Source organism: Mixophyes fleayi, chromosome 1 (genome assembly GCF_038048845.1).
Source record: "Mixophyes fleayi isolate aMixFle1 chromosome 1, aMixFle1.hap1, whole genome shotgun sequence".
In the NCBI taxonomy this organism is placed as follows: Eukaryota; Metazoa; Chordata; class Amphibia; order Anura; family Limnodynastidae; genus Mixophyes; species Mixophyes fleayi.
The window spans coordinates 354784285-354843406 of NC_134402.1; the positions used below are offsets into that span (position 1 = coordinate 354784285).

The 59122-nt window shown below is 40.4% G+C and overlaps 3 protein-coding genes across 6 annotated transcripts; 2 read left to right on the forward strand and 1 right to left on the reverse strand.

Annotated features, from left to right (window-relative positions):
* Window positions 1–1155: 1155 nt before the first annotated feature.
* RILPL1 (Rab interacting lysosomal protein like 1) lies at window positions 1156–40043 on the forward strand. Of its 4 annotated transcripts, XM_075177325.1 has the most exons (9): window positions 1156–1665; window positions 3096–3246; window positions 19699–19817; window positions 23314–23538; window positions 23788–23960; window positions 25317–25409; window positions 26571–26654; window positions 32815–32902; window positions 35910–36001. In XM_075177325.1, the coding sequence occupies exons 1-9, from the start codon at window positions 1381–1383 to the stop codon at window positions 35913–35915; spliced, it is 1224 nt and encodes a 407-aa protein (XP_075033426.1). In that variant the 5' UTR covers window positions 1156–1380; the 3' UTR covers window positions 35916–36001. The 4 variants fall into 4 exon arrangements, with proteins under 4 accessions (XP_075033426.1, XP_075033443.1, XP_075033452.1 ...); XM_075177342.1 differs by lacking the exon at window positions 26571–26654 and having other exon boundaries at window positions 1157–1665; XM_075177351.1 differs by lacking the exons at window positions 26571–26654; window positions 35910–36001 and having other exon boundaries at window positions 1157–1665; window positions 32815–32908.
* SNRNP35 (small nuclear ribonucleoprotein U11/U12 subunit 35) lies at window positions 38270–43825 on the reverse strand. Its single transcript, XM_075177364.1, has 2 exons — window positions 43722–43825; window positions 38270–41094 (listed from the first exon to the last, which is right to left on the reverse strand). The coding sequence occupies exon 2, from the start codon at window positions 41089–41091 to the stop codon at window positions 40309–40311; it is 783 nt and encodes a 260-aa protein (XP_075033465.1). The 5' UTR covers window positions 41092–41094; window positions 43722–43825; the 3' UTR covers window positions 38270–40308.
* Window positions 43826–43914: 89 nt separating this feature from the next.
* On the forward strand, window positions 43915–56092 carry RILPL2 (Rab interacting lysosomal protein like 2). The gene is made up of 5 exons (XM_075177378.1): window positions 43915–44067; window positions 45701–46029; window positions 52733–52884; window positions 53044–53157; window positions 55261–56092. The coding sequence occupies exons 2-5, from the start codon at window positions 45724–45726 to the stop codon at window positions 55292–55294; spliced, it is 606 nt and encodes a 201-aa protein (XP_075033479.1). The 5' UTR covers window positions 43915–44067; window positions 45701–45723; the 3' UTR covers window positions 55295–56092.
* Window positions 56093–59122: the final 3030 nt, after the last annotated feature.

Here is a 59122-nt window from a genome sequence, read left to right on the forward strand (position 1 = left end):
ACCGTAGTCCCCATAGAACTATATGGGGACTGCAATGTTAGGGATTTATCAAGCAGCGAAATACATTGCTTTATGCAGCCATCTCAGAATGTCGTTCCCTTACCTGTTCCTATGGGGTCCAGTGAAGCCAGAGACGATTCACTTGGTGCTCACCAGGTCAGGGGCCTGATTCATTAAGGATCTTAACTTAAGAAACTTCTTATTTCAGTCTCCTGGACAAAACCATGTTACAATGCAAGGGGTGCAAACTAGTATTCTGTTTTGCACATAAGTTAAATACTGACTGTTTTTTTCATGTAGCACACAAATTTCAACTTCACATTTCAGTGTACAAATAAGCTATCAAGTATTTGTGTGCTGCATGAAAAAACAGTTAGTATTTAACTTATGTGCAAAACAAAATACTAATTTGCACCCCTTGCATTGTAACATGGTTTTGTCCAGGAGACTGAAATAAGAAGTCTCTTAAGTTAAGATCCTTAATGAATCAGACCCCAGATCACTAACATCTGCTCATGCGCATTTCCCTTCCAGCATTCGCCAACCGCGTTAGGCTTCATAGCTAAGGGGCTTCTGATGAAGATTAAAATGACCTCGTTGAATAATAGGGGAGTATTCGCTGAGGCTACAAGATCAGTCCTGGCATAGTAAATAGCAGCAGTACTGCAACTTGCAGTGATAAATAAAGATGGTTACTTACTGCTGTAGAATAGTAAATAGACCCCTTTGTGTCCTATTCAGCTTGAAGAACAGTGATAACAAAGAACAACGTGTTGCATATAAATGCATGTCAAATGTAAACAGAATGTGAAACGTTTCAAGTTTGTTCACGGTATGGAAATGTTTACATACATATCTGTCAAAGTTACAAACTATTTTATTTTTCTTATTGGGTCTACTTCTATTTTGCGTTTTAGTGTTCATTAAAGTGCATACCCGCATTTTGCATTTGTAGTGAAATGAAAACATATTCCAATTCAGTATATATGTAAAGCGTCAACAATTGGCAGTGTAGACCATAATATATATGAATGAATAACAGTTACAGTATAATAAACGTATTTGTAACGCTACATTGTATGTATGCATTGATCAGTGAATGGGTTAATCTAGATGCCAGCCTGGACATGCGCAGTAGCGCCCTCTGGTGTCATATAACTAGATCGCGTGTTGGTAGCACAGAGTTGCTGGCAGCTTTCCTGCACTGATTAGAAGGCCAGGACAATCTTAGCCTCAGAGACTATGTAGTCCGTGTATGTTATATGAGATATCATACATGATCTGAGAGCTCTCTGCTGGAGGAGACCGCCCTTCACCCGGGATCCATCGGGAACAGGCTGCGTTGAGGGCAGGAAGGAGGTTGAGAGGAAGGGAGAAGCCATGGAGGGGACCCCAGCCCTGGAGAAGAATGTGGCCGAGCTGACGGTCATGGATGTGTATGACATCGCCTCTGCGGTGGGGCAGGAGTTTGAGAGGGTCATAGACCATTACGGTTGCGAGGCCATAAGCCGGCTCATGCCCAAAGTGGTCCGGGTACTGGAAATCCTGGAGGTCCTGGTCAGTAGAAACAACATTAACCCAGAGATGGAAGAGCTGAGGCTGGAGCTGGACAGGCTGAGACTTGAGCGGATGGACAGGATAGAGAAGGAGAAGAAACACCAGAAGGTGAGGAAAGGGGAAGAATACACAACTCTTATTTATCACATAGAGCTTCCAGCTTTCCTGTTATAGAATGCTGGCAATGTGTGGGCTAAATCAGACCTGCATGTCATATCTACCCTTGGTAACTTCTGAATCTCAGCTCTTGTCCTCCACCTCGGTGGTGAGATAAAGTGCAGGCTGTCCCAGAGACTGTAAAGTGCTGCATAAAGACGTCATCACTTTATATTAATTCACCGGCACCGTCTGCTCATCACTGGTGTAACAGATGTACATTTCATTCCTCTCAATCAGCACTTTTTATATGTTTGGGCCAGACACAAGGCTCAGTGACTAATCCAGTACGGATTTGTATCATGCAGTTCTTGCATCCAATTGTCTCCTCATTGTCCCTGGGAAGAGCTAAGCCCGGTGATTTTCAGTGCAACTTGTTACATGTGTTCAGTTATACCGGGTCACGAGTTTACTATTGGTGTGGGCTTTATTAAAGTGGAAAACATTACAGATTTTTTTTCCACCAGTATCATAAATGTATCATGTATCATATGCACTATGTATCATAAATACTTTGAACAGTGTATCAATATTTGCAACATAATCATACAAACATCAACAGTGTCAAGGCTTCTGGTACAATATATGCATAGTTTATGCTTCACTGCTGGGCGGCAATATCCATGCTATATTTAATGTCTGATAGAAATAAGTGATTTTGTATTATTATTGCCATCATATTCGTTTGCAACAACTTGAATGTGGCAGAGATCACTACTTTTATATTAATATCAAAAAAGCTCTGTGTAGGTCAAAAATGTTCACTTGATGGCCGTGGACCAGATGTGGTCCTCCCAAGTATTTCTTGTGCACCTCCCCCCATCCTTACCAACCTTTATTCACTCTATTGTATTACATAGAGTTTGTTTTTTGTTTATAATGGTATTCTGTCTGTTGGCACATGCCTGTAACATCATCATCATCATCATCATTTATTTATATAGCGCCAACATATTCCGTAGCGCTTTACATACATGCAACAATCTTCATGTATATTGGATAGCACTGATATCGGAGAAAACATGCTGCAAATAGGGAAGAATGATCATCATTTTACAGAAACTAAGGTATATAAAAGTAGGAGATCTTTGTCACATGAAATACAGGCATCCCTGATGTCATCTTACTGACAGGAGTCAAGCACAAGCAAACATAAATTACAATAAAGAAGATGAGGACAGGGCTCTGGTTATTACAGCATATATTTTTTCTGATTAAACCACCTACAGTATGGTAGTGACAAGAGGCTGTATCATTTTTTTTTTTTTAAATCATGTACAATTGTTGCTGAAAATTCAAGCAGCAGCGAATGGGTCTGTAGTACTGAGCTGTAGGGTATGTTGTGACAGGAATGTGTCAGTGATGAGGTGCTGATCTTTCAGGAGCTGGAGCTAGTGGAGGATGTTTGGAGAGGGGAAGCACAAGACCTTCTCGGTCAAATAGCTCAACTGCAGGAGGAAAACAAACAACTTCTATCAAATCTGTCTCTGAAGGATGTCAATTTAACTGAGGAAGAATTTCAGAAGCATGAAGGTAAAAACCATGTAATAAATACTTGTGATAAAGGCTTTTAGGCAGATGTTGCTTTTGTGCTTCAGTTTGTTACACAATGCTACACTTTTCATCCCCACTTAAAGCATTATGAATATATTTTACTAATGTATAACTACTCCCCTAGCTGGAGTCATGAGGTTCTGTCAGTTTTGTAATACAGAACTGGCAAATTTATAAAGTTCACCACTTTATATGGTGGAGGAGGGGCTGTGCAAGCAGGAGGATCAATAACAGTCCCCATGACTTCTACGTGGGAGAGCGTTACGGTAGTATAATATTTTCATTGGTGGTAGTAAAGCTTTAATACCAAACTGGTGTCTGTAAAATAACAAGTAATGATTTCTATATTTTTATGTGTGAAAAATAGGGACTTTTGTAAGTATACTTTTTATTTATCTCTGCAAAGCTACCTTTGTTGTCATTTTGGTCTATTTCCACTGCTAGAATGCCTACTGAATCTGTCTCCTCTTCGCATGTCTCTCAGCAAATGAGAGAGGACCGTAAGTAATCATGAAGTTTAAAGTCAAATTATATTAGAAATGTGTAAGTTATATAATCTTTGGTTTCCACACTGCTCACGGTGTTTGTTTATGACTTCAATACATGGAGAGTACCAGGAGGAGGAGGCAAGTAGCTAGAAATGGGGTTCTGCAGCTGCAAGTAACCACTCACCACTATTGTGACATCGTACGATAAGGATTCTATTCAGGACAGTGAAGTCAATTTGGAAAATGATATTGTGTGTTGACAGAAACCTTTATTAGGAAGTCACAGGTAATAATCTCCAACTGACTACTTAAGACACATGGCTAGATTTACTAAGCTGCGGGTTTGAAAAAGTGGGGATGTTGCCTATAGCAACCAATCAAATTCTAGCTGTCATTTATTTAGTACATTCTACATAATGAAAGCTAGAATCTGATTGGTTGCTATAGGCAACATCCCCACTTTTTCAAACCCGCAGCTTAGTAAATCTAGCCCACAACCTTTCTGTAGACACTTACATGGCAACCTTGACACCAACAGGCTTTAGAAATGTGCAAAAATAAATTGTTCACAAGAAAAGTGAAACCTCTTCCTTCAGTAATGGGTAAGTTAAGTTTAGCTGTTTACTATATGTGCTTGTAATTTATAATGATGCGCATAATGATTATGCATGATGAAAGGTTCGGTGAGACTATTAGAAGAACTGTGGCTTATTACAGCATAGTTGCTGTTGGGGAATGAATAGGGAGTATTGGCATACTCATCCACTTGTGACTCAGTGCTGCTCGGATTAAGAACTCCAGAGAGTGAGACAATTGTGACATAAAAAGGAATCAGATCTCTTCATAAGTGTTTAGCCATAAAAGCTCAATTTTGATGGTGTCTTTAGCATTTTCGTAACCTTGTGTTGGGGTGTCAACTCCTCATGATCACACCTGACTCCAGAGAATGATGTGCATGATATTTTACATACATTTTATTTATCATCTTGAAATTGTAGTCTTGGACAAGAGGAACACTGTCTGTACCAGGGTTGTAGTGTATCTGATTTTAATCCATTCAGTCCATATTTACTGTCTGAGTTCCAGACAAGCAGGGAACCGGACACAGGAAAAAGGAAGCATGTGCAGTTATTTTCAGGTGTTGCTAATTCTAACTCTGAACTCCAACACCATGAGACTCGGCAATGCCAATGAGTATTTGTATCCGGTGTTCTCACTGCCTAAATGACTGAAGCTCCCCAGTGCCAGTGTTATATGATATCCTGTTCTCCCAGTATGCAGTGGGAACAGGTTATTATGTTACACTGGGTTGTCTAGAGGTCTGAGATTTAATAGGCTGATGCCACTCTGTCCCTCTCCTACTGTGAACTCCAGCAGCCAGTCAGTGATCACAGAAGAAGAGGAGAATGAGCTTTGTCAGTCTGTAATGCAGTAGATGGAGCAATATCAAGTGCGGGGTTAGATGAGTACTATGCTCCAGGCAGAGTCCCCTAACTAGCAGAGACTGGGGCTTGTGTTGTCCAATAGCCATCAATGCATTTACTTGGTTCAATAAAATGAGTTCTTCATTTACTGACCTGACCTGACCAGAATGGACTTTACCTTTTACTGGGTGACCAGAATGGGCTTTGTATTGCAAAGGGGTCACCATAATAAGTTTTCCATTGTGGTAAAGAGAACATGCTCTGCATTGTTGGCTGTTCAATAGAGTGGGATCTCTATACTGCATAGCAATCGGAGAATATGTCTTGGCACCGCAGTGATAAAATCTGTTTGGGTTCCCTTTAGTAAAACGACCAAGGACCAAGCGGGTTTACTAAACTGACAGTTTGCATGGCTCTGATCGCTCCTTTGGCCTTGAGGTATCTTGGTTGTGGAGACCTGCAGTTGCATTCTTAAACTAGAATAAAGGCAACATGTTGTGTTTGTGTGTTTGGATATATTTGAACACTAGATTTTTGGTGAAATCTTTAATGGGTTCCATTGTCAGACCAGTTTACATGTTTTATACTAGCATTAAAACACTAGTGAAATAAGTGCGTCCCGTCGCAACCACTTCACAATGAATGTGGGCGGGATACAGAAGGTGGCACTGCTCTCTCGGCGGGATGCAGAAGGTGACTCTGCTCTCTCTGGAGTACGGGAGAATGCCTAGAAGTTAAGGCGTTTCCCTTACATTCTAGGACAATAGGCAACTATGCCTATGACTTTTGTTTTTCTCAAGTTAATGTTTTATTTTACTGAAGAGCTATGGTTTTTGATGGAAAAGTCCTTTATGTGTATACATTTTACATGCTTTAACAAACCAGTTTACATAACAAACAATTCCTGGGGGTAAATGTATCAAGTTCCGATTTCTGTCGACTTGCAGAAATCCGTACTTGATACATTTACCCCCTGCAGTTACTTACAAATTCCCTTGTTTTTTTGTTGTGTGTTTTATTAAGACTTTTCCCTTAATTTACACTTTGACAGTTTTTGGTACCTTAGAACATATAAAAGGAGGATTTGAGTGTATTTCTATTGCAAATTACATCAGCCTTGTTGTTACTGTTTCAGTAGGTCTGTAAAACAATACATTTTTGTTTCTGATGGCTGTAAACATTGTGAAATACCCCTGAATCATTACTTTGGATCACTCGTGTTCATGTCTGTGCTGTTATTTAAATATAGCTGTGCTATTTCAGATATTTATATGTTCCAGATAAAAATACCTCTTACGTCCATTTATTTGCTTAGAATAGACCAGCTTGGGCTGGAAATAGTGAAGCACTTTCAGCTGATTGTGAATACATATGAGTCAGTGGTCCTGGCTGAAGCATTGCTGCTATAGAGATCTGAGTGTATGGCAGGTGTGAGGTGATATATGTAAAAAATAGAACAACCTGAGGTTAGATAAATAAAGCACAGTGGCCTAGTGGTTAGCACCTCTGCCTCACAGCACTGGGGTCATGAGTTTGATTCCTGACCATGGCCTTATCTGTGTGGAGTTTATATGTTCTCCTCGTGTTTGCGTGGGTTTCCTCCAGGTGCTCCGGTTTCCTCCCACACTCCAAAAACATACTGGTAGGTTAATTGGCTGCTGTCTAAATTGACCCTAGTCTCTCTGTCTGTCTGTGTGTGAGTGTGTGTTTATATTAGGGAATTTAGACTGTAAGCTCCAATGGGGGAGGGACTGATGTGAATGAGTTCTCTGTACAGCGCTGCGGAATTAGTGGCACTATATAAACTGATGATGATGATTGTATTGTGATAATATGTTTATAATATACTTTGTACTTGTACTTTGTCATGGTGACTGCTGAATGCATAGGACTTCCGTCTTTAAAACTGAAAACCAATGCACCCATTTGACATAAGTTTTGCTTTGTTTGTAATTGCTTCTTTTCAAATATAAAGCAGACATAGAAACGTATTCTTGTCCTTTTAAAATATCTAAGTATATTAATAATTTATTGGTAATCCAGGTTTGCAAAACATTGATATTTTCTCATACAAATATTATAGCTTGAGGTTATTGTGTTGATGTTTGTTATTGTTTTATAGTATATGAGCGAAGTCCACTTATTCTTATTTAAAAAGGCATTTTCTTTGAAAGACCAGTAGTGCTGGGCAGCTCTCTTGTCACTGAAGTTTTGAGATAAAGTAATACGAATGTGGCATTGTTTGCGCCAAGGATGCTATAAATTGCTCAAGATTCAGTTGTGTGGACGATCCTGCACAGTACTGATCTAGGATATCCACATTCCGCATACTGAGGGTTACTTCAGGTGCATCAGACACCTTATTGTATCATTTTAGTAGGCAGATGCAGCAAATCTTGGGACGTTACTTTTGCTCCTCATCAAGCATTGTATCTACATGGATCTGCAAGTTGCTGAGTTTATCTATCATGACGTTTGGTAATATGATCCATCATGTTCTTTGATAGGCACATGCAGCCTATTTAATAGGTGCTCTCACACTTATACATTGCCCTTTTAAAGGTTTAATTTGCTGTTATGTTCGTGTCTGTGTATTGAACCGTCAAATTTGGTTGGTCTCCAACCATGACCTGTACTTCAACCTTGTCTTTACCTGCTGATTTAATACTTTGATATCTGATTCCTGACCTTCGATTGTTTGACCTTGACTTCCTCCTCTATTTCTCAGTACCTTACCCTGAGCTGTAAACACCAATAACTCATTGGAGAAGTTCTGTGGGCAACATAATACTGGTGAGAATGTCTAGCTCTCAGGGGTTGCAATAGGTGAAGAGCACATATGGTAACTGTTGTTCACAGACAGGGTTCTGAGTAAGCTTACATTACATTATAACATGCCTGAAAACTACTATGAAGCCAAGCTCAGCTCAAGTTCTGGCCATTTGACTCCAAGTTCTGACACAGGTGGTCCAAGAAGTTTCTGGTAGGAATACCGCACAGGATGATGCCACTGGACTCCATCCACCATCTCCAGCAGTGGTCTTGGAAGTTGGAACTCAAGATTCACAGGGGTCCGCAAGTCATTGAAGGATTTCCAAATCTACTGCGAACTTTACTTTAAATTAAGACCCAGAACATCTGGTACAATAGAACAAGGAGATCCTCAAACGTGAGCATTTAGCCTTGATCTATTTACATCTGCCTCTTTGGATTATGGTGCCGTTGACAATTTTCTTAATTTCCCTTGCTGAGAGTTTAACGTTACTTTTAGTTCATCTAGACATCTCTGCCAAAATATATGTTCTACATGGAAGACCTCTAACTAAAGGGGTTGTTTCTTTTAGAGTCCCAGAAATGACTCTGGCTTCTTAGTCACAACCTGGTTGTTGGTTGGTGCTTGGGGGATATTATTAAATGGAGTTCCAGTTGTCATAACACATTATTTTTTTTTTATTCAGAATACATTGTTTTCATTTCTTTAGAAGATTTTACCTGTACATTACCAAAACATTTCTTATATTTTAGGGAGAAATCTACAGATATATTATCACCTCATAGGTTGTATGATTGCTGTGTTGATATAAATCTTGCAAACATAATTCATAGAGGGACAGTTTATACAATTTCAGGTCCAGAAACCACAGACTATGAATGTGTATTGTTAGGAATTCACAGGCATATGAGGTGATGTAGTAAAAACACTGAAATAACATGTTTGATATCACCTTGACCAGCATGTCCCTCATTTCTTACAATATGGAGCATAACAGGTACTATTATAGCCCTGTCAATGTTTCCCAACTCAGCAGAGTGCAAGTGCAGTGTCTCATTACATGAGGAAAAGGGAACATTGTAGCCATGCTTATATAGGAGACATGTTCATTCTGTTACTTATTGTAAAAATGTGTTTGTTCATGTTGCAGTAATGCTATTAGGCATTGTTCTCAAAGTGAAGTCAGGTGGGTTATGGTTATGGGTAAGGAACGGTTGGGGTACAGCTACAGGATATAGGTAACAGGGCTATAGCTGCATTAATTCTCCCCCTCCATTCTCTACAAGAACTCCTGATCAGCTGGAAGCTAGTTCTGGCTGAAAAGCTTGTAAGGGGATAATACTGGGCGTGTCATTTTATCATCTTGGCCTTGCCCCTTTATTTACCTGAGTATGCCCCTCTTGTATCAGGTTGTATTCTGACAGACACCTTAGAGTCAGGGGGGCCAAGGGATGTATTGGGATGAGAAAGGATAACCCTGTAATAGCTCCATTTGACACAGCCACTCTCAGAGGATCCCACTATCTGAGACCAACCCTGACCCAGGCCTTTGGAGCGTGGGAAAACTACAGAGTATAGAGGATAGTCAGAGCCAGGGGAGGTTGTTGTTGTTTTCTATTTGCTTTGAGCCTGGGAAGAACTCCAACATTGAAGTCTAGGCTTCTGCTGGACTGAACACCCTGCTAGGACATCCAGGTGACTATATCTCCTTAAGCTAGTGGGGTAAGGGACAGATAATGTCGTAAACCTGCCTGGCATTTATTTAAAGTTTGTATATAGTATTCTAGTGATTGGTTTTTATTACAGTAAATGTACTGTTGTACTTTTCTAACTGCATTTGCTTGAGTGATTATAAGAACCCTAAAAGGTACTGGGTATGCTTAGTAAGGCATCCCTGGGTGACCTGCCAGTGTGGAGTAGGTATAATTGGGCCATATAAACCCAGTATCTTCACAAACCCAATGGCGTTAATAGAAGCCAGGTTAAAGCACAGACTCTGAGGAAGTGCAGGGATGAGTCATAGCCAAAAAATAAGGCATTAATATATCACAATCTTTGTGGTAATGCAGGTATATAACACTTTCTCTGTAGCAATGCTAGTATATAACAGTCTTTGTAGCAATGTAGAACTATACACAGTCTTTATGGAAATACAGGTATAATTACTACAGTCCATGCCTGAGGATACTGTGTGAATAGCATGAATATATATGAATAGAATGTAGATACAAAGCCAGATATCTGGAACCAGCATACTGTAAGTTATAGAGTCAGGAACTGCTTGATGCAAAGTCAGAATCGCACAGGATACAGATACAGGAACCAGGAAGCATCACTGGCAAGGAGTGCAAGACAGGTGAGAGCGTATAAAGTGAAGCCTATCAATCAGCAGTCAGAGGGAGATACACCTGTACTGCATAACAGATTTGAGTAGCAAGAGGATGCAAAGCAGATGAAAGCCTAACATGTATATTGAAGATAATCTAAGAAAAATAAAGGTTTTAAATCCACTGTATCCCTTGCTCGATCAGGACTTGTGTCCAAGAAACATTTTGTGTTTGTCAGGCACTGTACCCGCACACACATTAGGTGCCAGGGACGGCTGTCTACTTTGCCCCTCGCGCGTCCTGTTGCTTAGCTACTTTTGGTTCTTGACAACGAAAACACCAGCAGCTCTTACTGTTGTGGGTCAGCTGCTTTGACTGCCGATCCCACGTTGTCAGGCGCCGCTCGGCGGCCGCCCGCCCGTCCGCAACCAGAGGCATCACTTCCCCTTCCGGCCGGCCGGCCAGCTACAGACCTGAAAGCGTTCCCGTTGCTAGGCAACGGGACGCTGCATGAAGATAGCGCTACGGCGCTAAAGAATGACAAGCGCTACGGCGCTAGAGCAATGACAGCACTACTAGTGCTGAGGGCATTGGCTAGCAGCACTATTTAAGCCTCTCTGACCCCACCTCCTGTGCCAGAGTTTCAGGTCCTTTCCTGTCCTCCAGCGTTCCAGTGTTCCTGTGATTATCTGTTTCCTGACCTTTTTCCTTTCCTCCAGTTTATTGCTGTTTGCCTGTGACCATTGTGACCCGGATTGCCTTAACTACCCTTTTGGATCTCCCTTTTGTACCTCGCTGTCAGAACGTTATCGACCCGGCTTGACTCACTACCCCTTCGGATTCTCCTTGTGTACCTGCATTGCCCGCACCGTTGCCGAACCGGCCTGTCTGACATTCCTCTCGTGCTTTGCTATCTGACTCGTGGAAGGACCGCGACCTGCGTGTTTCCTGCAGCTAAGTCCATACCTCCTTGCGGGGGTCCCTGGTGAACCAGGGGCACGTTAGACTCCGCACCTTCCTCCGAGTAGTGCCAACGATAGCAGGTACGCTATACTAGTCGTGACAGTAAACTCTGGCGATGTCTACCGAAGGAACTGGTGAACCCTCAGCCCGGGACCTTCTCATTCATTTGGCTCAGCGAGTAGAACAGCAAGAAGCAGCCCAAGCACATCTCCTATAATGTGTTCAAGGTATCGCTACACGCTTCGATGCTTTACAAGGCTCTCTGCCTGCTACTCCAGCCATTACCACCTCCTCAGTGGCGTCCTCTAGTGTGGTTACTGTATCCACTGCAACTTCTGGCATGCGTATCCCCACGCCTGAAAAATATGATGGAGATCCCAAGAAATGCAGGGGTTTCTTGAACCAGTGCTCCATGCAGTTCGAGTGCAATGCAGGAGCATTTCCTTCAGAGCGTACGAAGGTGGCGTTCATGATCTCCCTCTTGAGTGGTCAAGCACTAGCCTGGGCTTCGCCTTTGTGGGAGAATGGAGACCCTCTTCTTAATAACACCGGCTCCTTTATTGAAGCTTTCAGGAGAGTCTTCGATGACCCTGGGAGAGTAGCCTCTGCTGCCACCAGCTTGCTGAACCTGCGTCAAAGCAACTTATCTGTCGGGCAATATGCCATCCAGTTCTGGACCTTAGCGTCAGAGCTGAAATGGAACAACGAGGCGCTGGTCGCAACTTTTTGGCAAGGTCTAATCGACCGTATTAAGGAAGAACTAATTTCTCGGGATCTTCCCTCTGATCTTGATACCCTAATTGCGCTATGTATTAAAGTAGACCTACATTATCAAGAACGCACCCAGGAACGTCCTGTCTCTAAGCGGGTGGTTCCTCGTCTGGCTCCTCAATTTCAAAACCCAGTTTTGCCTATGGATGAACCCATGCAAGTAGGACGTTTTCCGTTTATCCCCAGAAGAGAGAGAGAGGCGCTTCAGGCAGCGTCTCTGCCTTTACTGTGGCGATTCATGTTCTCAAGGTCTGTCCTAAGAGACCGGGAAACTCGTCCTCCTAAACGGTAGCAGGGAGGCCGGTTTAGGAGTATCCACAGTTGCTCCCTACTCAAAAAACACCCCTGAGCTTCTTATGGCAGTCACCCTGAGCACCCCTAGAGGTCCCTTCTCCACCACGGCCTTTGTGGATTCCGGCTCCTCCGGGAACTTCATTTCTGCCACTCTCGTTGCTGGGCTTCAAATTCCAACTCTCCCCTTGCCTCAATCATTATCATTAACGGCAGTGGATGGAAAGTGTCAGCAGTGGCTCCATCTCCTTCATCACCTCACCTATTCGGTTAATGGTAGGAGCCCTCCATAGCGAGATGATTCAGTTGTTGGTGTTGCCAAAATCCATCAATCCCATTATCTTGGGGCTCCCATGGCTACGAAAACACTCTCCGCAGATGGATTGGGATCGAGCTCAGGTTACCCGTTGGGGTACAGGATGTCATCATAGATGTCTACCTATTGTTCTGCCTCCCGGTTCCCAAGTTGTTGCTCAGTCCACGGTTACGGAATCAAGCCTTCCAGCTGCATACGCCGACTTTCAAGATGTATTCCATAAAACTGAGGCCGAGTTATTACCTCCCCATTGGCCCTGGGATTGCTCCATCACCTTGCTTCCTGATCAACCTATACCCAAGGGGCGAACTTATCCCCTTTCTCGCCCAGAGACCTTGGCAATGTCTCAATATATCAAGGAGAATCTGGAACGTGGTTTTATTCGCAAGTCTACCTCTCCTGCTGAAGCTGGATTCTTCTTTGTCAAGAAAAAAGATGGGTCTCTGCGCCCATGCATTGACTATAGACCCCTGAATCGTATTACCATCAAGAATTGGTACCCGTTACCTCTTATCTCCGATCTATTTGACAGGATCAGCGGGGCTCAAGTGTTTACTAAATTAGACCTACGAGGGGCCTACAACCTCATTCATATAAAGAAGGGTGACGAGTGGAAGACCGCCTTCAATACGAGGGATGGTCATTTCGAATACCTGGTAATGCCCTTCAGGCTTTGCAATGCCCCTGCCATCTTCCAGAGTTTCGTTAATGACATCTTTCAAGATCTGTTATATACCTCCGTAGTTGTTTATCTAGACGACATTCTAGTGTTTTCTAAAGACTTGAGTTCTCATCAAGAACAAGTGAGGGAGGTCTTACGAAGACTGCGCAAATATCATCTCTATTGCAAATTGGAAAAATGTGTTTTTGAAGTTCTCCAAGTGTCCATCCTTGGGTTTATTGTGTCCGGCTCTGGGTTACAGATGGATTCCACCAAAGTGTCATCCATCTTGAATTGGCCTCAACCGCAGGGTCTTAAAAGTATCCAAAGATTCATTGGATTCGCCAATTATTTTCGAAAGTTCATCCAAGATTTTTCTTCCATTATTGCTCCAATTACAGCATTAACTAGGAGATCTGCCAATCCAAAGATATGGTCTCCAGAAGCTGTTTCTGCCTTTACTACTCTGAAGAAAGCCTTTTCCTCTGCCTCTGTTCTCTCTCAGCCGGATCAAGAGCTACCTTTCTTTGTGGAAGTAGACGCCTCTTAAATAGGCATTGGAGCCGTGTTATTCCAAAAGACACCTTCAGGTACCCATTCTCCATGCGGGTTCTTCTCCAGACGATTTCTTCCCAACGAGATTAATTATGGAATCGGAGACAAGGAGCTTCTCGCTATTAAAGCAGCTTTGGAGGAATGGCGACACTTATTAGAGGGAGCCTTATTTCCGGTTACCATCTTTACAGATCACCGAAATTTGACATTCATTCGTGAAGCTCGCTGTTTGAATCCTCGGCAGGCCCGCTGGGTATTCTTTGCTCGCTTCAATATGATTCTTACCTTCTGTCCAGGTGCTAAAAATGGGCGGGCAGACGCTCTATCTCGTTCTTTTGATGATACAGACCGCCTGAATCCATCGATTCCTCATTGCATTATTGACCCTTCTAACATCGTTGCTATTACCAATACTGTGAAGGATGCTCCGCCCACAGGACGATCATTTGTGGAACCACAATTACGACTCAAGGTATTGCGTTGGGCCTATTCGTCCTGTATCGCGGGTCACACTGGCATAAAGAAGACCACATTCCTTCTCTGTCGTCATTTCTGGTGGCCTACCATACGTGCTGATATACGGGACTTTATTGCAGCATGTACCATTTGTGCCCAACACAAAACTTCCAGGAAGGTTCCTGCTGGTTTGCTCCAACCCCTGCCTATGCCTGATGCTCCCTGGGAGGGTATAGCCATGGATTTTATTACTGACCTTCCCTGCAGTTCTGGATTTAATACCATCTGGGTTGTCATTGACCGATTTTCTAAAATGGTGCACTTCATTCCTCTTTCAGGTCTACCTTCGGCCAGTCACTTAGCCGACACATTTATCAAGGAGATCTTCAGACTTCATGGTTGCCCTAAGGAAATTATCTCTGACAGGGGAGTGCAATTCATCTCCCGATTCTGGAGGGCCTTCTGTAAAAAACTGGGTACAGAGTTAAAATTCTCATCTGGATATCACCCACAGACCAATGGTCAGACCGAGCGGATCAACCAGGATTTAGAGACTTTTCTTCGTTGCTTTACCGCTGATAATCAAAGCAGATGGTCACAATTCCTTCCCTGGGCAGAATTCTCACACAATCACCATGTCCATGAATCTACCGGGTTTTCTCCATTCTTTATTGTGACCGGGATGCATCCTATTATCCCAGATCCATTTCCAAATTCTTCCTCCTCAGTTCCGGCGGTGGACTCACTCTATCGAGAATTCTCTCTCATTTGGGCCACAACCAAAGCAGCTCTGCAAAAAGCATCACAGCACCATAAGACCTTTGCAGATCGCCTCCGAAGAGCTACTCCTCTATTGAAGGTAGGGGATCAAGTATGGCTTTCCACTAAAGATTTAAAACTCAAATTACCATCTATGAAAATGGCTCCACGTTTTATTGGTCCTTACATCATCTCACAAGTTATTAATCCTGTGTGTATTAAGCTAAAGCTACCTTCTTATTTACGATGTCATAATACTTTTCATGTGTCCCTACTCCGGCCATTGGTGCTTAACAGGTTCTTTGTACCTCCATCTCGACCTCCTCCAGTTCAAACCTCCTCTGGAACAGAGTTTGAGATCAGCCGGATTCTGGATGTCCGCATTCGCTACGGGCGACAACAGTTCCTTGTGCACTGGAAGGGATTTGGTCCAGAAGAAAGATCTTTGGTGGATAAACCGGACCTTCATGCTTCTCAGTTACTCAAGAGATTCCTCCAAACAAGGGGAGAAGGAGGAGGGCATACTGTCAGGCGCCGCTCGGCGCCCGCCCGTCCGCATAGCATAACCAGAGTCATCACTACCCCTTCCGGCCGGCCGGCCAGTTACAGACCTGAAAGCGTTCCCGTTGCTAGGCAACGGAATGCTGCATGAAGATAGCGCTACGGCGCTAAAGGATGACAAGCGCTACGGCGCTGGAGCAATGACAGCACTACTAGTGCTGAGGGCATTGGCTAGCAGCACTATTTAAGCCTCTCTGACCCCACCTCCTGTGCCAGAGTTTCAGGTCCTTTCCTGTCCTCCAGCGTTCCAGTGTTCCTGTGATTATCTGTTTCCTGACCTTTTTCCTTCCTCCAGTTTATTGCCGTTTGCCTGTGACCATTGTGACCCGGATTGCCTTAACTACCCTTTTGGATCTCCCTTTTGTACCTCGCTGTCAGAACGTTATCGACCCGGCTTGACTCACTACCCCTTCGGATTCTCCTTGTGTACCTGCATTGCCCGCACCGTTGCCGAACCGGTCTGGCTGACATTCCTCTCGTGCTTCGCTATCTGACTCGTGGAAGGACCGCGACCTGCGTGTTTCCTGCAGCTAAGTCCATACCTCCTTGCGTGGGTCCCTGGTGAACCAGGGGCACGTTAGACTCCGCACCTTCCTCCGAGTAGTGCCTACGATAGCAGGTACGCTATACTAGTCGTGACACACGTCCACCAATGACAGACCACTTTCATCTATTTAAAATTAGCTCTGGCGCCATTAGTTTGCCAGAGTATCTAGGTCTCTAGTCTCCAGCACCTCATTTGTCTCCTGTATACACCAGTCTTCTTGGATTCTGATCCAGTTCTGCCTGACTACTGTTTTTGTTCCCTCTGAACTTATACTGATTTCCTGGTATTGACCTTTGGCGTTCTGACTCCGCTCCTGCCTGCAACTTCGGTGCCTGTATTGCCCACACAGTTTTGACCTTGAGATTCACGGCTTCTCTTGTTCACCTACACTTCACTGGTAGCTATTTGGGAGGGCCGTGACCTGCACGTCTATGCAGCGAACCCCAAACTCCCTTGCGGGGGTCCATGGCAAAGACCAGAGGTGTGTTTAGAGTCTGCACCTCCTAGCTTAGCAGCGCCAATACCGGCAGATAAGACCTTCGGAGCAAGCCTGTTCGTTACAGTATTTTTGCACCTGCATTATCGTGATCTCCATAATATCACTGTTACACCTATATCGACCTCATCTTCAGCGTCATAATCACTATGTGGCTGGGCACATACTCATATCAGCCAGAGCCGCAATAGCTCAAAGCTGGAAATCCACCTTGGTTCCATCTCTCACCAAAATCATCAGTAAAGTTCAACACAACTATGAGATGGAAACCATAGGCTTTAACTATACCTCAAGGGCTTCCTCGTCCCTGGTTAAATGGTTCACATGGTACGAATTCTTCTCAAAGTATAGACCTGTGTCTGCCACCTAAATCTCCCATGCTGTATACCCCTCTGGAGGGTAGATGTCCCGTTCTCAAAATGTGCCTTTATGGTTGATTGGGGTCAATACGGCCAGTCTATGACTCCTGCCCCCCTGTCTGTCTCCCTCCTCCTCCCCCTTGAAGTCTTTGTCTTATGTGTACTTTAATGTCTCCTGTGTTATTGTTTTTTGTTACTTTTTTGATGGTTTATGGGCAGTCCTGTTTGATTTATTGGATCTACATTATGCACTGTACTCTGTGGTAATTGCTATGTTTGTTACATATTCTTATACTAAAAACTTAATAAAAAACCTTTTGAGAAAAAAAAATATATATCATAACTATTTGACCAAATAGACTTAGATTTACTGTATTATTACTTTTAGACCAGGATACAAGAACATAAAAGTTGATGCTCTGTCTCAGAGCGTCCTTCATGAATATATAGGATACTGATACTAGTGATGTTCTTTCCCTCATACCCAGGTCACAGATCATTGCTACCTTAACCTAAAACCTACACCTTCAGATACAATAAAACTAGGACCTGTCTACAGTAGAAAACCCTTCCAAGTTGCATTAAGTTCCATAATATCTTCGATTGGCTGTTTTATTAGAGGCACACAATTCAAAATGATCAGATCATCCTGGTATCTCCAAAACCATTTGCTTCTTGAGTATTAAACTATGATTTTCCTCTGCTTGTCATCCACAAATTGATGGTTGGATGGAACAACTAGTCATTGGAATAGTATTTACATTGTTATATGTCTGTTTATCAGTTGGATTGGTCCAATTATTTGTTTTCAACACAGTGTGCTCATAACAACTCATTCATGGAAAATTCACCTTTTTTCTGTGTCTATGGCAGTCCCCACACATCCTTTTTCTTGACATTACCTCATTTATTAGATGTCCTAGAGGCATAATCTACAGTTTTTCATATGAAACAAATTTGGTAAGAAGTGCGATCCTCATTGCAACATGCCCTTTCCAAACATTTCAGCAGAACTCTGAATTCTGATCTCTGTATCCTACATTGAAGTCAAAGTTTGGTCTTCAACCAGAAAAAAAATCTTCTCCCTTTAACTAAGCTGGGCCCTAATTTCATTGGAACCTCTGGGATTACTGTAGTTATTGACCTGGTATCATTTTAACTTTGCCTACTGATGTCACTCAGAATTTCTAGCGTTTTACATGTTTTATTATTGAAATTCATTCTTTCTTCTAGACCATCAAATTTTCATTCTAGTCCTCCTCCAATCATTAACAAAAGTGAACAAGAATATGAAACTGAAAAAATCTTAAAACAGTAAAAGCTTTTGTAGAAGTCTTCAATTCCTATTAGATTGCAAAGGATATGGTCCTGAGGAGAGATCTTGGGTCCCAGCCAAGAATATACATGTGGAACAACTCTAGAAACATTTTCTTAGACAGTGTCCAAAAGAAAAAAAAATAATTTAAAGGTTTCTGGTGGGTAATATGAACGATATTTCATTATCTATTAGCAGATTGCAGAGATAAATATTTCCATGAACAATAACTTATAACCGTGTCCTTTTTCTGAAAAAATAAAATATAAACCCTACATTTATTGTAATTATGGCGCATGTTTGCATGCACTGATTAATAGTATTTCTCACAGCACTATTTATCTCAGTGACGGGATTTTAGCTTTCAAAGGTGTACTCCCTCCTCCTCCGGGTATGCTGCATGACCTCCCTGCACTGTGCAGAGGAGGTCACGTGATGAGGAAATTGATTGCCCTGTTCTGATAAGATCGGGAGCTGCTGGCTCAGGGGCTGCAAGTGAAGGTGTGGAGTGCCGCTTGTGGCCCACCATTGGTTTAGCTACTGAGTACACACTTACAAAATATTGGTTTAATTTCTTGCCAGAGTGAAATAAATACTGTTTGACTAAAGGTTACTAATAATCATCATCACCATTTATTTATATAGCGCCACTGATTCTGCAGCGCTATACAGAGAACTCACTCACATCAGTCCCTGCCCCACTGGAGCTTACAGCCTATATTCCCTGACATACACACACTCACAGACAGAGAGAGAGAGACTAGTGTCAATTTTTGATAGCAGCCAATTAACCTACTAGTATGTAATTTTCAAAGTCTATGGTCACCCCAGAAGCCATTTAAGAAAAAACCCCAAAAACATTTAGAAAATTACAAGAGGATCAAATGTAGTAAATTTTACTACTTGGGCAGTGATACTTGTTCTAGTGGAACTTGTGATTGTGATGTGTGTCGATGTTGTGAATGAGCCAAAATCATTGAGATGGTTAAATAAATCGAAACCAGATTTTTCAATGTTAAAACCTTTTTAATGTAATTTTTTCTTTAAAAAAATGGCTTACCGGGTACATTTACTAAAGCTTTTAAAAAGGAAAAGTTTAGGTGTTGTCCATAGCAACCAATCAGATCCTAGCTATCATTTTCCAGAATGCACTGAAATAAATTCTAGCTAGTTTCTGGTTGCTATGAGCAACACCTCCAGTTTTCCTTTCTAGAAGCTTTAGTAAATCTACCCTTGGATTAGAGGAGCAGGGAATAGTAGCGAAGAAGCTCTGTAAATTTTTATTTGAACCCTGGGAAAATATTTCAATGGGCCTCAATGTCCTTGAATTGTCCCTGTTTTAACTGTTGATCGTTTTTCTCAATTTCAGGCATGTCAGAAAGAGAAAGGCAAGTGATGAAAAAGTTGAAGGAGGTGGTGGATAAACAAAGAGATGAAATAAGAGCCAAAGACAGAGAACTTGTACTCAAGAATGAGGACGTGGAAGCGGTAAAAATCTGTTCATCTTTAGGATTGCAGTTATTTTATTTTGTAACTTTTTTTTTTTTTATGTGTTTCCAATCTTTGAATGTACTAATGATAAATGACCCACTCGTTTTATGTCACATCACTACCCTTATAAGTAGCAAAATGCACAGCATCAGTGAAGTGCACACATACTGTATATATAAGCATCACCCCGTATAACCAGCTTGATTCAGCTACTTGACAATTTCTTCCCTTTACCTTGCTAATTTTTCCTGAATTAACTTTCACCCTGAATAACTTTTTTCCATTACATCCTCAAATCATTGATCCAGAGTAAGGCACAAAAAACATGACAAAGCCATAGTCCAAAATGTCTTAAGAGGGGGAAATGAATTCCTGACCCCATACTGGCAATTGTTCAATTGCCAAGATCAGCAAACAATATGGTGTTATTAATGGCAGTAGCACTGGCTGTTCTGTTTTGTTAGGAAAACCTCCAATCCATGTTCTTAATATATTTCTACAGTGTCTACCAGTACCAGTCCTTCTGAGAGAGCATTCCACAGTTTCATGGTTCTTACAGTAAAGGAAAGTTTTTATAGCTGGAGATTAAATCTTTTTTTTTTCTTCCATTTACAAGGGTTAGTTACCCTTGTGTACTCTTAAGCTAAACAGGTTTTACACCATTTACAGTATGGATCATTAATATGTGTGCACAGTGATCATATCCCCCTTACATCTGCTCTTCTCTAGTGTAAATTAACTTTTTCTTTGGTCATAACTGAGATCTCCAATAACTTTTACAAATTTAGTTGTCCTTCTCTGCACCATCTGTGAGGCCTCACCAGTGTCTTGTAAATGGTCAAAATTATATTTTTCTCTCAAGTCTATGCCTATTTTAATACTGTACATAATAATATCCTGTTGGCTCTGGATGCAGGAGATTGGTAGTCAACGTTATTGCTGAGGCTGTTATTACAGTGATCCCTAGATTATTCAGTATCATAAATTCACCCAATAATGTTCCACCTAAGGTGTAAGTTGCCTACATATATTTAGCATAACCATTACATCTGCAAAGTTATTTCCCGTTCACCTTAATCATGAGAGCACACAATCTTATGTAGACCTATGACTAGAGAAGCAAGTGGGGCTCAGTGTGGATATTGGAAAGTTGTGTGGGTAGTAACCGTGGTAGTAAGGTAAGCTCTAAAGAGTGTTTTAAAAATTTGTGATCAGAGATTCCTTAGGTTGAAGCAGGAATAGGTAGGTGAATGGGATGCCAAATAGGTTGCAGTAGTCAACAGATGAGAGAATGTGGAATATTCTATCTATATTTGAAATATGGAGGTGACAGGACTGGTAGAGAAACTTTATGTGAGGAATAAAGTAGAGGGAGTAGTCAAATGTGACAAGGCAGCAAGCTTGGAGACTGCAATGAGCGCATGTTTAAAAGAGGATGTGAATTTACCAGTGGAGAGGGACAGGTTGAAGAGGTGAGATTGAGGAGGGCATGAAATGGGGGAGAGGGAACGGAGGAGCTGGGAGGGAATAGGGTAAGATGAGTTTATATGTTTCAGCTCGGTTACTGGGAAGAATGTATGAGGGTGGATTGGGGGTGAATGACAAAGTGGGTGTTGTGTGGGGTCTGGCAATTGGAGATGTCGTGTTGATTTTGTCTTTGAAATAGGTGGAATAGACCTGGGCTGTGATGTAAGAAGGGGGTTGTGGTGCAGGTGGGCACAGAAGCACATGAAAAATGACAGAGGTGTCGGGATGCTAGAGAAGTGAATTAGGTGGTCTTGGCAAATACAACGGCAGTGTTGTAAGATGAAAGAATGAATTTACAGAGAAGAAAATGGAGATTTCCTCTATTGGTACTCGGACGTACAGGGGCACTTTTGCAAGTATTCAGTTTGTTTATTGTGCCATAGTTGAGGTTTGGATCACCGGAGACTGTATATGGTGGCTGGAGCTGCATTGTCTAGGGCTGAAATGAGTGTTGTAGAAAGAGATAGCCAGATCACGACAGAGCAAGGTAGTTGTGCAAGAGTGGCGTAGTTTAAGTGAAGATGAGAAGTGGATCGGGTTGAGAGCGTTTAGGTGTTGCTGTGTGCGTGTGGATTTGGATATGGGGGGGTTACATGAGGTAAGGGGATGTTGTGGTCAGAGAACGTGAAGAAGAAACTAAAGGTGGAGAAACTGGAGATGGAGCAGAAGTGTGAAGATGAGATCAAGAGAGTGGGTAGGAGATGAAGTCCACTGAGCGTGACCAAAGGAGAATGTAAGTGAGAATATATGTAGCAGCAGATACAGTGGGGTTGTCAATGGAAATTTTGAAATCGCTTAGTATGAGACTAGGTAGGTCAAAATATAGCAAATAAGTGAGGCAAAGTTGTCAAGGAATTGGGAAACTTCATTTTTGGGCATGTGGGCACACAATAAAAGCTACACAAATGTGGAGAGAATAGACTAGGGATGAATAACCTTTTTTTAGTCCAAGAGCCTCATTGGGAGATAGTACTCATTTGAAGAGGCCACTATAAAACGTTTAAAGTATATCGAATTTGCTAGGTGATAAAGAAACCTTTTTGCAGTTATACCATACCTCTGAACATTGTTAAAAAGTTCTCATATGGACAAAATCATGGCGCACCCTCACTTCTGCAGCAACACCTTTCACTTCCTCACCTCTGTAGTAACGCATTCTGTCAGCTCTATAGTAGCACATAGCGCTCTCCCCCATGTAGCATCACATTCCCCTACCTCTGCAGAGTAGCAACATTACCCCACCGCTGTAGCATCTCATTCCCTTGCATATTTCTTATTGGCCTCCTGAGACTCCGCTCCCCAGTAGTGCAAAGACAGTCTGGCATAGACTCAGAGTAAAGCTCATTCATTCAGATTGACTTCACTGACAATTTCGGGTTTCACTACAACTTGTAGAGCCCCCTGCCAACAACAGAGAGTCCCAGTACAATGCAGGGCAGATATAGAAGGACCAGAATGCCGGGACAGAAATACTGCTGTGCTATTTCTGTCCTAAGCCTTCCTGTATCTGTTCTGCTTCTTGCAGGGTACTAAAAATGGCCTTGCTGGATACAGGCCGAATGTTGTGCACCAATGGAATAGACAGATGGTGTTGACTTCAAAGGAAGAGAAGGATAAGCAGTGTTTGAAGGGGCACAGCATGGAGGGTGCAGCATGGATGGTTAATTGTGTTAGTCAGCACTAGCAAAACTGACCCAGTGTGAAATTGTTATTTAAAGATTTAAAATAACCATGTAAAGCAATGTCTGAATGTCTTTGCAAGTCTGTTTATCCGGTAAGTAAAGTGTGCATGAAAGTGCCTCATTGGTAACTTTCCAGATTATATCTGCAGTTAAATGCCTTGATGCATCTCATTGCAAATCCCAGGCGACTCCCAGTGCAGAACTAATTCTGCATAAAATGTGTTTATCTTGTGCAAATGTGACTACTGAAATCCATGTAATCTGTCTTTGTGGGCACACTGCAGTTACAGCAGCAGCAGAATCGCCTCATGAAGATTAATCACGACCTGCGACATCGCATTACAGTGGTGGAGGCACAGGGGAAATCATTGATTGAACAGAAGGTGGAGCTGGAGGCCTATCTGCAAGCCAAGGAACATGAGTCTGGTAACATGAGAGTGGAAATTGGAAAACTGAGGGAAAGGTTGAAAGGAGAGCAGATGCAAAACGGTGATGAGACAAAAGAGAAGGTAACAATAATCTGTCTCCTGAGACTGACATATGACATCTAGTACATAACCTCGCCGTTAATATGCCTTAAACCATGTATACATAATACACTTTATCTGATTATCTGCTAGCCAGAGACCTAAGTAATAATAATGATTAGTACACTTGCATTATAGGGTACAGATATGTAAATGTTTTCCTTGTTTATGCCATAGTTACATGCACACACCTGTTAATATATGACGTATGCTGTCCTGCCCTTTCTTTAGACTGAAGCCATAAATGAAGACTATATTTTTGACTCAGAAAGAATGTCCATTGACCTCAAAGACTCGAGTCGGCCCAGGTTTACATTGCAAGAACTGCGAGATGTCTTACACGAGAGAAACGAGCTGAAAGCCAAAGTCTTTATGCTGCAGGAGGAGGTTGCTTATTATAAAAGGTAGCACGACGTGCAAGAAATGATCTGACAAATTACTGATTGATGTTAGGCTGGTAAGACCAACAAGCTGTTAAACTTAAATGTGGGTAATTAATGAGCCAGTTACTGTCCTGGAAGAGGCCGTATGAATCTTTCAGAAGAGATAATCAAGTGACCTATGTTCTGTGAGGATTCCAACATGCTATTGATAAGTTTTGTTTTGTTTTTTAATCATCCAGAGAACATTGTTTCTTTCTGGAAATCTGTTTTTCTTATATAGCAAGTCCAACTGGCAGGGCATGCTGGTAGTAGGTTTCCTACAGGTTGAAAAACGTTGTTTACATGGATTCTGCCTGATAATTGTTTTCCCCGGTTAGAACATATTACATATGTACATTGAAATAACAGCCCAGTAAAACATGATCACGCTCACGTTCTGCTGTACAGTTTGCATGTGGCTCTTCCACAAACACTCATATGTGCACTGCCCTTTTATTTTAATATTTATGGGAAGGAAAATAAATAAAAATTGCAAGATTATGACTCCTAAAGGATAACTCCAACAAAATGCTCTCTTGGTGTTGTGACACGCCTGCCAGCACAATACCACATTATTTTGTGACACACCAATTTAAAATGATTGTAATAAATACAATCTTAATACAAACTTAAATATGAGTGTGTTTTGAAACTGAGTAAATTATAGCAAATGTATTTAATTTACAGGTAATATATAGATTTAATCCCAGTTGTATATGTTTTCCATTGTATGACTATTACCTGTTACTCAGAATTTCCACCTGGTATGATGCACCAATGTTTCCTGACACTGAAGTCACCGATGTATATATTAAATATAACTTTTGCTTATCGAATAGCCAACCTACAGCTTTAAGTTACAGCTATCGCTTGACAGCTATAACCGTTTCATGTCCCAATGGCTGCTTGGGACATGGTCCATGAAACCTAGGTCCCTACCAGAACACATCATTTGTGGTACACTTCTGAATTCTATTTTCCCACTATGAATAGTTTGCCATGCTGGGACTTGAATTCTGTGTGGTCAGTCGAGTGCCACATCTGAGTGGTGTTCCAAATGCATGGGTATCTATAAGGAGGTTATCTCCTAGAAAATATGGAAAGACTGAGACATGGAATCATTACAGCTAACCACCAGTAGCTGCTACATGAAAACCAAACGTGGTATGTTGGCTGTTCTACAAGCACAAATTCTGTTTAACCCATAGGTAATACAGGGTACTAGCATTATATTAATGGTGGAATTATCATTTAACTCATATCATTAACCTTCACATTTACAGTGTCACAATGTGAATAATTGGCATTGATTCTGATTAAAATATTATTTTTCTCCAGCGAAGAAGCAGATGAGGAAAATAAGCTTCCACAATCGTCACCAATAATTACGCCCAAAGCACCCAACCCCCAGGAATCTGGTATCAAAAGACTGTAAGTAATTTCTTCAAGCTGTGTTTCCATGTTGCAGTACTTGATAGGCCAACAGTTTGCACCCACCACACATACAGTAAATAATAATTTTTTGACTTTCTGTGTGTTCACACTGTAATGAAGCTGCATAATTAGTTCCAAATAGCATTCTCTTATTAGTACTACCCAAGTTTTTATATGTAGTATGTAGGGCGATTAAAGATTACATAAGCTGCTCAATTATAACTATACCCCTTATGTTTAATCATCATTTTATGTCTGGCCTTGACATCCTGCTGAAACAGATTTTAATTTGCTTGTTCTCTATAGGTTTAGTTAGTTGTATGTGTACTTTACTGGTAATCAAATGTGTTTTAAAGATACTGGCATAAGGTTAACAAACTGGAGCCCTTTAAAGAAAAAAGTGTATATGTGTGTGTATATATATCAGGAAAATGGTATTGAAAATATTGGTAATTTAATATTATATTTTGTTAAACTGTTTGGAAAAATTGAATACCCAAGTTGCTTTGTTTTTGTGCTTTACAGCAAGATAAAGCCCTTACTAACACTTTTGAGAATATCCCTCAATGTAAAGTTTTAAAAGAGATATTTGGAAAATTACACAGTACTACATAGTACATAAAAAATTGTATTCAGCCTTGCTGGTAATCTATATGTGAGGTTTTATCCACTTCCCCTCCAACTATATCTGAATACATTGTTTTTACTTTTTCATTGATACATTGTCCTATATTCAATGTTCTAGATGTCCTATTAACCTGCTCCCTATTGGCCCATGTGTGTGTATATTTTTATATTATATAATATTGTAGTTGGCTTGGTGGCTCTATATCTCTAACATGCTGTATGTTTGCTTTAGTTAGTATGCTGCCATCATTTGGCTTCAGCCATCAACGACAGCCTAAAAGTTCATGAAGGTGTCGTAATTGATCAATTTGGTTCTTGATCCTCTGATCTGTCATTTTATTTTGTCCAACCATTCATGTTGTTAAAATGTTTCCATTATATATAATATTATTTGTTCAGTACAACAAATGAACACACAAAGTTTAGTTTTCTTTACCTACTTTAAAAAAAGGCCTCTTCCAATTTATCGTCCAGTCTTACACTCACTGAGGTCACACTGTCATAAACCAAGTTGTTTTTCATTTTTTGTAGTGATGACATCCACACAGTATTCAATTATTTGCTTATTTTCACATCATGGCTTACGTGTCTTTTCTCCATGGTGGCGTTTTCCAGGTAAAAGGGCCTTCCTTTACTTCCCAATGAGTTCCATACTCGTTGAGCATGTACGCACCATAAAACTGCATGACTCTGATGTGTATCATCAGTATGGCATCATATCTTGTGTTATCCCCACATAACTTCTTTACATGGTTATTTGTAAAAGTGTTATTCATGTTGTTCATTTGCATTGCATTTGCTTAAGACAGATTAATAGTACTATATATGTCATTGCTGACACATAGTATTTTAAGAGGATAAACATATTCATATCAATTTCAGTGCTTCATCTGATGACTAAGCTGTAATATAGTCTGTGGAGGTCATCAGGGAAGCTTGATGCTATATAAAAACATTAGATGTCAAATGTTAGATGGACACCATAATGCTGCTCGTACAAGACAGTAGTAGAACCTACCAGACATAGTTCAGAGGGCAAGTTAATTAATTTTACTACTTACCTGTCTTCTGCCCACAGATTAAGGAAGCACATCCAGACACCAGAACAGCCAATCTTACTAGCCGAGGTCAGGGATGGGAGAAGGTAGCCTAATCAAGATCACAAGCTGAGGTCAGGATTGGAGAGAGCAGAATGATTGAGGTCACTAGCCAAGGTCAAGGATCGGCGAAAACAAAGCAGGCAAAAGTTAGCACATATTTTCCTTCTTTCCTGGAATTTCTGGGAGACTCCCAAATTTCAGGGAGTTTGACTAGACTCCTGGGAGAGCAAACCACACTCACAGATCCCACCCACTTCTCTAATGAAATGCGGCATTGCACAGTGGGTGAGCAAGCTCACTTGCCCCTTAAACTTCTTAGCCAGCATCCTTCTGACCTTCCTATAAAGCAGATTTTTATGACCTTTCTTTATTTACCCATACATGTGTTATTTTGATGGATTTGATCATCAAATAATTTTTTTTAATCAAAAGTGCCTGTAAACGTACACTGTTCGTAGCATAGTAGGTCCAAAGTTAAACTGGATTATCAAGGGTCTTGATTTCACTGTGCAAGAATTGGGGCAATTCTCAGGGTATTTGGAGTAGTTATACCATGTCTTTATATATGCAGAACCTTTTCAGTTGCTGTATTCCTGCATTTTCCGGCAATTCATTACGGCCACACAACGTTCAGTAGTTTTCAGAAATTTTCATGCAGGGTAATGTTTGGAAATGTTTCTACACATGCACATGTAATCACTCAGCTTCCTGAAATATAATGTCTAAGACGGGGGTTGTCAACCCCCGGCACGTGTGCCAGACATGGCACGTGGCTACTTCTATCTGGCACCCGGAGATCCGCAGCTGTCAAACTAACGAAGCCGAAAATGGCTGAAACTGCTTTAGTGAAGCAGCTAACGTGGAAAGAAAGATGCTGACTCCAGAGGTAAGTATGAGGGATAAGAGGAACTGGGGGCACAACTATGAGGGATAACAGGAACTGGGGGGCACAGGTTTAAATGTTAGGGAATTTAGACTGCAAGCTACAATGAATGGGGACTGATGTTTTTTGTATAGCGCTGCAGAATTAATGGCACTCTATAAATAGAAGATGAGGACATAAAACAACTGCAGATTCACCATAGGTAAACTTATGGTATGTTCACATCCTCATCATCATTTATTTTTATAGCGCCACTAATTCCACAGCACTATCCTTGTCACAGATGCATCTAACCATTTTCAATTCCATTAAACCTTTGTCTGAAATCTGCTTGGAGTATTTTTAAGCTGAACAAGGCTGAGATTGGTGTAGATAACCTATGTGAGTGGGCCTTTATTTTGAATATGTCTAAAGGCTTGTATGTAAGAACATTCCATAAGTGCACATGATACGCCCGTGACCTGCCATGGAGTTCAGTTATCTAAAAGATAAGATCAGTTTGTTGGTTGCCTCGCAAATTTCAATGGTAGAAGATGAACATTCTTGAGTTTATTTATAGCGTGCACTTGATAAGCACCACAAATCGCTGTGATTTGGCAACCGGTGCGGCTGGAAGATGCTCTTGCGAGATTCCTCTGTAAACTAGAAGTCTGCCTCAGTGTGCAGACATGTACGAAAGTGTACACATCACATCAAGTCCAACCTCTTACCTGCCCTTTCAATAAATACATTTTTCTGTTTCTCTCCTAAAATGTTGCTTGGTTTAGATTTATTATGTAAATTAAACATGAGAGTGAAGGGGCATCATCGTGTGTGTGTGTGTGTGTGTGTAATGTTTTGTGTTTTTTACATTGCTTAGCGTACGTCTAGAAATGCACTTTTCACTCAAAGTGCAACATTGAGGACAAGTACTTTAGCAAAGCCAGAAACACCCCTAAAAATATTTCTATTCAATAATTTTGCTTCACTAAAAGAAATTTCATTGAATATGCAATATTAGTGGCACTTGTGTGCCTTCTCTTTACTTTGCAAGGAATGCCCAACTCCTCCCCTGGCAAAACCACCTCCTAAGTGAGCAAAAAAACTCTTGCATGAACAGCCTAAAGCTGCTGGCGAAAGGAGGACGTGACCCCTGTGTGGCTACTGCGCATGCACAGCTAAGGTCGCGCATAGTGATGGGACCCGGTGATGGATTCACCTTGGCTTCACCAGTGAAGGTGGACACCCAAGAACTCCATTAAAAAGGTAAGCTAAGCCCATCTGTAGGCGTTCATTGCTGTTCACCGCTTGTTAAATAGTGTCAGACTGCAGTCCCCATAGATGTCTATGGTAACTGCAGTGTCCAGCTAAAAATAGGTTAAGGCTGGAGAAATCTCTCGTTTCTCCGGCTTTTAATGCCTTAATAAATTGAAAGAATAGCTGTGATGACCTTTCTCGGGAGAAAAGAGCTGTTATCTCTGGATTTTTGGATAATCGCAGCTTAATAAAAAGGTGCCTTTGTTACTTGAAAAAACGCTGAAATTGAACATGGTATGTAATAATAAAAATAGATAGCTGGATATTTTTATGTTTAATTTTAAGTGTCTGAATCTTCTAATAAATGATAGCCATAATGTGTAATGCCAAGAGGGTTTTCACTAGACCAAACTGATTGCTCTAATATTTTTTATTGTTCCTATTTCTTAATGGCTATAATGCTACTTGCATATGGATCTTTTTATTCAGCTGTGGTCCATCAATTCTAAGCTGCATTCATGTCATTTGGAATGGGGAACTCATCCACAGCACAGGACCGTGCAGTAATAAGCTTTTAGTGTACTTGGAATCAGGCCCGGTGCTTCCATTAGGCAACCTTAGGCAGTTTCCTAGGTCGCCGGGATCTGCAGGGCGCTGCTGACTAGATTTTCTAATCTAGTCAGCTGTTTGGGACAGAGGATGGTGCAGCAGCAGAATGGCGCCTGCTGTTTTGTAGTGGCCGTTCTCTTATTTATTCCATGCGCCCGGGCCACCTTCCACACTCACCCATAATCACTGACATCAGTCAGTGATCATGTGATAATATCACTCTCCGGCGGTGCCTCCGTCCAGCAATGTTCCCACACTGTCTGTCGCTGACAGACAGTGTGAATAAAGTTGTTTCCCGATGCCCCCTCCCCTTCCGGCATGCACCGCTCCACCCCCCCCCTCCTCTGTGTGTAGAAGTCAAGGAGCATTGGGCAGCCATTGGAGAAGATAGAAGAAGTTTGAAGAGCCCCCCTGCATCTGCTGACCAGTCTTCAGGAGAAAAAACAGTGAGTATATACAATTTATTTTTTTTATTATTATTATTATTATTTATTTATTTTAAAAAGGGGTGCCCAACGCCCAATCCAGGAAGTTGGCAGGGAAAAAAAATGGGGGGGGGGAGGGTTGATTATTATTTGGCATCTCATGCTATATATTTGATTTTAAAAGTATGGTGGAGAAAATTATGATTTTATTGGCACCTCATGTTCTATATTTGACTTGCAAACTATGAGGTAGAATTTTGACATTTTGCCTAGGGCGCTGAGAACCCTTGCACCGGCCCTGCTTGGAATCTTCATTGAGATCAATCATCCCTATGCCAAATTATGTAAATATTATGTTCACCATGTGGACGAACACCATTCACTGAGCAGACCACGGTGGCATAAAAAGTGCTGCATGTATGCTTACTATTGTGGTGTTTTTAGCATCAATAATTTTTATTGAACAAAACTTTGCAAGTTATTGGGGTACAGAAAGAAGAAAAGGGTACAAAACATAGGGGGACTTGGGAGGGGTGACCTCTCGCAGAGAGGGGGAGGAGGATTTGCTCAATGAGTCTTACCATATATGAATAGCTAATACATGTAACAACCAGATATAATAGACTATGAATAGGTTACTACATTTAGTATAGCTGAACCAGTTACAGTGAACATTACTAGCATTATATAAATTGGGTCTCTTGGGAGGATTGTGTGGGGGTGATAGTGAGGGGGCCCCGGAAGAGGAGGCTAAGCCCCCAGTTGCTTAGGCACCCTTAGTTGTATATTCGTGCCACTTAAACCATTTCATTATGAGAGCTGAGGCTGAATTGGAATACGGCATATCAATCATCTCCATCTCAAAGCTGTGCTGATATTGTGTGGTTTTTAAATCTATTTATTATACATTTAACATGTAATACCAGCTTTAAAAGTGGGATGTGTTTTTTTTTCTTGGGTATAGTTATAACCAAATTAAAAACAGAAATTAAAATGTATTTATGCCATCAGTTTCAAAAGCCATAGACCAATATTGACATCATCATTTTGTATCCAGCTTAAATATATATATTAAAAAAACAGTAACAACAAGTGTGCAAGCCTGTACACAGCAGGAGCTCCTGCCCTCCAATGTATCCTGTCAGACAGGTCATTTGTACAACTAAACTGCTGAACCATACATCTGCAGAAGACAGGGAATGCCAAGTTTTTTTGTAAAAGGACTTTTAAGTCTAATATTGCATCAGTGGTGATCTTCATATTTGGAGAACTTTATTGTCCAAGCAGCTCTATATATTTTGCCCTTGAGTATGACAATAGAAAAGCTTATTTCATTGCATTGGATACAACTTAGTAGTCCCATGACTTTATACAGGTCACTGAACTCTGGTGACTTCTGTTATCCTTATATTTCACAGTAGGGGATAACGTAAGCCTTGTGTTATATGAGGCATATATACAGTAAAACATTTTTGTATTTTCATTACCATTGTGTCAAATTATTTGGCATATCTAGGTTTCTGCTTAATTATGTGTTTTCTTTTGTGTTATGGAAGAAAGCTGCCAACCTATGTCCAGAGGCTGCATTGGGAAGGTCTGTGCAGTGCAGGGATTGTGCTGCATATATTTTATGTTCTGTGATGTCTAATTGAGTTAGATTGTAAAGGAGAAAGACAAGACTGAAAATGTTAAACGTTATTCAAAGACACGTATGAAGATATGTGAATATATTATCTTTGTCAAGGCCTGGTCTGGATAAGGAATATCCTAACTTGGTCACCATTGGAAAAGATATTCCGTTTGGTGATAAGTCAGAGGCATCAAAGAGAAGTTTCTCTTTTACAGTCTTTTATACAAAGACTCCCGTCTATTATCCGTTATATTGTTGATTCAATGGGCACCAACATAGAATTATCTATGGATGTCACAGCCTCAACATGATCTGATTCATCAAGCAACAACCATGGAGAAAAATTGTAAACTATACCACATTTATTATGTAGTACTACAATTACAAGGGGCCTTAGATGCTGGTGATCACTGCTTTATGGCCACCTCCTCTTTTCATACTGTTATACATTTGTGAGAATAATCTATATAAATACATTTTACTGTGATTAAACATGCCTATACAAAGACAGATCTGGTTGCTCAGGCAGCATAGAGTCACTAATTCCATGTCCAATATGATTGTTCATAGCTGCAGATAAACTGGACAAATCCAGCAATTTTTGCATGCAGGTTCAAAGCCCAGATCCCATAAAGCCCAGTTGCTGTGACACTGGCAGATCGTGATCATTGGCCTGTCAGGCTTGAGATTGAATGTTTTCTGGTAGCAGTTACAATGCATTTGTTGGTACAATACACTGTTAATTAAAATCCCAAAACATGCAGCCCATTTTGCATATACTATACTTCTTATTTATATATAGGAATATGTTGTTTTTATTATTTCAGTGGCTGCAATTAATTACTGACATTCCATATCTTTATTGCTCTCTGTTGTGTCTGTTTTCCATTAGGATGTTCACAGCCATAATGCCCATGGTAGCAGCTGGGTTGATTGCAGATGATCCCACTTTGCAGCCAATCAGAAGGCTTATCTCTCTTGTATGATTAATTTTCATTGTGTGTTGCTGGGTGTCATTTTTGTTTTTGCATGTAGTGGGTGTGTGCTTTCATGTATCATTCTGACTGGCTGATTGTGGGATTGTTGAACATAAACTATCATGCATCCAGCTGCCAATCAGAGTGTCTGAGCACAACACATAATCGCTTCATAAATCTCATTGATGCAGTAGGTACACATCTTTTTCCTGTGGAGCTAATGAAGAAGCAAATATAGGTTACTTTAACAAAAAAAATATATATGTATGTCTCATGGTGTAATGCTATAAGCCAAACGAAAAGAAACAACTGAAATATTGGTCCTTACTCCAAATGCATTCAATGGACTGGCAATCATACTATTGTGACATTGTATGGATTTAATAAAACTGATTATTGATCTATTACAGAGTGAGATGTAAGTAGTTATAGGTATGCAGCCACCTTCATCATCATGCAGTAAACATCACTGTGCTTCAACCAGCCCCCTTTTCTGCAATCACTTTTGTCACATTGTTGCAGATGTATTATCAGTGAAGTCTTTTTCTCCTGCTGTAGCATGACCACAGAGACAGTCCAGTACTTGCCCAGCATTGTGGTGGGGACTATTATAGTAAAGGAAGTTTATAAGACTTAGAACAGATATAAGATTGAGTAGATCTGGGTACACGCCTATGCAATCTTACTTCAGATGCAATTTCATCAACCAATGAAGTTTCCAATGAGTATGCGGTTTCATGCTTTCACACCTACTCAATTTACCTTCAGATCTGTGATCTTCATCTCTCATAACCATATGCTGAAAAGATCATGGGGTATATTTACTAAACTTCGGGTTTGAAAAAGTGGAGATGTTACCTGTAGCAACCAATCAGATTCTAGCTGTCATTTTGAAGAATGCACTAAATAAATGAAAGCTAGAATCTGATTGGTTGCTATAGGCAACATCTCCACTTTTCCAAACCTGCATTTTAGTAAATCTAGTCCCATGACTCTATAGAGATCTGCAAACACTGCTGATCGTGAGTACGTACATCCACATTTGCCACACATCGTTCCATTGTTGATTGTGAGTTTTAGAAAGTTTAGAAACACAACAAACCAAAAGGTGCAATGTGTCTTGGGACGATAAAACATGATCGTGAGCATAGGGAAACCGAGGGGGAGGGATGGGGGGGGGGGGGGGTTCTAGTTTCCTGGAAACCCCCCTCCAAGCCTGAGGCACTGTATAATCGAGATGGCTGGACACTGCTCCCGCTTCACACAGTTCTGCTTGAAAGGGAGAGCTGCGTGCACCTAACAGTAGTGCACGCCGCATTGCCCATGTATAATATGGGGATAGGAAGAGTTGGAGAGCAGCAAAGCTCTGTCTAAAATTATAGCCACGCCCCCATGCATGCTAGTCACACCCACTGGCGGCATAGTGTGGAAATCCCCCTCTACAAATCCTGCGTTTGCCCCTGGTGAGAGCGTACACTCTTGCAATATCTGACCAAACGGTCATAAAACATGCGATCTGCATGATAATTGCATAAGTGTGTACCCAGATTAAGGGTTGCATGTATAGATAAAATATTATTGATACCATGTACCACACAGCAGTATACCAGGTTTGTACAGTGCTACCTTAAATGTTCATAGTGAATGCAATGATCTTGTGACTTGTCCATACTTTCATTCTGTTACATGCACACAGTATTAAGCATACAAAATACACATCATATGCTAAATTGTAATGATTGTACTACCTGAAATGCAGTGTTCCTCTGTGCACAGTTCATGCTCTGCAGTGTCACACTAACCGCATGCATTAACAGCGAGTAACAACTTTGCAGACTTTCTCTTTTTTTTTTTTTTCTTTTACTGTATTTGTACTTTGTAATAGGACAAGCCATTATTATAGCCATTAGTTAACAGTAGTCTAGATTGGCAAAGATGTTGTGAGAAATCACATTGACATTAATGAGATACATATATTGCATATTTGTAATGACAGAAAAACATAGATGTAAACAACCTGCTGGCAAGTGGTTGAGTAGAAAAGCTCTAAAAACAGCAACAGCAGTTGTGAGATCTTGTAAGAAGTTGATACACAACATGAGAACAATAGGAGATACTGAAGGCTATGCCAGCACTGTCACAGTTACTTTTGCTGTGTATGACAATTTATAAAAATAGTAACACCCTAATTTTATTGCACTTTGGTCAACATTAGGACCAACCTGCCAGATGGTAAAATCAAATTGCAATAATGTTTTATTATATGCTTCATAAATCAGTTTATATTTTCTTTTTAATTATATTACCTCCATTCTTTGTGAAATTCACTATACATACTGTGCTGTGTACCTACTCGCACACACTGAATCAGATAAGCCAAGACATAGAGCAGCGTAACCTATACAAGTGAATGTACAAGACCAAAAAACGTGGCCTCCAATTCCTGGGCTGTTGTACATCCAAATTATTATTATTTACTGAAAACTATAAGCAGACTTTTATAAAACTGTTCCACATGTAACTGTGTACAAAAAGGTGGTGTTGCCCATAGCAACCAGTCACATGCTTCATACCTGCAATGTGTAGCTTTCTGCAGTTGGGACAATGTGTGCGATGCTCCAGTTTGAAGACTTTCACTTCCTAAACTATACTAGAAAGATGCAGAATCAGACTGGTTGACATGGGCAACAATAAGTGTTCTGCAGTTATCTGTGAAACTGTTTTCAGACATGTCCTCCAAAATGCTATAGTAAACATGAATCATTTTTAGAACTGCTTCAATTGACCAGTGAGCAAATATTTTTTTACATTTTTTTTTAAAAACTCCATAAATCAGCTATACACTAAAATCAATAATTTTAATGACATTTAAAGTTTGGTAACTAGTTAACGGAGCTTGGTAACTAGTTGCCCTGCCTGCAAAGCATCTGCCACCATAGTAACTGTTATCTCTCAGCAGTGAAGTCATTGTTGTACTTTATATGTGACACGGTTTATTCTCTTTCCCCAGGTTTAGTTTTTTCTCAAGGGATAAAAAGCGGATGCCCATGATGCAGAAGAACGCCACCTTACAGGAATCCTTTGGTGTCTGGGCAGATTTCAACAGAGATGACGATTACACAGAACAGGGACAAGAAGCGTTACAGCACATGTGACTAAAGCAGAGACAATGTGTGTGCACATCCAGCAGCTGACGTTTCTGTCTTGCCTTACATGCCTGAAAACATTTCACCTTGCAATAACCACACATAACACGCTACACAGGTTTACATGTTTTCCTGGAGAAAAAAAAAGAAGAAGAAACGTTGGAAGGTGTTTGCATGCTGCAGAAACTATAATTGCTTAGACATTTAACCCAATAACCCAGAGTACTTTTTTTTTTTTTATAACTATTTATTTTGGAAAATAGCATTAACAAACAGACAAGACCCAGAGTACTTTTTAGTGGTACCTTTTTATAGCGGAGGAGCAAGAAAACAAAAAAACCAAAACAAAACCGGAGTGCTTTGGTTCTTGGTGATTTTTTTTTTTTTTTTAAAACTGTACCTTTTACCTGCACACCATTTAGGCTGTCATTGTGTGGGCTGAACCAGACCTGGCACATGTCTCAGTGATGTCAGTCTTTGTTAGTCACTTGAAAAGCTTTCTCATGAATATTCATGACTCATACAGTTGGCAATGGCAAGAACTCTTGCAAAAAAGAAAAATTCAATGGAATCTTTGAATTTTAGAACACTAGTGAGTTGGGTCGTAAAATCTGGTTTTGAGATCCCTGATCGACATCCAATGTATTCTATGGGGAACCAACATATTTGGGGGTATATTTTCTAAACTGCGGGTTTGAAATAGTGGATGTTGCCTATAGCAACCAGATTCTAGCTGTCATTTTGTAAAATGTACTAAATAAATAGAATCTGATTGGTTGCTATAGGCAACATCTCCACTTTTTCAAACCCGCAGTTTAATAAATATAGTCTGAAAGCAATGGCACATTGACACTTGTAGACTAAGAATAATGCTATACTGATACTTGGGGTTTCCTGCTTAAAACAAAACAAAACAGTGGTTGAATGCCACAGTTTAAGAATAACAAAAGGCAAATATTGATCAAGTTACTGTGTAACTTGATGCTATATGAAAGAGCGTATGGTAAACAGTATTTTTGTTAGGGCATTGCAGAAAAATAATAATAAAAACATGACTAACAGCCAACTTTTATAAAATATGGAAATAAACAGATAACAGACATTACAAATAAGACAAATTTGTTTTTAAGAATTACTACCCAAAGTAAACCATTACCTAATTAAACAGAAACTACAAGCATACATTTTCTTCTTTTCATCAGACTAGATTACAATATGTGAAATAACAGAAGTCTGCTTCCTCATATCTACAGAACATACTTGTTTTATATTTTTTATATCCAGATGAACATATTGACATGAAGGTGTAATGTATTGTTCTTTCTATGCATCATTACTATGCTCAAGGAGATACTGAGTGAGTGTGGATAGGAAAGAGCTAAAGTACAACTGAAAGAACTTTTTATTACAGACAATGGCATAACTTTCATAACATACCTTTTAATACTGTGCATCTGAGGTTTGACATTCAAGACAGTCTATTATGTAGCAGACATGTATGAAAACATGCCTGGGAAGAAGCTGCTGTAACACTTATCAAACGTAGTGATTTTTGATTAAGCAATTTGGGCAGAACGATAGATATAAAATCTTGTATGTTGGACCTAAATAATTCAGTCATCTACTGGTATTTAAATAGTTTTAAACATACTATAGATGTAAAACACCTCTCCATTTATGCATTGTCCAGCTTCATAATGGATAAGTAGTAGATAAGTCAGAGTTATCTGAAAGAGTCTGACTACATTCTCATGGGACTTACCCTAGTGCAGTGGGTCCCAAACTTTCTCAGTTCGAGGCACCCTTAGGCTCTCCAAAAAATTTTCAAGGCACCCCTAAGCAAAAGTAATTACCACGTAGTCCCCTGTCTTGCTTATCACCTGCCCTGGCCGCGGTACCCCTTTGAGATCACCGCAGCACACCGTTTGGGAACCATTGCCCTAGTGTAAAGGTGTCCATATACATCAAAGCCAGCTGCCTGATCAGAGTGGCAAATTGCCATATTTATATACAAATTTGCCACATATCCACAAGACCACAAACATAATCAGATGTGGTCTTCAGCCGACCACATTTTTCCACTACCCTAACTGACATCTGAAAGACTGTTCAGATGATCCTCAGAATTGGCAGTCTTTTTGGGCCCATACTCGTTCAGCCATGCCAGCTAAATAATTAAATTGTCTATCCATAAAATGCATAATTAAACATGTATCACGCAATGTGGAAATACAATGTTTATTGCAAGATAATTTAAAACCAGAGAAAAAATAAACATGGTTGCAGGCAATTCAGATACATTCATGATGTGCATGCACCGAGTTAAGAATTCTGTTTGGGCTCTATCCTAATACCAAATTATTTATTTTAACAAGATTTGGTTAAGTCTTAAGTCTTTATTTTCTAATTAGTGAACACAACATACTCTTTTGGACATGGAGATATTACTGCTTTGAAAAAGTGTATGTATGTACTGTACATGACACCCATTTTAAAGGGCAAATGTGCTATACCTGCCTCTAGCACAAACAGATTCTGATGGGAGGGTGAAATGTACAGCAAAAGCAACACTGACCATAACAGACTGTGCTGAATAAGCCGCATACTGTCTAGTCTTATAGACTTCGCAAGGTGATCCTTTGCACATTAATTAGCACTAGTATGCCACTATTACAGCATAGTCACATGGGAGGATTATGCCTGTGAATGAGCCATTGGTGCCTTGAATTTTGGACCCTGAACAAAAGTTGTTGCTGCAAACAGTTAATTGCGTTTTACACACATGGCTGATCCTAGGAGCAAAATGGACCAATTTGGTGCATGCATTGTTTTCAGCAGTGAATGAGCACGGACCAAAAGTCTTGTGCTTATAACATAGCAGATGATTTTGCTGTAATCAAGAATCATTATTCCCTAAGGGTCTAAATGTGTGCAGTGGGGATACCCAAGCACAACACCTCAAGAGAAGAAGAGGGAAAAGGGGGTGCAGCCATGTTGTTCATTGTGCCTAATTGAAGAAAGCAGATATACAAAGTGTGGGTACCTTAGGTTTTGCCATAGGACAGTATTAAAAAGAGAATGGTTTGAATATTATTACATAAGAATTGTATAAAGCCATTGGATAGAGGACTTTTTAATTACAGACACAGTGTTTTCCTTTAATGTACATTGAAATATATTTGCATTTCCTCCAGAAACACAAATGTCCCAATATATACTTAGTGATAATGTCCATACACAAAGTCTGAAGTAAAAAAAACAAACAATAAAAAGGGACATTAACATCAAAGCATGTAAACAGTAAATTCTCTTAAGACATTTCTGTATTGCTTTTCCCATTATGTACATACATACAGTTCTTATAGTTTATTAGTCCTGATATCATCATGGATTTGCATTAAAAGGATGTCAGATGCTGGGGATTTTCTCTACTGTAAGGACATATGGTGGCTTGTTTTTATCATGTTGTTGGCCATGTACGTAACAAATCCATCTCCTCATACTGGATTGGCTGTAAGACTTTTGCCTTATGGAATAAAAGCATCAAACTATCAATGGATAAGGGAATATTGGGCCTTATTTAGAGCTAGAAGCACAAAGAAAAAAAAAAGGGAGCAACTTGGTTCTGGTGCACGGAAATTTATTTTTGCATATGCAGGTAAAATTCTGGTTACTTTTGCATGTAGCACAGAAATAGTAGGCATTATTTTTACACTGCAATTTAGAGTTGGGCTAAGTGACGTTCCCTCCTAACTCTAAACCTGTCTGCACATTTTGAAACTGCCCAACACCCCCCACCCCAGTAGTGCGCCTAACTGTAATTAAGGCACATTATCCCTGTTTGTGACAATTTGATATGTAAAATAGTCAATTACGCAAGTAAAACAATATAACACGACCTGGCTACTTCAAAACTGTCACAGAAGTTTTCTAGCAATTGCATATGGCCTTCAGTCAGATAGTTGCTGGATTTACAGATATATATATATATATATATATATATATATATATATATATATCTATTTAAACAAAAAAACACAACATTTTAATTTTGAAAACGTTTTGTTATTGTGAAAGGCCTTATCTTGTATTGAAAGGTTTTCATCTTTGAGCAAAACACTGGTTTCCACAGGCTTACAGTAAGTGTGCATGTCCAAAATTCAGATGTAATGTTACAATAATACAATTTTCCAACTGGAAACAAATTTGCAAAATATCTGAAGTTGCCCAGTCCAAGTTGTATAATACATCTTCCTCAGATCTTCATTTCCTGTGATCTCGCTCTCTACTTTTGTCCCTTCTGACTTCTTTCCTTCGATTGTCATCTCTTTCCCGATCTTTATTCCTTTCTTCTTTGAAATGTCTCTCTACAGTCTGTTCTTTGTCATTTCGACTCTGTGGCTTATCTTGCCACCGACCATCTCTTCCTCTGTCCCTGGCAAAATCCATTTTCTTTCCTCTCCACTCAGGAAGTCTTTCTCTAGAACGAGATCTGTGTCTTTTTTCTCCATGCCCCTCCATGCGATTAGTCTGAAACAATGGCAAATTGATGGGCTTTCTAAAGGGTCTATCCCGGCCTCCAAACCTCAACTGCCCAGATTCTTTTTTACCACCAAACCCTCCTCCTAGTCTACGGGGAATCCATCCCTTCAGATCTCTTTCCAGTTCATAATCCACAAATATTTCTCGTTGATCAATCACCAACTTGTTGGCATCTCTGTATGCTTTTTTTATTGCATTTTCTTGTTTGTATTCTATGAATGCATAACCCTTTGAAAACCCGGTTATGAAATCTCTAACCAACCGGATACTCTGAATGTCTCCATAACGAGAAAATACCTCTTTTAATTTTTCCTCAGTTGTTTGTTGGCTTAATCTGGACACAAACAAAGTTAATTGGGGGTCTCCAACGACACCTTTGTTGGGAACATAACGAGCCAACATCGCCCTGAGGACAGCGCGATCATGAGGCTCTTCATCTGTCCCGTCAATACTGCCAGCTTTAAGAGGGTCATATTTCTTTGCTATGGGCGCCCATTCATTCATTTTCTAGATAAAGGACAAATATATATTAAAGCACAGAATAGTAGAAACACCCATTTAAAGAGCTGACAAATTATTTTTTTAAGCTTAAAATACAAGTTACTTTATACAAAAGAGCAAAATTAACAAATTTATAAGAAAAAGTCCTGCTACCTTTACATAAATATGAAATGATTGACAATGAATTTACATTTACTGTTTTCTATTACTATCCACTTTCTGGTAATAGAGACGAGCAGTAAATTACATAATTGGGACTACTGATAGGAAGTCAGTGTATTGCTCACTAGTTCACACTAAAATCAAATGTTCCAATAATATGCACAAAGCTTCTAAAGGTTATTATTAACACTTTATTAGCCAACTTATATGGGCATTGATCGTTTAACACTGTTCCTTTTTTTTTTGTGGTATTTCTTTTTTTTTTTTGATGGGGGGGATGCTCTTTTTAACCTAGGAATCTGTAAAACCAAAAGAAATTAAATTAGACTGGCATGTGCAGATTATTAATTAAAAGTATTAGCTACATTTACATTGAATGCACTTTCTTGGATGTGTCACAGTGCACTCAATAAATGATTCTAATCTCATCTTTCTCATTCCTTATGGTATACAATAATAATACATATTGTTGAATTCCAGTGAATACTGTAACAAATGCTATCATAACTTAGTACATTAATAGAATTTATATTACAAGTTTATACATTTTAATTATTTTGAGAAGGGTTATCATAGTTATGTATATATAAAGCATCACACAAATTATGTGTAACATCCCTTCGGAGCAGTTGTGTGGCCACCACTGTGGTGACTACAGACGAGGGTCACCCGGAGGGCAAGCTGGAGCAGAAGCAGGTACATCATAAATGATGGGGGTGGCCGATTCACTGCAAGGGGCATAGCCAAGGCACGAGGAGCAAGTTGCCTAGTGTGTCCGTCCAGGCCAACACGTGTGGACCTCAGACGATAAAAGAACTGGGGTTTTCCCACACGGGAAAGAGAAGTGCAGTGCTGGGGACCGAGATGAAGGAGAGATGGCGTCAAGCCTCCAGTGAGGTATGTTTATCTGCCCTGGAGGAAAACCTATAATGTGAGTGGCAGAAAGACTCCAGTCTAGAGAGCCTACCCTACACATACACCAGAACTTGCGGAGAGAAGTGATCACCTGGGAACAGCCTGTGTGTCTGCATGCTACAGAGGGCTGATTGAAGTATTGCACCCAGAAGAGTCTATTTAAGATTATGAGCAACAGAAGTTTCAATGTCACATTTTCCTATAGCTGGAGTAAGAGTGTTTGCCCGTAGCCATACACAAAGCGCACTGTCAAAGAGCACAGAGGGTTTTTGACTGAGTGAGCCTGTAGAACTATTGCATCCAGGAGAACTTGGAATGCTGTCTATTATTTAAGAATTGTAAGGAAGAGATAGGGAATGTACAGAATTCATTATTATTGCAATCAAAGTCATATGCTGGAAACCCAATGAGTTAAAATAAAGTTCCATTGTTTTGCATACAAGGGATTGACTGGTGTCCCATTTACTGTGACATTTGTTCATAATGCACCACCACCCTGCAAGATTAGTGTCCTCATATAAAAGTTGTCGGAAATAAATATTCCTATAGGACTTTTTCACGTCCTGGTCTCTCTGTGCCTCAAGATGTGAGAAACAAATGCTCTAAGAACTGATCTATCATAATTGTTGTGAATGATACCTTCTAATGCTCAGAGAACAACACAATGAAATCCATGTTATGTGTTGAATGGACTCCAAATTTATTCACAGTAAAAACAATGAATAACACTTCTGCAACAGTCACCACAGTAATAATATTGCAACTGATAGATATATGTATATATATATATATATATATATATATATATATATATATATATCTCATTATATATCTATACCATTATATATCTTATCAGCGTTGTCATTTGTATTTGATTCTCTAGTTGCGTTGAAAATAATTGGTTATTGTAAAGAACAGTGGATTCTTAGCTGTGTTAATGTTTAAACATCTCCAAAAAATAATATATATATTTATATTATAGAACCACTCTTGTACCCATGCCCACACCTAACAGCTAACCAGGGTAAATGAAAGAGTGAGGCAGAAGGTGTATTACTGGCTTCCACCCCCAAATGCTATACACTGTGACAGTGGGTTAAATGTGGGTCACTGCACACATGGGAAGACTAAAGATAGTGTAACATATCCACAAAAACAACAAGTGACGTGTAAGCAAAACGTGAGGCATGAGAACTAGTTGCTGTAAAACACAGCAGAGATTGAGAAGGATATAGAATGAGAGGGAATGTGCCCCTTGTACATATGGGAGAGAGTTAGATCCTTAGCACCCTCGTAGGTGTAGGACAGGATGTGTTGGGAGTGTAAGAGTAGGAGTGAAGGAATGTATTAAGAGATATCCGGAAGCAGTATAGGTATGAGTGAGTAATGAGTATGAAACAGATGTGCAGATATACTAAAGCCGACATACACTGGTGAGTCTATGAATTAACAGTTTACTTTTAACTTCGGTTATGTGCACCCTGACACTTCCCTACAATCATTGTGATTTACTCATACCGGATTTCCATGCAGTAATATGTGGCTGGGATACTTACAGTTAATGAGACACAATCAGCGACTCAGACTTGCAGCGTTTTGTAGGAAACAGTCAAGTAAGCGTCCATAACGTGTCGCTCATACAGTAGGTACACCAATCAGATCCAGCTTTCGAAATCAGTAGGCCCTCCTATTGGATAGCTCATCGCGAGGCTTGAAACGCATCACGTGGCACGGTCAGCAGACGGTGATTGGCTGTGTCTGGGGGGGGCCGAGCTGGTGAGATGGAGTGAAGGGAAGAATGTTGTCTCCATGGTAACTGTCTGCAGAGTCGTCTGTGGAGTCACTTAAAAGTGACTTGAGGAAGTAACTGGGGACAACACGGAGGCCTCGGCTGCGACATTGGTGAGAGAAACATCTCCTTATTTCGTGTAACAATTAGCATACATGTTATACTGATATGTGTTGTGTTTCCACATAGTGAGTATTTAACTCTTCCCTACATAATATCTGACCCCTCTTTACTAAAGCCTACCCTACTCCCAAATCTATACTGCTCACACTGGTACACCCTTATAGATGTCCCAGTCTCCCCTCTGAACCATACTGCTCCTCTTGTCTCTGCTCTTTTCTTACTAGATCTTAAGCTATCATGAGTAGGTCCCATACATATGTATTTACTTGTATGTCTCTCTTTCATGTATATTCAGTTTCCCTTCCCTGTCCAGTGATGTGGAGCCCTGTTGCTCCTTACAAATCAATTAAATTAATAGTTAACTGCCAAATAACTAATTTGCTTACTATTGGAAACAAGTAATATTGGCATGGTTGGGATGACCATACCTACTGCTGTAAATGAAGCCAGGAGACTTCTGTTAAAAGCAACGCTATCCAAAGAGTCCCAGTTAATATCTGGGGTTTTCTACAGGAATTTATGTGAATAATACATGTAGGGGTCAATTACTACAATTAATCAGATCTTTGTTTCATGAAAAGAAATATTAACCACATAACACAAGGTTTTATACTGTCTAATACAACCTAGTTGGCAGAAAAATTGCAGCGTATGGGCACAGGTAAAGGCTGTGTAAGACCCCCAATGAAAAGAAACAAAAACTTAGTTGACTCAGACAACTATCTTTGCATAAATTAAGACAGAGGAACTTCTGCTGCCAAACTGTTTGCTTACATTTACATAACAAGAGCCCATACATATGGGGAGAGCTTTCACATTTCTTTGTCCTACTCCAGTGTTTACTTATTTAAACCATCTGTTGGTGAAGGGGTCCATGTGTGATGTAAATGGCATACTCTCTACCTGTTTACTATGTTCATTACTTCCATAATTATTGAGGTACTTAATTATTGTATGAGCATAAGTTCACAAATTTCCCTATTTGCTGGTTAAATGAAGAATACATTTGTTTTACTTGCTATGGCATCCCAGTGAATTTTATATCTTTATTGTTTGTGATAGTAATTTTAATTTTATTTCAATTAATAAGCAACAAAAATAAACACACACACACACACACATATATATTATGTGATGGTTGGAAGTAAGAGTTTATGTGTGTGTTTAATTATATAAGCTTTGTACATGTGTTTGTAGATGTTTGAGAGTTTGCTACATTGTCCATGCCCTATGAGATCATACTTGTCATTTTTCCACCATTTTGATGCATTTCTTTAAAGTCTCAAAAATGTGTTAAAACTTTTTTAAAAAACATTAATATGAATTGTGACACTCGGGTGCTTTACATGCCATCTTATCTCAGCACCTTGAAACTCACCAACTCAGTATTTGTGTAAACGCTGAGTTTCTGGCACACCAATATGCTCTATACAGGCTCTATGTGTTCTACATATGCTGCCAACAGCTATTTTATATTTACTATTAACCTGATTGCATGCCATTGTTAGCTTTTCTTTTTTTAACTCGCACACCCTTCAAAAAGATTTAGCATTGTCCTTTTATATGCTTTTGTTTTCTAATCACGAGAAGTGAATACTTCAATTTTGTTTGTGTGTTTGGTAGGAAGTGTGTTGCGCCCAGAGAACATGGAAACTGAACCAGAGGACATGTCGCCAGATACAGCTTTGGATAAAGATCCATTCCAAATGACAGTGGAAGATGTGTATGATATCTCACATGTAATAGGAAAGGATCTTCTGAAGATCAGCAGAGAGGCCCGTGGTGTATCAGATGTTGTGGCTGATCTTCAATTTAAGATTGTTCGTGTTCTTGAGGTCCTGGAGACTTTGGTGAACCAGTCAAGTCTTGCCGCTGAAGAGCTGAAGATGGAACGAGATAACCTAAAGGCAGAGGTTGAAAGGCTAATGAGAGAAAGTCCACAAACTGGACAGGTATCTTAGGATATTTTTTTGTGGGCTAAGAATTGTCTGTTGTTGGATAGAGATATTGTACTTTTAACTTGTTAGCACATGCTTGTATTTATTTGTAAATATAGTTTTATCACATCATTTATCTTCTGGAGGCAGAGCACAGAACTTTTTGGATTCAGCACCATGCCTGTGATAGCTACATTAAAAGTTGATAGTTGACCAGACTAGAAATTAGATTATATTGCTGTACTAAATGTATAGTGTCAAATCTGGCCATCCCTGGTCATAACACCTCAATGGGGTTTCTAAGAGTTTAAGTCAATTAAGTTTGTTTTGTAAGAATGGAAATAGATTACTCCGTGATTAATCTGGATAATGATAAATATAATAATTATTTTTCTTTATTTATAAAAAAAAACGCCAAATTCAGCACTTATATACAGTGTGTGTGTATGTATATATATATATATATATATATATATATATATATATATATATATATATATTATACCAATACCATTTTTCACACATGCATCCGAGACCCTTTGAAATGCAGCTATGATCATTGTAGGTTAGAATGGAAATATCCATAAAAATGGCATCAGGGTCTTAATTATTACAGTTATCCAGAGACCTATGGTTCAAGAGCTTACAGTCTAAATGGGGGTGGAGTAGCAAATGACAAAGGCATCTATGCGTCTCCGTGCTGGTCTGCCTCAGCCGTGTTTGCGTGAACACACCCTTACTGTACTTGGCCTATGTTAGACCGGCTCTTTTCCCTTCCCTGACGCAAGGAGGCACAAGAGTCAGATGTCCGCCACTCTTCATGCATTTATGTGTGTTAATTTAGTGATTATGTGCAGTGCAAATTTTTGTGATTTATGCTGAATATTATAGTTTCTTTTCCTCAGCCATTTTTAACATATCAGATAAATGTGTGCTGTTTAAAGGCACTTCATTTTACATTTACCAGTTGGATCAACAGTTCTAATAATGTTTTCTTGTACTTTAATTTTAAACTGAGTTGGAAAATGTCTCATGTTTCTCATTGGTATTACAGTTAAATACCTAATTCCATAGATTGTAAACTTGTGAGCAGGGTCCTCTTACCTCTCTGTCTGCCTGTATTACCCAGTATTATTTTATTACTGTGTTTGTTCCCAATTGTAAAGCACTACGGAATTTGCTAATGCTGTATAAATAAATGTTGATGAAGAGGTTAATAATTAGTTATAGGTTAGTTATAGGTTTGTTATGTGACATTTCTTCACAGTGCTTGTGGCTCTTCTTACAACTGATTCATTACACTGAGCTTTACCAACTGAACTCAGCTCTCTGTCTAATATGGGTTTGGGCATTTTGGGTACCATATATATATATATATTGTGGCAAGAGCTCGCTACTGTTGAAGCACACGCGAACAACTTCTTCCTTTTTATGTCGTTTTATTGTCAGGATGGTAAATGTTTTGACACCGTACAGATTTCACAGCAAATATGGAGACCCTAAACGCTAGCTAGACATATACAGTCTCTCTCCAGACCAGCCAGCTTCCCCAGCGTTGGTCTCCGTGCACAAATGATAAACAAGCTTTTATACCTGATACTCCTCCCCCAGCCTTAGCTTGATGCGCAGGTGACACACCCACCTTCTCTTTAAAAGGAAACGCCCCATCACTGGCTCTGTTTGCACTAACAGACACACCCTGTCTGTTTGCTGAGAGGAAGGATTTCTCTATCATGTAAGTTAACCAAACTTAAACTATTGTTTGTTACACATAAGTCATCAATCTAGGTGCATTACTGCACAAATGTTTTACTCTACTTCCATGCTTTCTCTGCATATTGCCAGCTAAATGCCTCCCTTTGTTACATATCCCTCCCCCTAGCATCTCCAAGTAGGGGGACGCAGACTTCGCGAGGAGCGCATATTTTCGTGACAACGCATCTGCATTTTTGTGTAGAATCCCAGGTCTATGTTCCACTGAGAATTTGAAAGGTTGTAGTGCCAAGAATCACCAGGTTACCTTGGCATTTACCTCCCGGTTGTTCTGCATCCATCGCAATGGTGCATGATCTGTTATTATGGTGAACTCTCTGCCTAGGAGATAATAGCGCAGAGCTTCTGTAGCCCATTTTATGGCGAGACATTCTTTCTCCACAGTGGCATATTTTTGTTCCCTTGGAAGCAACTTCCGACTTAGGTACAGGACAGGATTTTATACTCCATTCTTCTCCTGTGACAAGACTGCACCTAAGCCAACACCAGAAGCATCAGTTTGGAGGAAGAACCTCCGGGTAAAATCCGGTGCTTATAGAACTGGGGAGGAACAAAGAGCTAACCGAAGATCAGACCAGGCGGTTTATGCAGAATCAGACCAGGTTAATCTATCTGGACAACTTTTTTTTAACATATCCGTTAGTGGAGCAGCTCTAGTGGCGAAGTGGCTTACAAACCGCCTGTAGTAACCTACTAAGCCTAAAAAGGTTCTTAACTGCGACTTTTTTCCTGGTCTTGCCCAATTTTTGACTGCCTCCACTTTATCTAGCTGGGGTTTTACACGCCCTTGACCAACAATGTACCCTAAATATTTGGCTTCTCTCATGGCGATGGCACATTTCTCTGGGTTAGCTGTTAACCCTGCTGACCTTAATGAAGCTAAGACCGCCTCAACTTTGGCTAAATGTGATCCCCAGTTTGGGGTATAAATCACTACATCGTTAAGGTAAGCGGCTGCATAAGCTGTGTGAGGTCGTAGCAATTTATTCATGGCCCTTTGGAAGGTGGCACGTGCCCCATGGAACCCAAAGGGTAGGACTTTATATTGATAGAGACCATCAGGGGTGGAAAATGCAGTCTTTGGCTTGGCCGTGGAAGTCAGGGGAACTTGCCAATAGCCCTTTGTTAGTTCAAGGGTTGTCAAATAATTGCTACCAGCAAGATTTTCTACTAGTTCATCCACACGTGGCATCGGATAGGCATCAAACTGCGACATACTGTTTAGGCGCCTAAGTCATTGCAGAACCTAATTGTCCCATTGGGTTTCGGGACAAGCACAATGGGACTATTCCACTCACTAGTGGACTCTTCAATCACGTCTAACTGGAGCATCTTCTCGATCTCCTTTCTTACGTCCACCCGTCTGGCTTCGGGAATACGATACGGCTTCTGCTTTACAATGACTCCTGGCGCACTGACAATGTCGTGTTCGATTAAGGTAGTGCGCCCAGGAATGGAAGAGAAGACATCCCTGTTCTGGCGAATAATTTCTTCAGTCTATTGTCTCTGCTGAATGGACAAAGCTGGCTCTATGGGCACTTTAGACTTTTCAATGGCAGTACTCGCTACCTGAGGAGAGGTTTCCTCATCATGCCAAGGTTTAAGGAGGTTAACATGATATATTTGCTCCTCCCTTCTCCTACCTAACTGGCGGACTCTGTAATTGACAGGACCAACAGCCTCTAGAACTTCATATGGACCCTGCCAATGGGCCAAAAGTTTGCTTTCCTGGGTGGGAACCAGGACTATTACCTTGTCCCCAGGCTTGAAAGATCGAACAACAGCACTTTTATCATAACTTTTTCTCTGTCGTTCCTGAGCCTCTTTTACATGTTGCTGAACAATGGGCCCTATCTTTCCTAGACTCTCATACATTTGGGACACAAATTGTACCAGATTTGGCTCCCTGGGACCTTGCTGCTTCCACCCTTCTTTTAACATATCCAAGATACCCCTGGGCTGTCTCCCAAACAATAACTCAAAGGGACTAAACCCTGTTGAAGCTTGAGGTACCTCACGGATGGCAAACATCAAATAGGGAATAAGAGTGTCCCAATCTTTTTTTTCTTGAGCCACTGCTTTCCTGAGCATGTGCTTTAATGTGCGGTTAAAGCGTTCCACCAAGCCATCTGTTTGTGGATGGTATACAGAGGTGTGAAGCGCCGTAACCCCTAGCAACTGGCACATGTCCTTCATCAGTTTAGACATGAATGGAGTACCCTGGTCTGTGAGAATTTCTTTGGGTATTCCCAAGCGTGTAAACATCAATACAAGTTCTCTAGCTATGGTGCTGGACTTTATGTTTCGTAGGGGAATTGCCTCTGGATACCTGGTTGCATAGTCAAGCACCACTAGTATATATTGGTGCCCACGTGCGGATTTTTCCAGTGGCCCCACAAGGTCCATAGCTATCCGTTCAAAGGGAACTTGTACTATTGGTATTGGAATGCGAGGTGCCCTGTACATGGGTTTGGGACAGGTTCTCTGACAAATGGGACAGGACCGGCAATACTTTTTCACTGCCATGTGTACCCCGGGCCAGTAAAACCTAAGCAGAACTCGTTCCCATGTTTTATCCTCCCCTAGGTGTCCCCCACAGATGTGTGTGTGCTGCTTTTAACACTAGGGGTACATGGACCTGAGGAACCATTAATTGTTCTACTTTTCCCCCCTGCACATTAGCAACTCTATACAGGAAATTATTTTTAACAATAAAATATGGTATACCTTCTGCAGGCTGGGCGGCTTTCGCTACCCCATTTACCTCAGTCACACTTTTAAAGGCATGTTCCAAAGTGACATCATTAAGTTGGTCTCGAGCAAAGTCCTGCAGAGGAAACAAAATTGGTATTGCAGTCCGCATGCTCACTGACAGGCGGGGTGGGCTCATCTGCGACATCACCGACCAATACTAGGTTGGACTGTCCATGCTTCACCGCAGGTGGATGCTTTTGTGGAACTCCTGCTGTGACTCCCAGGATTGCATTCCGGTTTGGCGGTTCCCAAAGATCGATGTCCAGATGTTGTGTATTCTTAGGCGGTTCCTTTAAGACCGGGCTTCCGACCGTTGCATCAGTTGCCGGCATGTCTGGCCGGATCCGCTCACCGAGGACATCATTAAACAGTGGGAAGTCTCGCCCCAAAATGAGTGGATATGGGAGTTTAGGTGCTATGGCAGCTACCACCATAACAGTTTTGTCTTTGAGTGTGACTGGTAGTATTGTTCTTTCATACTCCTCTGTCGTGCCATGTACGCAAAGAACCTTCACCTTGGGCAACCGAGAAGTTATGGTTTCGGGTAAAGCAGAGCTGAAAACCAATGAGCGTTCACTCCCCGAGTCAACCAAGGCCAGAACAAGGTTTTGGTTGATTAGCACAGTCACCCGGAACAAACAAGGACTTCCTGATGTGGAACTCATGGTAAAACAGCTTGGAAATGCAGGCCCAATATGTGCCACGGAACAGTCCATGGGTTCCTGTAGTTTAGGACACTCTGCCTTAAAGTGGCCTGGCTCACCACATTCAAAACACTTCAGATTAGACAGCTTTGCACCTGGCCCTCTGTCCGTAGCAGTTTTGCCATTGGGCCCTGTAGCAAGGATTGTCAAACATGGCTTTTGGCGTGGCAGTGGCTTTGGCACAAATGCAGGTTCTTTAGTCATTTGCTGTAGCGCACAAAACCTTTCTACCACGGTGGCAAGCTCTTCATAAGTTTGTGGGTCTGATTGCAGAACCCACCTTTGCAAATCGCGGTTCAGCCCCCGGATGCAGTGATCTATCGCCAGAACTTCAATAATCCGAGAAGGCGAATTCTCCTCAGGCTGCAGCCATTTCTTTAAAATTTTAGAAAGCTCAGCCACTTGCGCTCTGACCAGTTTTTCTTTATCATAGCGCCATTGGTGATAGCGCTGGGCTCGGCCTGGCCCGGAAACTCCAATGCGAGCCAATATCTCAGACTTTAGGCACAAATAATCAGAGGCCCCTCATCTAGATCCATATAAGCTCGCTGAGCTTCACCAGTCAGATATGGTGCCAGCCTCTCAGCCCAATCTTTAGGAGGCCATTTTGCCCTTTTTACAAGTCTCTCAAAGGACACCAGATATGCTTCAATGTCATCACCTGGCGACATTTTCTGGAGAACAGGACCAGGTGGTTAATTTCTGTCATGCCTCACCTGGCTTAACTATTCCCTTAAGAGCCTTGTGTTTTCCACCTGTGCCTCGGCAACTCGTAGCATCTGAGCTTGCTGCTGTTGCTGCGCAGCGGCCACATTCACGAGGGTTCTCAATACTTCCTCCATGTTGACGTATGCGCGGGTTGGGTAGCGGAAACATGCTTCCCGGAGTATCCCACTCCTGACACCACTTGTGGCAAGAGCCTGCTACTGTTGAAGCACACGCGAACAACTTCTTCCTTTTTATGTCGTTTTATTGTCAGGATGGTAAATGTTTTGACACCGTACAGATTTCACAGCAAATATGGAGACCCTAAACGCTAGCTAGACATATACAGTCTCTCTCCAGACCAGCCAGCTTCCCCAGTGTTGGTCTCCGTGCACAAATGATACAAACAAGCTTTTATACCTGATACTCCTCCCCCAGCCTTAGCTTGATGGACAGGTGACACACCCACCTTCTCTTTAAAAGGAAACGCCCCATCACTGGCTCTGTTTGCACTAACAGACACACCCTGTCTGTTTGCTGAGAGGAAGGATTTCTCTATCATGTAAGTTAACCAAACTTAAACTATTGTTTGTTACATATAAGTCATCAATTTAGGTGCATTACTGCACAAATGTTTTACTCTACTTCCATGCTTCCTCTGCATATTGCCAGCTAAATGCCTCCCTTTGTTACAATATATATTATATATATATATATATATATATATATATATATATATATATATATATATATATTAAAGCACAATGTATAATTTTTTCCAGACAGACCTTGGACCAGACAAAATGATTATAGATCTCACAGATCCAAACCGACCACGCTTTACCCTGCAGGAGCTAAGGGATGTGTTACAGGAGCGGAACAAGCTGAAGGTTCAGCTTTTGGTTGCACAAGATGAGTTGCAGTGCTATAAAAGGTAAATACCTTCATGCTTTATTTATTAAATAACATACTTCTTTGTGAGCAGGGCCTAAAATGTTCCTTTTGTGCAATTACACTGAACTGTTTATCTGGAATAAGTAAAAAATCAATTATCGTAACTAATAGGTAACCTTCTCTCCAACACTTTTCTCAGTGGTGTCATTCCTCCAACTGAGGACCATATCGTGACATTGGAAGAGGAGTCCATAATCACTAGCTCACCAAGGCCAAATGAAAGTAATAAAGAAAAGTCAACAATGAAACGCCTGTAAGTATGTTTATTTTTATTACACCGGAATTGCATGGACTGTAACATTACATTTTCAGTGGGACATCCGAAACAAAACGTTTGCTTCATCCATATGGGAAGTTTCCATTGCTATACTAAGTAATTATGCTATGTAATCACAAATCTGATATTTTAAGGACTCTCATTATATTATAAAAAGACCCCTGTCACAAGAACTAAATAAAAAAAAAAAAATGTATTCATTATTTGTGTTTTTAAAGCAGTATAATTTTGTTAAATGGCCAGGGAGCGTCATGAATTTTATTTCTGTTAAAAGCAACAGAGATCCCATTCAAAGATATAGGGACCTATTTATCATGAGCAGCACATTTGTGGCAATACGCAACTTTTCTTATTGCTGCTTTTCACAGTGATAAAACATCCTTTACCACCACAGTTTATCAAAAACAATTATGTCAGGCTGTTGTTTGCATATTTGTGCGTATGTGAGCCAGCTCATATGAACACATTGCAAAAAAAAAAAAAGTTTCATAGATTTATTAATACATTTAAAATGTATATTTATTTATAAAATATTTAAAATCTTTTATACATTTATTCAACAAATAAAGCAATGAGTTTAGTCTGTTATCACCATCCTGAGATGGCATTAAGGTGAAAAGATGCAGGGCCTGAGGAACAGCTAGTTGTGAGGGGCACGGGATAAGTGGGGGTTAATGGTAGAAGTCAGCAGGGGGAATAGATATAATAAGAGGTTTAAAGGGGGACAGACAAAGGAGGAAAAAAAAGTCTGGCTGATAAACTCAATGGGAAACGGGAGGAGAGTGCTTGGTCCTGGTCACCCAGTGGAGGAGGAGCAGAGGTGGGGTCAGGGGTGTGCACTGTGTACAGGAAGAGGCTGCGCCCCCTATGTAGACAGAGTGGCCACATGCTGCCTCTATATAGCAATCGGCAGCATGCAATCAGTTGTTCTGGTCCCACTGGTGCCCCTACAATGTGCAAATGCTGTGGCCTTGTCATTTATGCTCCAGACCATCACAATCCGGTGGCCTATTACTAAAAAAAAACAAAAAAAAAAAAAAAAACACGTGGCTAATTAAACTGGCACTTGTCCTCTAGCCCATCTAACTTATAATTTGTGACCCTCCAAAGGTTTTTTTTTTTGTTTGTTTTTTTGGTGACCCGCAACTCCCCTAAAAGCTCTGTGTACTCTGGTAGAGAACATAATTCTTTCCACAGTACCCGTCCTGTAAATACTTGTCCAAATACTTGGACAGTATTGATTTGTGCCATTAGTTCCAGATAGTGATTTGTTTTTAAGAGACCAATCTTAATAATATACCAACCCACTCATATAATAAATATATATATATATATATATATATATATATATATATATATATACACACATACACATGCATGCAAGAAGCAGGGATACTCTGCACTCATCCAAACACATAATTAATGCAGTACTAACTACTTTTCTATATTAACACTGGGAATGTTATCAACTCACACCAAAGTCTTTCCTTTCTGGTCAGTCCTAACATGATCAAATACTATGCTTTTTTACCTGGGCTAAATGCTTACCTGCACACAGCCTTTAAAGGCAAGTCTCTCTCAAACACTAGCAGCCATAGGAGACCTGGAACTCACCCGACACAAGTTGGAATAAATTAATGTAAAGAATGGGGTGCAAGAGTGATGGGACTCCCATGGTACACTGTGTATGTAATTATATAGAATAAACAATGTTTTTAATTAATAAAATTGACAAATACAATTTTAAGTAGGTAGTGCACTGAATTTTACACATTCTTGCATTTTAGAACCATTGTTGTAGAGCAGAGACAGGTAACTAAAGGTCTATTAGCAGTAAACAAGTACATACTGCAAATACAATATAAGGAAAATTGTATCACACAGCAAAATATTATAATGCTACATACTGGTTCTGTTTCATAACAACCTGTAATGATCTGTTATACAGTAAAACAACATATAGGACCCTGGTTAAAGTAATCACACAGACATTTTAAAGATGCTATAACGGAACTATGACATTTTATTGCATTTGTCTCTTCAGTTAGTATAATTGTGATTTTGTTCTTCCCCGAACAGGTTTTCCTTTAAACAAGAAAAAGAAGTACACTAATTTGCAGCTTTATTCTGTCTTTTACTTTGAGTATTTGTTTAAACATCAATGTAATATTTGTGATTTCTCTACTAAAGTGTTTCCAGAAACTGGACTTACAAAAGCTTTATGTAGCTTTTAAAGTACATATATAACAAATAGTATAATATGAAGATACAGAGAATAGATGACATTATGTATGAGATGAAACATTTGAAGAAAGATGTTGCTGAAATTTTTTTTTTTTTTTTAAAAACCTATATATCATAAAATATTTAAAATATTGTATCCAGGCGTCATGACCAAAGTTGTTGGAGACAAGATTTTGCCCTACAATCTCCTCAAAAACTGTGTTGATGGGTACATTGTGTCATTTTTGTTACCAAGAACGTGAAAATACTGATTAAGTTCTAAGCTGCACTTTTCTGAATAACTGTTTGCATTATCAGCTATTCATGGCATTATGTTGTATATTTAAATGAGCTGAATCAATTATTAGGCATTTGTATATGAATATGCCGTATCCTTTTCATTTTACAATTTTTGTTTAAAATATGATTTGCCCAGATATGCCTACAATTTCTGTGTATTATAATTGTGTTTATGCTGTGATGAATGCTACTTAAATTTGCAATGCTATTTCACAATTACAATTTCTGTGCTGGGAAGGTGTCCAGGACATTTAATGTAATAACTATAAAATCTATATTTTCAGGTACCATGCATTCCTATAAAACCAGCCTTTATTTTTCTTATTTTTTTTTTATGAATAAGCCTTACATTATTCCTCTACTGCCAATAAAACTGGAATTTTTCAAACTGTGTTTGAATTACATCTACAGATGGGAATTAGGCAAGTGGTCCTAATTAACAGGTATAATTATGACATCTCTGTAAGACACTACTTTTACTTTAATGCTCAGGAGACATCTTTTGCATTCAGGGGAAAATTAAAATCTGGTCGAGTTAGAATTCTGAATCTTTTGTTTAAAAATTAGTTTGGATTTATTATTATTGTTACGAAAACACAATTTTGCTGCTCAAGATCTAGCTAAAGACAGCATTTAAAAAGAACGTTTTCATAACAACTATCATCACTCTTTATAGTAGAAATGAAATATTCCCTCTGCCTAGTAGAACCATGCCTGGGACACTCGCGTCCCACCAATGCTGAATCTTATACACCCTCAGGCTTGCAGAAGTGTCAAAATAAAATGTGGGTATTGAAGCAAGTCACAAGAAATTGCAGCAATCATGGGGATTGTTGCCATAACATTTCCATGCTTAATGAATGTATTTTTCCCAAATAGATTTTGCTCATACGGTTATGGGGTGTCAATAACAACAATGTCACTACCAGACTAAAGATGTATAGAAGTGTAATAAATAACTTTCTGCACACAGCCATGCAATTACTGATACTGTAATATTTGAAATATGGAACATGACATAATATTTTTATTGGCACTAATCTCCACATTACAGGTATTCTAAACCTATCTGGTTATTTACATCTATATTTGTCTTTTGGACATATTTAAAGATAACTATATAATAATATTGATGCTCATTATAGAACTTCACCTATTTTTTTTTTTTTGTTTTTCACATTTACTGCCTTTTTTTGTTTACATCTATTTATTTATGATGATTCCTGGCGTCCCATGACCTTGAAGCTGCCCTGAAGGGTAATAACCTCCCTGACAGGCATCTGTAGACAACGGTTTCCGTATGCAAAGGAGAAATGGCACCCCCTGTTTAGGTAGTCACCATTCAGGCACCAGATGAGTGACTGGAACCCAGAATATGATGAAGTGACTGGGCAAAGTGGTAAAATTAATTCTGTAAGCTCGGTTTGACACCATGCAAAGTGCATTCCTTGAAGGAGTAGACGCTCTGTGCAAAGGATTTTTAAACAAAAGTGAACAGACACCAAATCAAACAGGGCCTTTGTGAGCCTCTGTAAGGAGAGGAATATGTTTTCTGCCAAGTACACTGCTGCTGCAAGGTAACAAAGAGCAGCCCCAGGAAGACTATCATGCTGAGATTCAAAGGTCTGTGTTGTCCCCTGTACATGCCTCAAGGTAGGGGAATGGCCAGCTTTAATTCACAGATCATCCAGGTAGGAATAACATCTCGTAAGGACAGCCATCACTGCCCTGATCCTAGTAACACCATGGGCAACAATAAAGGCAGAGCCCAAACTAAAAAATGGTTGGACAGTCCAGCGAATTTGAGGAGACACTGGTGTCCCTCCCAGATTAGAACATGCAAGTACACGTCCCGGATGTCCATGGACCCCATGAAATCACCTTGCTCTCTGCTAAAGATGACAGTGTTCAATGACTCTATCTTGAATTTGTCCTTCTGATGTTGGATGTTCAGGTATTACAGTTTTAGAAAGGACTAGTCCAAATTCTGAACCAAGAAGAAATTACAGGAATAATCCAATCGCTTTTTCTCTTCTGAGACGACCCACTACTCCTGTTTCTCTCACCCAGGTGTCTATGGTGGAAACGAACCACCAGTTCTGGAAGAAAAACAGATGGCTTCCACAATGAAAGATCCTGAGTGGGTAACCTCCCCATCATGGTGACTGTGTATCAGCAGGCTTTTGAACTGGACATCTGCCTGTCCACGCCTGTATAACTGATAACAACCTCAGCTCCTCGTGGAGCTTATCTGGAGGTCTGACTCTTTGCTCTCTCTGAGAGACAAATAGCGCAAGGCCTAGGGTTTGAAAGCATAAACAGTGAGAAATTAACTATCTCCTCCAGTAGCCAGTGAAATAATCCAGTCCAGTTCAGATCTGAACAAAAACCCCTCCAGAAAAGTCCTGTAAAGACTCTACACCTGTCTCCCAAGCCCTAAACAAGATGGAATGGCATGCTCAGACTGCTGAGGCCAATTCCAAACCCCAAAGAGCCCTGCATCGTTGGTGGCTCCACCCAGATATTTAGAAGCCTCGGATATGCTCCACTAGAGTCTGTCAGGTGTAACTATTGGCCAAAGGTAAATAAACATGTCCACTGGCTAACGGCCCCAAACCAAAGTTAAAATGTGACTAAGGGAGGCCCCTTCTGTCATGTAAATGGACTTAAGGGCAACCTCTATATGTCTATCCATGCAATCTCTTAAGATAGCAAATCAGAAATGAAATGGTCTTGAAAAAGCAAACTATGGGAACATCTCCCTAAGGTTGAGCCTCCCATCACCCCATATAATCAGGGTGAACCATGCTTTGCCCAAAAGATCTTTCAAATGAGGGGAAGAGAGGAAGGAAACAGTCTGTTGCTACTTCCTCCTAAGTAGCGCATAGACAGGAATCCCCAATTCCCTGCTGTCCTGAACATTTAGTGCAGTCCTAAATATTTCACATTAAGTACTTTATTCCATGCTTCATATTAAAGTCCTCATCGGGGCAGAAGGAAACCCCAGCATAACAGTCTATTGTCACCACACATTTCTCTTGCAAGAACTCATTATACTATTTAACCTCCCAAGACAGAACAGCAGGAGGACCTTAGTGTTCCTGCTATTTAGTTGCAGAGGCAGGTTCAATAATCTTTACAGAATGACAAATGAGCAAGACTCTGTACCAATCTCACAAGGCCTTCTGCTCATGTTGGCATGTCTGTTGATACACCAGCGGAGCCTAAATATCCACGCGTGCGTAACCAAAAAGGAAACATCTATTTTCAAGCTCCACGTGAGGTAGCAGAGGAGGGTCTGTACCCCCTTGGCCCCTGGGGAAAAACAGGCAGCTGCATAAGCTCTGTAATGCACCAGGCCAAACACCTCGCACCAGCAATTTCAACTATTACAGTGTGAACCACCCTGCTGCAAATA

Coding starts and splice junctions, on each gene's coding strand:
- RILPL1 (XM_075177325.1), top strand. CDS start 1,381: ATGGAGGGGACCCCAGCCCTGGAGAAGAATGTGGCCGAGCTGACGGTC. Junction 1,666..3,095: donor AGGAGAAGAAACACCAGAAG/GTGAGGAAAGGG, acceptor CTGATCTTTCAG/GAGCTGGAGCTAGTGGAGGA. Junction 23,961..25,316: donor GAGGTTGCTTATTATAAAAG/GTAGCACGACGT, acceptor ATTTTTCTCCAG/CGAAGAAGCAGATGAGGAAA.
- SNRNP35 (XM_075177364.1), bottom strand. CDS start 41,091: ATGAATGAATGGGCGCCCATAGCAAAGAAATATGACCCTCTTAAAGCT.
- RILPL2 (XM_075177378.1), top strand. CDS start 45,724: ATGGAAACTGAACCAGAGGACATGTCGCCAGATACAGCTTTGGATAAA. Junction 46,030..52,732: donor AAAGTCCACAAACTGGACAG/GTATCTTAGGAT, acceptor AATTTTTTCCAG/ACAGACCTTGGACCAGACAA. Junction 53,158..55,260: donor AAGTCAACAATGAAACGCCT/GTAAGTATGTTT, acceptor TTCCCCGAACAG/GTTTTCCTTTAAACAAGAAA.